Raw genomic sequence first — 72,089 nt, forward strand, 5'->3', positions numbered from 1 at the left:
CGGAGAAAACGTGTCTGTGAAATAAAAAAAAAAAAAATTCTATATTCAACTGTATCAAGCGCAGTTTTCTTCAGCTTTGCAGTCTCCTGCTTCTGACCCCCAATAATTATGCTCATTGAATATTCACTGCACCTCGGACCTGGAAGCAGGAGCTTCGTCGGGAACAGTATTGCCAGGGACAGGTGAATATCCAGCAAGCAGTGTGTGCAGTGACGTCCAGGAGCTCATCGGAGTTCCCAATGAACTCTGATGAACCTGTGAAGTCACAGTTGTGACACCCGCTGTAGCGCGGGTGTTGCGGGGGTGTCATCAGGAGGTCATCAGAGTTCATTGAGAACTCAGATGACCTCTGACGTCACTGCACACACACTGCTTGCTGGATACTCACCTGTCCCTGGCAATACTGTCCCCGACGAAGCTCCTGCTTTCAGGTCCGAGGTGCAGTGGATATTCAATGAGCATAATTATCGGGGATCAGAAGCAGGAGGCAGCAGAGCCGAAGACAGCATCGCTTGATACAGGTGAATATAGAAAATCTTTTTATTACCATCATGTTTTCTTTGGTATGTGTCACACGTATGCAAACACAGATGACACAAAAGTGACACAAGCATGACACACGTATGACCATACCCGTGCGTGTGGCTTGTACCTGATTAAACATGGACGTCATAAGTCGGCCTCGGACTGAGTTTTCAGCAGGCTCTTTATCTTCAGAGGCAGGACTACTATGCCAAATAACACCTCTATACACAGCAGAGAACACAGGATTCACCAATGACAATAGATGATTATGTCCCATCTTACTTTCTCCCCTCCAGTCACAGTGACCTTTTCACCTCTCATTAGGTGATTCAATGAAAAATATAGGGTTTGTGTGTTGCTAATTCTGCTAATGTACATTTGTATTTCCTAAAACAACAGGAAGTTAAAGTATAAAAAAGGCCCAGTGGTCAAAATAGGAAGAACAATATACATATACACACACATATATATATGTACATATACATATATATATATATATATATATATATACACATATACACATATACATATATATATATATATATATATATATATATATAATTTTTTTTTCTCAAAAACTCCGCATTTTACAGTATAAGCGAAGTGGTTGGGATTAATGAAGTCTCCTGCCCACTGTGCTGCAAACTCACCTGTCGTGTGTTTTTTCCAAGCCGCAACATGTGAATTTCTTTTGCAGGAACGCTCAGTTTTCTGTGCGGAATTTCACCATAGACTTGCATTAGGTGCGTAAAATCCCCAATGAAAAGACACACATGCATTTTTAGTGCCTTAACACGGTGGAAATGCATCCAAAACACATGTTTCAAAAACAAAACACCTTTATTTAACGGATGACTATAGAAATACAGACAAAAGAAGGGAATTTTGTTTACTTACCGTAAATTCCTTTTCTTCTAGCTCCAATTGGGAGACCCAGACAATTGGGGTGTATAGCTATGCCTCCGGAGGCCACACAAAGTATTACACTAAAAGTGTAAAGCCCCTCCCCTTCAGCCTATACACCCCCCGTAGCTACGGGCTCATCAGTTTTGGTGCAAAAGCCCGAAGGAGGAAAAAATTATAAACTGGTTTAAAGTAAATTCAATCCGAAGGAATATCGGAGAACTGAAACCATTTAACATGAACAACATGTGTATACAAAAAACAGGGGCGGGTGCTGGGTCTCCCAATTGGAGCTAGAAGAAAAGGAATTTTCGGTAAGTAAACAAAATTCCCTTCTTCTTTGTCGCTCCTAATTGGGAGACCCAGACAATTGGGACGTCCAAAAGCAGTCCCTGGGTGGGTAAATAATACCTCATAATAGAGCCGTAACGGCTCCGTCCTACAGGTGGGCAACTGCCGCCTGAAGGACTCGCCTACCTAGGCTGGCATCTGCCGAAGCATAGGTATGCATCTGATAGTGTTTCGTGAAAGTGTGCAGGCTCGACCAGGTAGTTGCCTGACACATCTGCTGAGCCGTAGCCTGGTGTCGCAAGGCCCAGGACGCTCCCACGGCCCTGGTAGAATGGGCCTTCAGTCCTGAGGGAACCGGAAGCCCCGAGGAACGGTAACCTTCGAGAATTGGTTCCTTGATCCACCGAGCCAGGGTTGATTTGGAAGCTTGTGTCCCTTTACGCTGGCCAGCGACAAGGACAAAGAGAGCATCGGAGCGGCGCAGGGGCGCCGTACGAGAAATGTAGAGTCTGAGTGCTCTCACCAGATCTAACAAGTGCAAATCCTTTTCACATTGGTGAACTGGATGAGGACAAAACGAGGGTAAGGAGATGTCCTGATTGAGATGAAAAGTGGGCAAGGCAAATGGCCAGGGAGAAAACGCCTGAGCAGAGCACCACGACAGGAATATTTTCCACGTCCTGTGGTAGATCTTGGCGGACGTTGGTTTCCTAGCCTGTCTCATAGTGGCAATGACCTCTTGAGATAATCCTGAAGACGCTAGGATCCAGGACTCAATGGCCACACAGTCAGGTTGAGGGCCGCAGAATTCAGATGGAAAAACGGCCCTTGAGACAGCAAATCTGGTCGGTCTGGCAGTGCCCACGGTTGGCCGACCGTGAGATGCCACAGATCCGGGTACCACGACCTCCTCGGCCAGTCTGGAGCGACGAGGATGGCGCGGCGGCAGTCGGCCCTTATCTTGCGTAACACTCTGGGCAACAGAGCCAGAGGAAGAAACACATAAGGAAGCTGAAACTGCGACCAATCCTGAACTAAGGCGTCTGCCGCCAGAGCTCTGTGATCTTGAGATCGAGCCATGAATGTTGGGACCTTGTTGTTGTGCCGTGACGCCATTAGGTCGACGTCCGGCATCCCCCAGCGGCAACAGATCTCCTGAAACACGTCCGGGTGAAGGGACCATTCCCCTGCGTCCATGCCCTGGCGACTGAGAAAGTCTGCTTCCCAGTTTTCTACGCCCGGGATGTGAACTGCGGATATGGTGGATGCTGTGGCTTCCACCCACAGCAGAATCCTCCGGACTTCCTGGAAGGCTTGCCGACTGAGTGTCCCACCTTGGTGGTTGATGTAAGCCACCGCTGTGGAGTTGTCCGACTGAATTCGGATCTGCTTGCCTTCCAGCCACTGCTGGAACGCTTTTAGGGCAAGATACACTGCCCTGATCTCCAGAACATTGATCTGAAGTGAGGACTCTTGCTGAGTCCACGTACCCTGAGCCCTGTGGTGGAGAAAAACTGCTCCCCACCCTGACAGGCTCGCGTCCGTCGTGACCACCGCCCAGGATGGGGGTAGGAAGGATTTCCCTTTCGATAATGAGGTGGGAAGAAGCCACCACCGAAGGGAAGCTTTGGTTGCTTGAGAGAGGGAGACGTTCCTGTCTAGGGACGTCGGCCTCCTGTCCCACTTGCGTAGGATGTCCCATTGAAGAGGACGCAGGTGAAACTGCGCGAAAGGGACTGCTTCCATTGCTGCCACCATCTTCCCCAGGAAGTGCATGAGGTGCGTCAAGGGGTGTGACCGACCTTGAAGGAGAGATTGTACCCCTGTGTGTAGTGAACGCTGTTTGTCCAGCGGAAGCTTCACTATCGCTGGAAGAGTATGAAACTCCATGCCAAGATATGTCAGTGATTGGACCGGTGTCAGATTTGACTTTGGAAAATTGATGATCCACCCGAAACTCTGGAGAATCTCCAGAGTAACGTTGAGGCTGTGTTGGCATGCCTCTTGAGAGGGTGCCTTGACCAGCAGATCGTCTAAGTAAGGTATCACTGAGTGACCCTGAGAGTGGAGGACCGCAACTACTGTAGCCATGACCTTGGTGACAACCCTTGGGGCTGTCGCCAGGCCGAACGGCAGTGCCGCGAACTGAAGGTGTTCGTCTCCTATGGCGAAGCGCAAGAAGCGCTGATGCTCTGGAGCAATTGGTACGTGGAGATAAGCATCCTTGATATCGATCGATGCTAGGAAATCTCCTTGGGACATTGAGGCGATGACGGAGCGGAGGGATTCCATCCGGAACCGCCTGGTCCTTACGGGTTTGTTGAGCAGTTTTAGGTCCAAAACAGGACGGAAGGACCCGTCCTTCTTTGGAACCACAAACAGGTTGGAGTAGAAACCGTGACCCTGTTGCTGAAGAGGAACCGGGACCACCACTCCTTCTGCCTTCAGAATGCCCACCGCCTGCAGAAGAGCCTCGGCTCGCTCGGGAGGCGGAGATGTTCTGAAGAATCGAGTCGGAGGACGAGAGCTGAACTCTATCCTGTAACCGTGAGACAAAATGTCTCTCACCCAACGGTCTTTTACTTGTGGCAGCCAGGTGTCGCAAAAGCGGGAGAGCCTGCCACCGACCGAGGATGCGGTGTGAGGAGGCCGTAAGCCATGAGGAAGCCGCCTTGGTAGCGGCACCTCCGGCGGTCTTTTTAGGGCGTGATTTAGACCGCCATGCGTCGGCGTTCTTCTGATCCTTCTGAGGCCTTTTGGACGAGGAGAATTGTGACCTGCCCGCACCCCGAAAGGACCGAAACCTCGACTGTCCCCTCCTCTGTTGGGGTGTTTTTGGTTTGGCTTGGGGTAAGGATGTTTCCTTTCCCTTGGATTGTTTGATGATTTCATCCAATCTCTCACCAAACAAACGGTCGCCAGAAAATGGCAATCCAGTTAAGCACTTTTTGGAAGCCGAATCTGCCTTCCATTCCCGCAGCCACAAGGCCCTGCGTATTACCACCGAATTGGCGGCTGCAACCGCCGTACGGGTCGCAGAGTCCAGGACAGCATTAATAGCGTAGGACGCAAATGCCGACGTTTGAGAGGTTATGGACGCCACCTGCGGCGCAGACGTACGTGAGTGCGTCAATTTGCGCCTGACCAGCTGAGATAGCTTGGAGTGCCCATACGGCTGCGAATGCTGGAGCAAAAGACGCGCCGATAGCTTCATAGATGGATTTCAACCAGAGCTCCATCTGTCTGTCAGTGGCATCCTTGAGTGAAGCTCCATCTTCCACTGCAACTATGGATCTAGCCGCCAGTCTGGAGATTGGAGGATCCACCTTGGGACACTGAGTCCAGCCCTTGACCACGTCAGGGGGAAAAGGGTAACGTGTATCCTTAAGGCGCTTGGAAAAACGCTTATCTGGATAAGCTCGGTGTTTCTGGACTGCCTCTCTGAAGTCAGAGTGGTCCAGAAACATACTCTTTGTACGCTTGGGAAACCTGAAACGGAATTTCTCCTGCTGAGAAGCTGACTCCTCCACTGGAGGAGCTGAGGGAGAAATATCCAACATTTCATTGATGGACGCAATAAGATCATTCACTATGGCGTCCCCATCAGGAGTATCAAGGTTGAGAGCGGCTTCAGGATCAGAATCCTGATCAGCTACCTCCGCTTCATCATACAGAGAGTCCTCTCGCTGAGACCCTGAACATTGTGATGATGTCGAGGGAATTTCATAGCGAGCTCGCTTAGTCGGTCTGGGGCTGCGGTCCGTGTCAGAGACCTCACCCTGGGATCCATGAGACACCCCGGGAAGACATTGCTGTTCCAACTGAGGGGAACCAGGGGACAATGATAACACAGTGCCCCTGGCTTGAGATGCCGGCCTGGACTGCAAGGCTTCTAATATCTTAGCCATAGTCTCAGAAAGTCTTTCAGTAAAAACTGCAAAACTCCGTCCCTGTCACCTGGACAGTGTTAACAGGTGGTTCTCCCTGGGCCACCCCTAGCAGAGGCTCCGGCTGAGAAAGTGCCACAGGGGCCGAGCATTGCACACAATGAGGGTCAGTGGAACCTGCCGGCAGTATAGCCGTACATGCTGCACAGGCAGCATAGTAAGTCTGTGCCATGGCACCCTTGCTATTTGTGGACGACATGCTGTTGTCTCCTCTGAGCAATACAGGAGGGTAAATAGCCACAAATCAACAGTGTACCATACAGTGTAAAGTATAGACTATAATCATATAAACTATAAATACACTTCTGCACTAGTGGGGCCAGCACCACAGGTGCTGCTTACCGCCTGCGCAAAGCGTTTGTGTGGGCACCAGAAATCCTGCCTGGGTCTCTTTGAGCTTGTCTCTCCTCTCCAGCGTTAGCAGAGCTGAGAGGAATGGCTGCCAGCGTCCTGGGGAGAGGAGGGAGCCGTGGGCGTGACCCAGAAAAGTGCGGGAACTGGTGCCCCACTGTGCAGAGTGAGGGGGGTGGAGTATGCAAAGCATGCTCCAGCCCTCAGTGCTGCCGACCTGTACAGCGTCCCGCCCTTCCCCTGACTGGCAGGGCTGGGGGCGGGAAAAGAATGAGACTAGGCCGCAGAAGCCGGGGACTATAGTTATAAGCGCGGCCGCCGTATAAGCGCGGTCGGCGCGGAAGTCCCCGGCGCACTAACAGTCCCAGCCGCGCCGCAGGCATAACCATGGCAGCGGCGGTCAGCGCGGCAGTCCCCCTACACAAATACACTCAGCGACGCTGAGTGTATAGTGGCACACATGCAGCCAGCGCTGCTGTCCCCGGTGCACTAGCACACCCAGCAATGCTGGAGTGTTGCTGTGCGCAGTCCCCACGGGGACACAGAGTACCTCCAAGTAGCAGGGCCATGTCCCTGAACGATACTCGGCTCCTATCCAGCAGGGTCCTCAGGAGCTGTGGATGGAGCACGGTCTCATGTGCCTGGAGACCGATGGGATCCCACTTCACCCAGAGCCCTAATTGAGGGATGGGGAAGGAAAGCAGCATGTGGGCTCCAGCCTGCGTACCCGCAATGGATACCTCAACCTTAACAACACCGCCGACAAAAGTGGGGTGAGAAGGGAGCATGCTGGGGGCCCTGTTATGGGCCCTCTTTTCTTCCATCCGACATAGTCAGCAGCTGCTGCTGACTAAGCTGTGGAGCTATGCGTGGATGTCTGACCTCCTTCGCACAAAGCATAAAAACTGATGAGCCCGTAGCAGTACGGGGGGTGTATAGGCTGAAGGGGAGGGGCTTTACACTTTTAGTGTAATACTTTGTGTGGCCTCCGGAGGCATAGCTATACACCCCAATTGTCTGGGTCTCCCAATTAGGAGCGACAAAGAAAAGTGCAGCATCAAAAAACAATAAAAAAAAAAAGCAAGTGAACTAAATATAAAGTGATCCTGATTATGGGAACATATCCTAAGAGTATTTGTTTTAACTTTTTTATTTTTTGCAAATATTCTACTAACATATGTACTGTAATTGATTTTATAAATTTACATACATAATTACATGTAATACGTGCAACCATTTTTAAAAGGTTAATATGAGAAAAATAGCTGAACACCCCCCTGTATATAAAAAAGTTGACCGGATAAGATTTCCCTTCTGGATCTGGTTCACGGTGTAAAAGAGTAGTGGACGCCGGCAGGAGCCGCGGCAGCACCAGAGGACGAGCAGCCGAGGATATGTAGCGTCTCTTATATCTCCATAGATAAGCCCAGAAGTGGCTCTAATATTAGTATTAGTATCAGGCAGCTCCACGTTTATCACTTCCCAGACCTGTCCCAGAAGCTCCAAGAGAAGTTCAGGCTCAGGTCAGCGTATGGCACTTCTGTATGGTGCACTATCGTGATCATGCATGGATATATAAAAAGCATTGCAGTATGTTGGGTACTGGAATATAAAACATTGTCATCAAAGATACACTTGTCTAAAATTTGGGGGTAAAATGTAGAGGTTGAGTCTAAAGGGGGCTTTACACGCTGTGACGTCGCTAATGATATATCGTCGGGGTCACGGTGTTTGTGACGCACATCCGGCGCCGTTAGCGACATCGCAGTGTGTGTGACAGCTAGGAGCGACAATCAACGATTGCAAAAATGGCAAAAATCGCTGATCGTTGACACATCGCTCCTGATCATAATGTCGTTGGTGTTTCATTCCGCTGGTTGTTTCTCGTTCCTGCGGCACCACACATTTGCTGTGTGTGACACCGCAGGAACGACGAACATCATCCTACCTGCGTCCACCGAAAAGGAGAAAGGAAGGAGGTGGGTGGGATGTTCCGGCCGCTCATCTCCGCCCCTCCTCTTCTATTGGGCGGCCGTTTAGTGACGTTGCTGTGACGCCGAACGAACCGCCCCCTTGAAGGAGGGATTGTTCGGCGGCCAGAGCGACGTCGCTGAACAGGTACGTGCGTGTGACGCTGCCAGAGCGATATTGTTCGCTACAGCAGCGATCACCACATATCGCACGAACGACGGGGGCGGGTGCTCTCGCTCGCGACATCGCTAGCAATCGCTAGCGATGTCGCAGCGTGTAAAGCACCCTTTACGATGAGCTCTAAATGCTGTGCTGCCCTACTGTATGTACAGTCATAGAACTAATCAATACAATTCTGTCTGCCAGCAGCCACCACTAGAGGGAGCCGCCGGGCTTGCTGACTACTGATCTATGGAAGAGATAGAAATTCTTTACAAGTGAGCTAGCTCCCTCTGGTGGCGGCGGCAGGCAAAGCATTTGATTCTTTGATGGATAAAGAGCAGCTGGGAATTTGGAGCATCAAACTCTATGGAAACATTTTTTGAAAATAATGAGCAAAGAATTTGAGCTACAAATATAAAAAAATTAAGTTAAAAACTGGCACAAATACCTTAAGATCAGTTTAAAGTGAAAGATATAGAGCACATCTAGTGCCTGCCTGTTGTAAAATATGATATTTGGGTTTTGTCACAGATTGCCCAGCAATAGATAGTGTTGAAAAGAATGACGATACAAGTGGAACCTTGGATTACGAGCATAATTGGTTCCGGGAGTCGGCTCTTAAACCAAGTTACTCTTATATCAAAGCAAATTTTCCCATAGGAAATAATTGAAACACAGACAATTTGTTCCACAACCCAAACATATTTACTGTATTTATACAAACTTATTACAGTAATAGAAAATAATGTCCTGTATTCATATAAAATTATTACAGTCACTAATACAGAATACAGTACAGTAAAAAACATAAAACAAATTAAACTGCACGTTCGCTTACAATAGAATTGTTGGAGTGTGGGAGGTACAGTACACAGAGGAAAAATGATGTATAAATATGACTACATTTTTCCCAGTACAATACACAAAAAAAAAACAAACAACACACCCCAAATCTATTCTCCCCAAAATAAGGGCAGAACTTAAGGCCGCTTTACATGCTACGATATCGGTACCGATATCGCTAGCGTGGGTACCCGCCCCCATCGGTTGTGCGACACGGGCAAATCGCTGCCCGTGTCGCACAACATCGCCCAGAGCCGTCACACTACTAAGGCTGCTTTCACACTACGTCTTTTTAACATGCGTCCTGAACGGTTTTTTGCTGCAAAAGCGGATCCTGCTTTTACAGCAAAAAATGCATGCAAACGCATGTGTTACTTTGCAGGATCCTGTCACTGGATGTTTAGGGGCGGGCATTGGAGTCATGTGATCGGGAGTGATGGGAATTAAACGTGCCAGACTGGGAACCGGCATCTGACAGCTGCGAGGCTCGTAACCAAGGTAAACATCGGGTATACTTGCTTGGATACCCGATATTTACTTTGGTTACAAGCGTCTGCAGCTGCTAGGAGCCGGGCTCCCTGCACACGTTACCAACGTAAACATCGGGTAACTAAGATAAGTGGTTACCCGATATTTACCTTGGTTACGAGTGTCCGCAGCTCTCAGGTGGGGGAGAGGGAGGGGGAGAGATAGAGAGAGAGGGGGAGAGAGACAGAGGGAGGAGAGAGATAGACTGATCACGGGGCTGGCTTCTGGGCATGCTCAGTAGAGCAAGCAGGATCCTGCCTATCAGCACGCCAGCGTTCACATGCGTTTGCGTGCTGTTTAGTCAGGATCCAGCAATTTGCAGAAGTTGGACGCAGCTCAAAAACGCTACAAGTAGCGTTTTTGAAAGATGTTAAAAAACTGCAAGTCGCTGGATCCTCACTATAACGCACGCAAACGCAGGTGAACGCATGTTAACGCGAGTCCATTGCAAATGCATTGAAATGAAAACGCATTTGCACTGGATCCGTTTCTGCATTAAAAAAACGTTCAGGACGCATGTTAAAAAGACGTAGTGTGAAAGCAGCCTTACCTGCCCGGCGACGTCGCTGTGACCGGCGATCCACCTCCTTTCTAAGGGGGCAGTTCGTTCAGCGTCACAGCGACGTCACAGCAGCATCACTGAACCGCCGCCCAATAGAAGCGGAGGGGCAGAGATGAGCGGGACGTAACATCCCGCCCACCTCCTTCCTTCCTCATTGCGGGTGGGACGCTGGTAAGGAGAGTTTCCTCATTCCTGCGGTGTCACACATAGCGATGTGTGCTGCCGCTGGAACGATGAACTACATCGTGTCTTAAGCAGCAGCGATATTCGAGAATGGACCCCCATGTCACCGATGAGCAATTTTGCACGTTTTCCCGACGATGCAAAATCGCTCATCAGTGTCACAGGCAACAACATCGCTAATGCGGCCGGATGTGCGTCACAAATTCCGTGACCCCAACGACATCGCATTAGCGATGTCGTAGCGTGTAAAGCGGCCTTTAGCCAAATGTCAGGTAGGAATACTGAACAGGCAATTAGATTACAGTACAAGCAATAGCAAGAAGAAAGTACAATACTGTATCCACAAATGCAAATTGATAGACATGTTATATAGTATATACTGTACTGTACAATGGTGTACTGTATACAACACAAATGTACAGAAAGTTACCTCCAGAGCGGGTCAGAGCGCGGTGAAAGGACAGAACCGTGCACAGTGAGGATTTGCTCTTATTGCAAAGCATTGCTCTTAAACCAAGTTACACATTTGTAAAAAGCTTTGCTTGTCTTGCAAAATGCTCTCAAACCAAGTTACTCTTAATCCAAGGTTCCACTGTATTTCCATGTCAGTTTAGAATAGATTTTAATGTTTCTACTTGGATAGAGATTAAGTCGTTCATCGATTCTAGTTTATTTTCCTCAATCACCTAGGGCAGAATAAAAAAAAAAAAAAAAAAGAGCATGTAAGAACAAAACTGTCCACTGGATGGCGTGCATCATGCCGCAACAATTACGTGGTGCCAGGACTACAGATCAAAAGAGGAGCCAGGGATTCAGAGAAGTAGGGGGTGGTTTGCATTATAGTTTTTCCCATATCTTTACTTATCACCTATGCCAAGGATAAATGATACATATTGGTCATGGCTGTTAAGACCCCCAGAAATTTCAAGAATGAGGGTAACAAATCCTCTGTGTGAATGAAGCTGCAGTGACCACGTATGACCACGTATGACCACCTCCTATAGACAGTGAATAAATAAATCAGTGGTCGCACATGCTCAATTCAAACAAAGAATGAGGGGGTCGCAGCAGACGGTCTTTCAGTGATAACATTGGGGATTTGGTTTATTGGTGCACGGTGGCTCAGTGGTTAGCACTGCAGCCTTGCAGCGCTGGGGTCCTGGGTTCAAATCCCACCAAGGACACCATCTGCAAGGAGTTTGTATGTTCTCCCCGTGTTTGCATGGGTTTCCTCCTACACTCCAAAGACATACAGATAGTGACTCTAGATTGTGAGCCCCAATGGGGACAGTGTTGTCAATGTATGTAAAGTGCTGTGGAATTAATAGCGCTATATAAGTGAATAAATATTATTATTATTATTGGTTAATACAATGGCTGCTGTGATGTGATGATCAGATGGTCATTACTGGCCCAGATCAAGCCGTTCTCACCAAATAGATTATTATTTTGCTAGGAAAAAGCTGCAACAAGCTCGACACTATCCCCGCAATGTAGTATAATGGACCCCCTGTATTATACTCATATGTCTTAATAAGGCCAAATTCGGATGTCTGTGAAACACGGTCTGAATATAGACCATAAATTCAGGAGAAACCGGGGGTCTCCAGACTCAAACTCAACAGCGAAACATAAATATATAAGGGTGAGACCGCACTTTGCGTTTCCACCTGCGTTTTTGCTGCTTTTTAGGTCCGTTTTGAGAAGTACCTTTTTCATGCCAAAAGGCATGCATTTTGATTTTCCAGCAAAGTCAATGGAAAATGGGGATTTTGAGACCGCACTTTGCGTTTCTAAATGCTGCGTTTAATTTGCATATTTTGTGGCAAAAACCATGCGTTCAAAGAAGCAGCATGTCAATTGTTTTTGCCATTTTGGGTGCATTTTGGTAACATTGAAGTCAATGAGAAATGGCAAAAACCAAGATTCCAGCAAATTCCTGCTTTTTACCTGCTTTTTATGTGCAGAAAACATGCGTTTTGAACTTCAAAATAATGATTTGATATGTCCCTTTACACACGCACATAATCCGACAATTAAATTTAAGAAAAATAATAATTTATTTCTATTTTAGCGATAAAATGTATATTACTGCTATAATTTTATGAAATATATCCATTTTCATTATTTTTCCCATTAATATAGATTTGATCCTTTTTTTCCTCTTTTTTCATTGTGTTTGACTATTTAATCTTTATTTAGCAGTGTCTTGATGTTCAAAACGCATCTGTCAAAACGCAGGTGAAAAAGCATCTAAAAAGCGCTGAAAACGCATCTAAAACGCGGTAAATACGCATGCGGTTTCAGCGCTAAAGTTCTCAAAAAGGCAACTTTGGTCAAATCAATTAAGCCCAAAACGTGCGTTTAGAACTGCAAGTAGGAGAACGCAAAGTGCGGTCTTAGCCTAAGACTGTTGAAGTCGGGTCAGGAAACCCTTGGGCGGGCCGGACATCATGGTCTGTACTCGGACCGTATTTCATAGATGTCTGAATTAAGCCATAAAACATATGGGTAAATCTTCATTAAAAAAAAAAAATATCTATGGTTTGATAACATCAAAATTAAAGTCTCTGAATGCAATGGTTGTTTGCAGGAATTCAGATAGCATCCATCACCTGGCCAATACCACCTGTTATGATCCGGAACCATGGAAGACCACCACAAATCATTGGTAAAAGGTGACAAGAGCATTGGCAACTAATCTGGCCGCCAACCCCTTACTAACCATCAACACTAGAAGTAGCCGAGGGGTGAACTGACATCCTGTGCATCGCGAACCCAGCCGGAGAACTAACTATCCTAAAGGAAGGAAAGATGAATAACTCTCTGCCTCAGAAAATAGACAAGAATAGCAAGCCCCCCACATTCAAAGACTGTGGTGATATAGAAAAAACACAATACACAGATAGATGACAGGATTAGCAAAAGGTGAGGCCCTACTGACTAAAATAGGAAAGGACAGAAAAGGGACTGATGGTGGCCAGAGTAAAACCCTGCAAAATTCCAAATTCCTGATAGTACAAAAAGGCCCTCAGATCGCTCGATCTGAACTCCGTCCTATACCAGGCGCTCTTGTCATACCAATGAACAGAAAACAAGAATCATAACAAATTCAACAAGCTACAAACACATGGACCCAAAGGAGCTATACTCCAAACAGAACTGCAGGGAGTTCCCCAGCCAAGCAACAGAGCGGGAAAATCCCTGCATGCAAATAAACTGAAAACAACCACAGCAAATGACAAACCCAGATAAGAGCAAAAGAACCAAACAAATAAAGAGCAAACACTTATCTGGGGTAGATGTGGTGTGGAGCAGAATGAAGCAGGCTGGTGATACAAAGAACAACTGACATCTGGCATAGCCTGCTATCAGACCAGGATTTAAATAAGCAAAGAGTTAGCAAAGGAAACGCCCATTGCACAACACACCTGGTCCAAGTCCAAACCATTCCTGGCCACCAGAGGGAGCCTCCCAGCAGCCAAAACATAACTAACATTCACAACAACCACCCCTATGATGAAGCCCGATTGGTTGCACAATCATATTGTGGGGATGTTTTTCTGCAGCAGAAACTGGTAGACTAGTCGAGCAGCCTTATGCAGCTTGAGAGGACCTGCAGAGGAGAATGGGAGAAAACTCCAAATACAGATATTCCAAAGATAACTTGACACTTTAATTACTTCAATATGAGCCTGAACAAAGAACCAGGGAAATAGTATATCTAAATTCTGATCACAAAAATATTGGTGGCTCGTTGTATCGGAGGAAAACATCAGTGGCGATCTGTCCTTACCCTGCGTTGTAATGTCCATGTGACACCTTCATCTATATCCCTTGTACATGGATGCTGAACTTTACATCTGAATATTTTTCCAAAGTCTCCTTCTCTAACCGAGTAGCTCATACAGCTGATAACAGAGAATAATCCATTTTCACCTTCCTCAGGTTGGCTGTATGGAAATGGCAAAAGTTCTTCCTCTTTGTACCAAATCACACTTATGTCTTGGGGATAAAATGAGTGAATTCTGCATTTCAGCTCCAAGTGGTCCCCGACGTTGCAAGCGTCTTGGTTGGCCTCTATTGGGTTCAAAACAGGTGGAGCTACAGATATGAAAAGAATAAAGGAAAAAAAAAGGTTGATTTAGAAGCAAGTCATATGTCTGCATTATATACAATATATTTACAGTAGAAACCAGACGTTTATATCCACTTTCTAAAATGACACATCTGCAAGTTTTTCCCTCCGCTCTCTATAAGGACATATCTGCAGGTTGTCCCCTCCGCTCTCTATAAAGAAACATCTCCTGGTTTTCCCTCCGCTCTCTATAAAGACACATCTTTAGGTTTTTCCCTTCGCTCTCTATACAGAAACATCTGCAGGTTTTCCCCTCCGCTCTCCATATAGACACATCTGCAGGTTTTTCCCTCCGCTCTCTATAAAAACACATCTGCAGGTTTTTCCCTTCACTCTCTATACAAGACACATCCACAGGTTTTTCCCTCCTCTCTCTATAGAGCCACATCTGCAGGTTTTTCCCTCTGCTCTCTATAAAGACACATCTGCAAGTTGTCCCCTTCGCTCTCTATACAGACACATCTGCAAGTTTTTCCCTCCGCTCTCTATACAGAAACATCAGCAGGTTGTCCCCTCCGCTCTCTATAAAGACACATCTGCAGGTTTTTCCCTCCGCTCTCTATACAGACACATCTGCAGGTTTTTCCCTCCGCTCCATATACAGAGACATCTGCAGGTTTTCCCCTCCGCTCTCTATACAGACACATCTGCAGATTTTTCCCTCCGCTCTCTATAAGGACACATCTGCAAGTTTTACCCTCCACTCTCTATAAGGACACATCTGCAGGTTTTTCCCTTTGCTCTCTATAAAGACACATCTGCAGGTTTTACCCTCCGCTCTCTATACAGACACATCTGCAGGTTTTCCCCTCCGCTCTCTATACAGACACATTTGCAGGTTTTTCCCTCCTCTCTCTATAAAGACACATCTGCAGGTTTTTCACTTCGCTCTCTATAAATACACATCTGTAGGTTTTCCCCTCCGCTCTCTATAAAAACACATCTGCAGGTTTTTCCTTCGCTCTCTATAAAGACACATCTGCAGGTTTTTCTCACTATCTGATATGAAATCAGAATTAACCTTTCCAGTTTGAGCTCAATTAGGAACCAAAATTATTTATATTTGCCAAATGCCAGAATAATAAGAGAGATAATACATGAAAAGACATGAAAGAAATGTATACTGTGTGATACAATGTATTTTTTTATTGTTACTGTCACAAACCACCGATGGAATTGCCCGACAATAAGCAAGGAGGCCGCTATACTACTTATGCCGATTATTGAAGGGTCCCCGGTGAGAGTAGGGTATATATTCCCCCGACCTCCGCGGGCGGAATATATAAAATCTCCCCGAATCTCACTGGCCTCCCCACAATAATCCTTGGCACAATTCGCTGCCACCAACCGATTTACGGTAACTATTAGCCGAACACACAGACGTGGGATTCAAGATCGAGATAACAGAACAGCCCAAGATTAATTATATAATTTAATCAGCCTAAAGCACACTAGAAACTACAATATATACAATAGGGAATCTACAGAATATACATATGTCAGAGTACAGTTACAATCAAAGCATGGGTTACAAACAGGCATACACAGTTCCAGCAGTTACCTTGTTGCGTCTGGCCACAGGGGGGCGCTGTAGGCCAGGTTTCTAGGATCCTTCCCACAGATGTTTCCTACACGTGCCCCCAGCGAAAAGACGCTGGAAAATGGCCGAAGTAGGGTTATCAACCTGGGCAGATCCAGGTCCCCTCCTACCTTAGTGACCTCACAGGGAGCACTGCTCCACCCCTGGCTTGAGTTATGGACAAAATCCACAACATGGAATATGGCCATAACTTGGCCTGGGAGCGTCGTAGGCGGACGCCAATGCTCTCATTGTGACAGTTATGAATTTAGCTACAGAACGAGGGGACTCATGACCTGTCTGCCAGTTCCCCATTGGCTGATATCACGCCTGGGGCATTTCCCAATGTCCTGCTCCCATAAAAAGGGTGTGCCGGCATCGCCCGCATGCGGAGACACCATTTTTATGGTTGCCATATTTATCGGAAATATGGCTTGCGAGATATGAACCATTTTTTACTGGAGTCGTTCTGTCTGGCTATTTCCAGAGCCTTGCTAATTAGATAGCAGCTCCTACTACAGGGTGACGGCAGGGAGTCATCCTGTGTCCATTGTTCCCACACCACCTCATCTCCATATCACAGGACATGGCCATGGAGGTGTAAGTGGAACACTGAGAACAAGAAGGGAGGGGGCACTGCCAGGGAGTGATGAGGGATTATGACTGGAGTCATAATTCATCTTCATATCCCGGGATTTGCCTCACAGTTACAATGACAGCCTGTGGAGAAGGTGTCTTCCTGTATGGCAGTGGGATACACTGCCCATAGGCTGTATGCAGTGGGATATGTTGCAGCTTTCCATTGCAGGTATACATCTGAAGACCCTCCCGATGTATGCCTCTGATGAAGGCACGAGATGATCTGTACAGAACCCAGGTAAGGAATGACATAAATGCTGAGATTTCAGCGTTCAGTGGACAAATCACTCCTACCTTTCACCTCCAGCAGCATCTTTTCTGAGGCCAGATATTTTAGAGCGATATGATCCACTTCCAATATAAAGTGAGCGCCGTTATGTTCCTTTACGTCGGGTATAAACGTTATAGAGCAGATACAGCTGAAAACGCCATTCTTAGCCGGGGTTATAAAAACTTTCAATGTCAGGTCGGATCGATTCAATAATGGAATATCCTGCTCTCTGTGTATGGTTTTCGAGTCCCAAACGCCTACTTGAGTCTTCTCTTCGTCTTTCTTAAAATATAAAATTATTTTAATGTATTTCGGTCTGAAATTTATTATTGGGCATGCCAGGGTTGCCGTTTTCATGTGGATCATTTCAGGTCTAACAAACTCCAAAATCTCAGGTGGTGCTGTAAAAAAATAAATAAAAAAAAATAAATAATCAGATATGAAATTTAATACAATGTGATATATAACTGACTGCTTATAAATATGTTACATAAATGATGCACTGCAAATACCAGAAATGAATTCTGATGGAAACAACTGCAAAGAATACAGTGCAAAAAGGAAAGAGTTAATGGGGTTATTCCTCAAATCATAAGTTATAGCCTATTCATAGGAAAGGGGATAATGTACTGATCAGACCCACAGCGATCCTGAAAATTGAGCTCTGCAATGGCACGCCTCTGATGGATTGCAGATGTGCATGTTGAACCTTTGCTCCATTCATTGTCTATGGGACTGCCGTTAATACTATGGGCGCTGTGCTCAGCTTTTTACTACATCTAATGTTGTGCGCTGTTCAGCATTTCACTCGTTGGGTGTCATGGTGGCGTTGGACTCAGTTCACACCGCTGAGTCTGACAAACAACTTGTGATCACCTAGTTGCACAGTCTCATGAGCGTCGGCTGGTTCTGGCTTCACTGCTCTCCAGTTCAGCAGGAGTTAATTCCTGCTTGCTTGTGATCATCTGCTGGGAGCTCAGGCTGCTGATCACCAGCTGCCTTCACCCTTTATAAGGCTCTGGATACTGCGGCTGAGTGCCAGATATGGCTTCGCTCCCCGGTTCCTGGGGTTATCATGTTATATGGTGATCTGTTGCAACTTTGGGAGGTGTGTGTGTGTATTATAATTATATATATATATATATATAAAAATATGTGTGTGTGTTTTCCAGTTGTGCGCTAATTCTCTACCCCTTTTGCTTTACTCCCCTGTGTACATACTGTCCCCCATTTGTGTTTAAGTGCAGTGTGTGCGAGTTTTCATTTACCATTGTCTGTGCCTATTTGTGGGGTTTTGGTTTCTGGTTCTCAGCCCGCTCCCAGGGTGGGGAAGAGTAGCATCAGGGCTCGGAGAGGAGACAGGATCACGCTGGGGGCTCGAACCTGGCTACCATCAAGCCTACCTTCGAGATAAGGGACAGTGCAGGGACCCCGGCCTTAGGGTCAGCCTAGGAACCCATGTTTCAGCCGTACATCCCCCGTGACATTTAAAGGGAACCTGTCACCAGATTTGGCGACTATAAGCTGCGGCCACCACCAGTGGGCTCTTATATACATTTTAAAATACTATATATAAGAGCCCAGGCCGCTGTGTAGAATGTAAAAATCACTTTATAATACTCACCTAAGGGGCGGTGCGGTGCAGACCGGTCGGATGGGTGTCTCAGTTCTCTGGTTCCGGCGCCTCCTCTTTCAGCCATCTTTGTCCTCCTCCTTCTGAAGCCTGGGTGCATGACGTGTCCTATGTCATCCACACAAGCCGACATTGAGGTCCCACACATGCGCACCACAATACTTTGATCTGCCTTGCTCAGGGCAGATCAAAGTGCGCCTGCGCAGTACCTCAATGCTGGCTAGTGTCGATGACGTAGGACACGTCATGCACCCAGGCTTCAGAAGAAGGAGGACAAAGATGACCGAAAGAGGCGCCGGAGAACGGAGACACCCATCCTACCAGTCTGCATCGCCCCTTAGGTGAGTATTATAAAGTGATTTTTACGTTCTACACAGCGGCCTGGGCTCTTATATACAGCATGTTAGAATGCTGTGTATAAAGAGCCCACTGGTGGTGACCGCAGCTTATAGTCACCAAATCTGGTGACAGGTTCCCTTTAAGATGGGGATATGCAGAGAGCTGCTAGAAGTAAGTCTGATATGGATTGTGTAATCAACATGAGACAGACAGGTAAAACACTGAATAACTGCAACTTGACCCAGCCAGTTCCTGTACAGACTAGAAATGTGGACCCTAGTCCCTAGTGGTTCCTGCGTAGGCTGGAATAGCCCTAACCCCAGTCTAAACAATAGCAACTCGGACCTATGCTGCCTGAAAGGCCATCGAGTGCTTCATGTTCCTCCTAAGGAACCAGAGGGCAAAGCAGAGTGCAATTTACCTACAGAAAGGAGGAAGAGCTGAGGTAGAAAAATATCTCAGAATGAATAAAAGCAAACCATGTAATACAAAATTAAAAAATAAAAAGATAAGGTACGTACTGCTGGAGCGTATACCGCCTACTTCCTAACGAGAAACAGAGGATAACTGCAGGATGAAGAGCTTAAACAGCAGAGAGATAAACCCCAGCTGGTTTTTCACTAGATATGGCTGCACATCCAAATGAGACTATCACAAGCAGGGAAGGTATGTATATATATATATATATATACATATATTATATACACAGTACAGACCAAAAGTTTGGACACACCTTCTCAAAGAGTTTTCTTTACTTTTAGGACTCTGAAAATTGTAGATTCACATTGAAGCCATCAAAACTCTGAATTAAAACGTGGAATGAAATACTTAAAATGTGAAACAACTGAAAATATGTCTTATATTCTAGGTTCTTCAGAGTAGCCACCTTTTGCTTTGATTACTGCTTTGCACACTCTTGGCATTCTCTTGATGAGCTTCAAGAGGTAGTCACCGGAAATGGTTTTCCAACAGTCTTGAAGGAGTTCCCAGAGATGCTTAGCACTTGTTGGCCCTTTTGCCTTCACTCTGCGGTCCAGCTCACTCCAAACCATCTCAATTGGGTTCATGTCTGGTGACTGTGGAGGCCAGGTCATCTGGTGTAGCACCCCATCACTCTCCTTCTTAGTCAAATAGCCCTTACACAGCCTGGAGGTGTGTTTGGGGTCATTGTCCTGTTGAAAAATAAATGATGGTCCAACTAAACGCAAACCGGATGGAATAGCATGCCGCTGCAAGATGCTGTGGTAGCCATGCTGGTTCTGTATGCCTTCAATTTTGAATAAATCCCCAACAGTGTCACCAGCAAAGCCCCCCCACACCATCACACCTCCTCCTCCATGCTTCACGGTGGGAACCAGCCATGTAGAGTCCATCCGTTCACCTTTTCTACAAAGACTCGGTGGTTGATTCAAAGATCTCAAATTTGGACTCATCAGACCAAAGCACAGATTTCCACTGGTCTAATGTCCATTCCTTGTGTTCTTTAGCCCAAACAAGTCTCTTCTGCTTGTTGCCTGTCCTTAGCAGTGGTTTCCTAGCAGCTATTTTACCATGAAGGCTGCTGCACAAAGTCTCCTCTTAACAGTTGTTCGAGAGATGAGAAGGTGTGTCCAAACGATTGGTCTGTACTGTGTATTATATAATATATATATATATATATATATATATATATATATATATATATATATATATATATATATATATCTGCACCTAAAAAGGTGATTGGACGGACAAATGAGTAAATAAAAACACCTGTCAACCTAAAAGACTAACACAAGGATTACAGATAAGAAACATCTAGAGAAAAGATGTATCTGCTGTGGCTCAGGGGACAGATGAGCCAAGCACAGGGTCAAGGGTTCAAGCCCTGACACATGACAGATCCACTAGCAAAAACGAAAGTTAATCCCAATTTTAGGCATAGGAAATAACCTTTGATTTTGGGCATAAGTGGGCAGTATCAGAGGGTGATCACACTGATACGTCAGGAGTGGTCGGCTCCAGCCCCGTCACTACCAAGAAAATAGTTGATATATAAAGTGCATACCTTTCTTAAATTTATATATATAAGCGAAGACTGCAGCCGCTGAGAGCAGTGAGAGAACAATCCCGAGCACAGTCCCAACTATTACCTCTGTTTTCTTCTCTGTAAATTTACAAGCAAATAAAATAAAATTGACAAAGTTCAAATTCACATTCGATTAACTAAACCAACTTTTGTTTCTGCGGTTTCAATTTTCCCTCCTTTTTTAGATGTTTTTCATTTTTCAATCCCACAGCCATACAAAGTATCATTTTTTGGGGGGACAAGTTGTAGTTTTGAATGACAGCATTCACTTTACCATATAATGTAGTGAAAGACTAAAACAAAATTCCAAGTGAGGTGAAATTGTTAGAAAAAAAAACAAAAACAAAAAAACAAACAAATTCCGCCATTTTGTTTTGTTATTTTTTTATTTTTTGAGATATTTATTGTTCAGTTAAAAATTACCTGACCCCATGATTCTCCAAATTTTTTTTTTACTTTACAGGATTATTTACATTAAGAGTTTCATTATTTCAGATTTTCATAGATTTGACTTCTCTGGATTCAGCAATAACAACTCTTTGTTTTCATTTTTTTTTCCGTTAAATATTTAAAAAAAAAAGTTGTAAAAATTTGAACAAAAAACATTTTTAAATAACCCCCTCCCCTCATAAAAAATAAAAATAAAATAAAAATGGGGGGAGGGGGGTGATTCAAAATATTTTTTAATTTAATTGATTTATAACCTATTTTTTTTTAAATATTTAACTGTATTTTTTTTAGTCCCCAAAGGTTAACAGAACCTGGAATACTACTGTAATATTGCAGTATGTAGTGAAAATTATAGTCTCCATACAAATTAACAGGAGTATAAACGTGGCAGCAAAGGGAGCCTTAAGCAGTCAGTGACCGAGCGCCCAGTGATAGGTGGAAGATTGTATTGGTGAAATCGACAGAGTATAAATTAATACACTTCTCAGTATTATCGTCTAATGAAGGGTCTGACGCACATCAAGATCCAATGCTGGCGGCTCTCATTGAGCACATCTGGGACGTCATTAATGCTGCAGACCATAAAAGCATGTTTAAGCCAAACAGGCTGCTCACAGTAGCACCAGCAACATACACCTCTCCACAGTGTCTCAGAAGCTATTTTTCAACACAACAACTGTGAGCTGTCTGTGTAACCTAAACCTTTTCCCGTGCCTGCACCGTCTCCAAACTTGTCTCCCATCGAGCACATCTGGGACAGCATTGGTTAGTGATTACACGGGAGCTGCCAGCAGAGGATCTTGATGATTTGCTTAGGTGCACTCAGCGGCAGAACCTTCCTCAGAGGATCACTAATAGCAGCCGAGGCTCTAAGTGACGGGATTTCTGCACATGGCTCATACTCCATACTGGATAAAGCGAGAGGTTTGGAAACTTTTGTTACCATTTTTTCACCATTTGTAGATCAGTGACGTCTTTATCCGGCGATTCTAGAACTACACATCTTTTCCTTCTTGGTGTTGCTATTTCAAGGCTGAGCAGTGTATTTCAACAATAACTTAAAAAAAAGATTGGGCCTATTTGGCTGGTGTCACACTTGCGAGTAACTTGCCAAGTCTCGCATCAGCATCACCCAGCACAGCTGCACACTCTCCTGACAGTAGCAGGTTGGCTGCATGTATTTCTATGCAGCTGAGATGCCTCCTGTCCAGAGAGTGTGCGGCTGTGCCGGGTGATGCCGATGCGAGACTCAACGAGTCACTCGCAAGTGTGACTCTTGCCTTCTGCTGATACTCTGATCAGAGTTTGGGCCAAGTGTCATTATGGCTGGGGCTACACGGGGATTACTGCGATCCTCTCACATGACACTTGGCTGACGCTGGCAGTACAGAAGAGCCGAGTGTCATGCTAGTGTCCCTGCGACTGAGGTCCGACTGTGCGAGCGGACCTCAGCTGCGGGGGGTGGCCTGGCACGGAGGAGGGCCAGGCCAGCGCTGCGGAGGGGAGGGAGGGATTTATGTCCCTCTCTCCTCCGTAGCCAGCTATTGCAATTCTCGCTCTGCACTCGCGGTACACCGGTGCACTGCGAGTGTAGTGTGATTTTTCTCTTGCCCTATACACTTGAATGGGTGAGAGAAAGTCTCGCATTACGCACGCAGCATGCTGGGATTGTTTTCTCGGTCCGATTAGGGCTGAAAAAATAATCGCTCGTGTGCTGACACGCAGGCTAATATTGGTCCGAGTGGAATGCAATGTCTTATCGCACGCCACTCGCACCGTTTTCTCACCATGTGTCTTAAGCCTTACTTTGATGAGAGAATCAGAGCACAGGTGAGGAGAAGATAGAGAATTTAATTTCTCCATCATCTCCATTGTCTGTGTCCCTGTAAATCGGACTGCACTCATATGTCATCAGTGCAGTCTCAAGTTTCACACTCACCCTTAGATTTGTATGTGTGTGCGCCACCTGATAAACCCTACCAATCGAGGCATGCTGCAAATTTTTTCTCATGCCGAATCAGCATGAGATCAAATACACTCATCGGCACTGCCCCATAGAATAATGTTGGTCCAAGGACTATCCAACAAAATTTCAGATTACACTCGTCTGTGTTAAACACTTGTGGCAGTCCTCACCACTCATCTATAACATGAACAATGCTATATAGTAGATTAGACACAAATTGTATACCTTTTTCATGTTGCACTGAGAGAGTAACGTTACAAGTAAGCCCCTGTTTCAGTGACCTGTGGGTAATTTCACATGAATATATATCCCCGTCCTCCTCCGTGCTCATGGGCTTCACAGACAGCAGACTGGTCACATTGTACGTGCCGTCTTGGCTCAGGACAGGTACACTGGTGCAGGTTTGGCTATTCAGTTCAGACCTGAAAGAAGCTTTACTGTACTTCACCCATTGTATTTTCACAGCGTCTGGATGGAAACCGTTCACATAACAGGTCACAGATCTGTCGGAGTTTGGATTCATCTCTAGTCTGGAGTCACTCACTGTACACGTCGGCTTAGCTGAAAAAAAACACAAACAAAAAACAAAGATATTAATAAATTATTGTTGTGGCAATTCATTAGGTTCATGTTAAAAACATTTTTGGATGTCATATTGTGTTTTGGATACTAAATGCGCCTATTACATACAAAGTTTATGGTTATTATACGTACCGTATTTTTCGGATTATATGACGCACTTTTTCTCCTAAAAATTTGGGAGGCAAATGATGGGTGCGTCTTAAAATACGTATATAGCTTACCAGGAGGTGGAGAATTGGCGCGGGTGGCCGGCTGCCTCTCTGTGCGGGCTGCTGTCTGTGCGGGCGGCTCTCTGTGTGACCGGCTGTCAGTGCGACCTGCCGGGTGCCTTTGTGTTGGGGAAGGCGGGTGGCAGGCTGGCTGCCTCTCTGCACGGGCGGCTGGATGGCTGTGCAGGCCGTGCTGGCAGCGGAAGCTGCTGTGGCTGTGCGGCGGTTGTCCCAGATGCTCTGGCTTCAAATGATGGCGCCCGGAGTCGGCTAAGAGCTCCATCTGCGCATGCGCCGTTCTGGGCGCCATTGCTTTGAAGCCCAGACCACCGACAGAGCATCTGGAACATCCGCCGCACTGGCCTGCTCTACACAGCCACCGCAGCTTTCGCTGCCAGGACAGACCCCACCGCTGCCAGCACAGACCCCACCAGCACCACCCCTGCCTCCTGTGACTCCAACCCATCTCCGCTGCCACTCCTCCTCCGGTAAGACAACACCAGAGTATAAGACAGACCCCATTTTTTTTTACCTTTTTATCTCTAAATTTGGGGTGCATCTTATAATCCAGTGCATCTTATAAAACGAAAAGGGAATTTTGTTTACTTACCGTAAATTCCTTTTCTTCTAGCTCCAATTGGGAGACCCAGACAATTGGGTGTATAGCTTATGCCTCCGGAGGCCACACAAAGTATTACACTAAAAGTGTAAAGCCCCTCCCCTTCAGCCTATACACCCCCCGTACTGCTACGGGCTCATCAGTTTTGGTGCAAAAGCCCGAAGGAGGAAAAAATTATAAACTGGTTTAAAGTAAATTCAATCCGAAGGAATATCGGAGAACTGAAACCATTTAACATGAACAACATGTGTATACAAAAACAGGGGCGGGTGCTGGGTCTCCCAATTGGAGCTAGAAGAAAAGGAATTTACGGTAAGTAAACAAAATTCCCTTCTTCTTTGTCGCTCCTTATTGGGAGACCCAGACAATTGGGACGTCCAAAAGCAGTCCCTGGGTGGGTAAATAATACCTCATAATAGAGCCGTAACGGCTCCGTCCTACAGGTGGGCAACTGCCGCCTGACGGACTCGCCTACCTAGGCTGGCATCTGCCGAAGCATAGATATGCACCTGATAGTGTTTCGTGAAAGTGTGCAGGCTCGACCAGGTAGCCGCCTGACACACCTGCTGAGCCGTAGCCTGGTGTCGCAAGGCCCAGGACGCTCCCACGGCCCTGGTAGAATGGGCCTTCAGTCCTGAGGGAACCGGAAGCCCCGAGGAACGGTAAGCTTCGAGAATTGGTTCCTTGATCCACCGAGCCAGGGTTGACTTGGAAGCTTGTGTCCCTTTACGCTGACCAGCGACAAGGACAAAGAGTGCATCCGAGCGGCGCAGGGGCGCCGTTCGAGAAATGTAGATCTTGGCGGACGTAGGTTTCCTAGCCTGTCTCATAGTGGCAATGAGATAATCCTGAAGACGCTAGGATCCAGGACTCAATGGCCACACAGTCAGGTTGAGGGCCGCAGAATTCAGATGGAAAAACGGCCCTTGAGACAGCAAATCTGGTCGGTCTGGCAGTGCCCACGGTTGGCCGACCGTGAGATGCCACAGATCCGGGTACCACGACCTCCTCGGCCAGTCTGGAGCGACGAGGATGACGCGGCGGCAGTCGGCCCTGATCTTGCGTAACACTCTGGGCAACAGTGCCAGAGGAGGAAACACATAAGGAAGCCGAAACTGCGACCAATCCTGAACTAAGGCGTCTGCCGCCAGAGCTCTGTGATCTTGAGATCGAGCCATGAATGTAGGGACCTTGTTGTTGTGCCGTGACGCCATTAGGTCGACGTCCGGCATCCCCCAGCGGCAACAGATCTCCTGAAACACGTCCGGGTGAAGGGACCATTCCCCTGCGTCCATGCCCTGGCGACTGAGAAAGTCTGCTTCCCAGTTTTCTACGCCCGGGATGTGAACTGCGGATATGGTGGATGCTGTGGCTTCCACCCACAGCAGAATCCGCCGGACTTCCTGGAAGGCTTGCCGACTGCGTGTCCCACCTTGGTGGTTGATGTAAGCCACCGCTGTGGAGTTGTCCGACTGAATTCGGATCTGCTTGCCTTCCAGCCACTGCTGGAACGCTTTTAGGGCAAGATACACTGCCCTGATCTCCAGAACATTGATCTGAAGTGAGGACTCTTGCTGAGTCCACGTACCCTGAGCCCTGTGGTGGAGAAAAACTGCTCCCCACCCTGACAGACTCGCGTCCGTCGTGACCACCGCCCAGGATGGGGGTAGGAAGGATTTCCCCTTCGATAATGAAGTGGGAAGAAGCCACTACCGAAGGGAAGCTTTGGTTGCCTGAGAGAGGGAAACGTTCCTGTCTAGGGACGTCGGCATCCTGTCCCACTTGCGTAGGATGTCCCATTGAAGTGGACGCAGGTGAAACTGCGCGAAAGGGACTGCTTCCATTGCTGCCACCATCTTCCCCAGGAAGTGCATGAGGCGCCTCAAGGGGTGTGACCGACCTTGAAGGAGAGATTGCACCCCTGTCTGTAGTGAACGCTGTTTGACCAGCGGAAGCTTCACTATCGCTGGAAGAGTATGAAACTCCATGCCAAGATATGTCAGCGATTGGACCGGTGTCAGATTTGACTTTGGAAAATTGATGATCCACCCGAAACTCTGGAGAATCTCCAGAGTAACGTTGAGGCTGTGTTGGCATGCCTCTTGAGAGGGTGCCTTGACCAGCAGATCGTCTAAGTAAGGTATCACTGAGTGACCCTGAGAGTGGAGGACCGCAACTACTGTAGCCATGACCTTGGTGAAAACCCTTGGGGCTGTCGCCAGGCCGAACGGCAGTGCCGCGAACTGAAGGTGTTCGTCTCCTATGGCGAAGCGCAAGAAGCGCTGATGCTCTGGAGCAATTGGTACGTGGAGATAAGCATCCTTGATATCGATCGATGCTAGGAAATCTCCTTGGGACATTGAGGCGATGACGGAGCGGAGGGATTCCATCCGGAACCGCCTGGTCCTTACGTGTTTGTTGAGCAGTTTTAGGTCCAAAACAGGACGGAAGGACCCGTCCTACTTTGGAACCACAAACAGGTTGGAGTAGAAACCGTGGCCCTGTTGCTGAAGAGGAACCGGGACCACCACTCCTTCTGCCTTCAGAATGCCCACCGCCTGCAGAAGAGCCTCGGCTCGCTCGGGAGGCGGAGATGTTCTGAAGAATCGAGTCGGAGGACGAGAGCTGAACTCTATCCTGTAACCGTGAGACAAAATGTCTCTCACCCAACGGTCTTTTACTTGTGGCAGCCAGGTGTCGCAAAAGCGGGAGAGCCTGCCACCGACCGAGGATGCGGTGTGAGGAGGCCGTAAGTCATGAGGAAGCCGCCTTAGTAGCGGCACCTCCGGCGGTCTTTTTAGGGCGTGATTTAGACCGCCATGCGTCGGAGTTCCTCTGATCCTTCTGAGGCCTTTTGGACGAGGAGAATTGGGACCTGCCCGCACCCCGAAAGGACCGAAACCTCGACTGTCCCCTCCTCTGTTGGGGTGTTTTTGGTTTGGCCTGGGGTAAGGATGTTTCCTTTCCCTTGGATTGTTTGATGATTTCATCCAATCTCTCACCAAACAAACGGTCGCCAGAAAATGGCAATCCAGTTAAGCACTTTTTGGAAGCCGAATCTGCCTTCCATTCCCGCAGCCACAAGGCCCTGCGTATTGCCACCGAATTGTCGGCTGCAACCGCCGTACGGCTCGCAGAGTCCAGGACAGCATTAATAGCGTAGGACGCAAATGCCGACGTTTGAGAGGTTATAGACGCCACCTGCGGCGCAGACGTACGTGTGAGTGCGTCAATTTGCGCCTGACCAGCTGAGATAGCTTGGAGTGCCCATACGGCTGCGAATGCTGGAGCAAAAGACGCGCCGATAGCTTCATAGATGGATTTCAACCAGAGCTCCATCTGTCTGTCAGTGGCATCCTTGAGTGAAGCTCCATCTTCCACTGCAACTATGGATCTAGCCGCAAGTCTGGAGATTGGAGGATCCACCTTGGGACACTGAGTCCAGCCCTTGACCACGTCAGGGGGGAAAGGGTAACGTGTATCCTTAAGGCGCTTGGAAAAACGCTTATCTGGACAAGCTCGGTGTTTCTGGACTGCCTCTCTGAAGTCAGAGTGGTCCAGAAACATACTCTTTGTACGCTTGGGAAACCTGAAACGGAATTTCTCCTGCTGAGAAGCTGACTCCTCCACTGGAGGAGCTGAGGGAGAAATGTCCAACATTTCATTGATGGACGCAATAAGATCATTCACTATGGCGTCCCCATCAGGAGTATCAAGGTTGAGAGCGGCTTCAGGATCAGAATCCTGATCAGCTACCTCCGCTTCATCATACAGAGAGTCCTCTCGCTGAGACCCTGAACATTGTGATGATGTCGAGGGGATATCATAGCGAGCGAGCTCGCTTAATCGGTCTGGGGCTGCGGTCCGTGTCAGAGACCTCACCCTGGGATCCATGAGACACCCCGGGAGGACATTGCTGTTCCAACTGAGGGGGACCAGGGGGCAATGATTCCACAGTGCCCCTGGCTTGAGATGCCGGCCTGGACTGCAAGGCTTCTAATATCTTAGCCATAGTTTCAGAAAGTCTTTCAGTAAAAACTGCAAACTCCGTCCCTGTCACCTGGGCAGTGTTAACAGGTGGTTCTCCCTGGGCCGCCCTTAGCAGAGGCTCCGGCTGAGAAAGTGCCACAGGGGCCGAGCATTGCACACAATGAGGGTCAGTGGAACCTGCCGGCAGTATAGCCGTACATGCTGCACAGGCAGCATAGTAAGTCTGTGCTTTGGCACCCTTGCTATTTGTGGACGACATGCTGTTGTCTCCTCTGAGCAATACAGGAGGGTATATAGACAAAAATCAACAGTGCACCATACAGTGTAAAGTATAGTCTATAATCATGTAATCTATAAGTACACTTCTGCACTAGTGGGGCCAGCACCACAGGTGCTGCTTACCGCCTTCGCAAAGCAGTCGTGTGGGCACCAGAAATCCTGCCTGGGTCTCCCTGAGCTTGTCTCTCCTCTCCAGCGTTAGCAGAGCTGAGAGGAATGGCTGCCGGCGTCCTGAGGAGAGGAGGGAGCCGTGGGCGTGACCCAGAAAAGTGCGGGAACTGGTGCCCCACTATAAGCGCGGTCGGCGCGGAAGTCCCCGGCGCACTAACAGTCCCAGCCGCGCCGCAGTGATAACCATGGCAGCGGCGGTCAGCGCGGCAGTCCCCCTACACGAACACACTCAGCGACGCTGAAGTGTGTAATGGCACAAACGCAGTCAGCGCTGCTGTCCCCGGTGCACTAGCACACCCAGCAATGCTGGAGTGTTGCTGTGCGCGGTCCCCACGGGGACACAGAGTACCTCAAAGTAGCAGGGCCATGTCCCTGAACGATACTCGGCTCCTATCCAGCATGGTCCTCAGGAGCTGTGGATGGAGCACGGTCTCCTGTGCCTGGAGACCGAAAGGATCGCACTTCACCCAGAGCCCTAATTGAGGGATGGGGAAGGAAAGCAGCATGTGGGCTCCAGCCTCCGTACCCGCAATGGATACCTCAACCTTAACAACACCGCCGACAAGAGTGGGGTGAGAAGGGAGCATGCTGGGGGCCCTGTTATGGGCCCTCTTTTCTTCCATCCGACATAGTCAGCAGCTGCTGCTGACTAAGCTGTGGAGCTATGCGTGCATGTCTGACCTCCTTCGCACAAAGCATAAAAACTGATGAGCCCGTAGCAGTACGGGGGTGTATAGGCTGAAGGGGAGGGGCTTTACACTTTTAGTGTAATACTTTGTGTGGCCTCCGGAGGCATAAGCTATACACCCAATTGTCTGGGTCTCCCAATAAGGAGCGACAAAGAAATATGGTATTTAACCCCCTAAAGGGCCATTTTTCATTTTTTATTACAGTGCAATATACCAGCAGCACATTGCGATCTCTGCATGTGCGACCAGTGTCCTGGCCAAAGTCGCCTTATGGGTACCATTTTTGATTAGGGGTACCTTTAACTTATTGACTTACCTATTATCTCTTACATTTTTGGAGGCAAGAAAAAAAAAAAAAAGAAGAGCACATATGTCAGAATTTATTTTTTATTATTATTAACTAAATACTCTGTGCAGTTTGTATATTATTTTACATTTATTCTATGGGTAATGTTGAATGTATTAAAAAAAAATAATAATTATTAAAAAAAAAAATTTAATGACTTTTTTTTTTAAAAGTGAATGGGGGCTTATATTTTATAAAACATACAGTAATTGAGATTAATTAAACTTACTTTACTTATATTACAGTCAGGCTCCAGGTGAGATCTTGTGAGTAAAGTAGGATTAACCCATTATATAATTAATGCAGGAATTGACCAAAGAGTAAGAAAACAGGAAAACCAAAACATGGCACCTGTATTGGCACACTCAAAGCATTTACAAAAACAGGAGGACAAAGAGTAAAGTGCAAGTAAATAATTTAATGAGAAACAACTGGCGCATTAAAGATCAGCAGCAAATCAAGACGGCAATGTAGATAATTGTAAAAGTACAAAGTACAAAATACAAGTTAAAGGGAACCTGTCATCAGAAATTTAGCTTGAAACCTAAAAGTTCCCCCTCTGCAGCTCCTGGGCTGCATTCTAGCAGGTTCCTGTACTTTTTGTGGCTCCTTTTAAACCAAATTAAATACTTTATAAACTTGTACCTTTTGCTATGTAAATTTTATAAATCGTCCATGGGGGCGGGCTCTCTGCTGACCGTTGCTGTTCCTCCAGCAGATTTACACCGCCCCCCCCAACGCTGAATTTCATATCTCAGGACGCCGCCCCTGGGCGCCCGTGGTCCCGTGCATGCGCTGTGCGACTGTAGCGGGACTGTGCACTGTGTGCACGTGTGACCGCTGGTGACGTTTTGCGCAGGCACGAGGTTATGGGCGGCGCTGTGAGTGTCATCAGCAAGTGCCGCCCATAACCTCGTGACCGCACTTTCCCCTCTTCCTCCAGCGTTCTGCGCAAGCGCTTGCTGGCCAGATGACCCGACGTCACCTCTTTCCCATCTTGCCCTGCTGCAGGGTAAGATGGAAGGAGGTGACGTCAGGTAATTCGGCCGGCGAGCGCTTGCGCAGAACGCTGGAGGCAGTGGGGAAAGCGCGTCCACGAGATTATGGGCGGGCACTTGCGATGCAATCACAGCGCCGCCCATAATCTCGTGCTTGTGACAGGGCGGCATCCTGATGGATGAAATGGAGCGTGGGGGGACGGCGTCAATGTGCTGGAGGAACAGCAACGGTCAGCAGAGAGCCCGCCCCCATGGACGATTTACAAAATTTGCAAAGCAAAAGGTACAAGTTTATAAAGTATTTAATTTGGTTTAAAAGGGGCCACAAAAAGTACAGGAACCTTTCTAGAATGCAGCCCAGGAGCTGCAGAGGGGGAAACTTTTAGGTTTCAAGCTAAATTTTTGATGACAGGTTCCCTTTAATATGAGACACAGAGAGGGAAACTGGCAGTCTGGGTCCTAAAGTATATCATATTAAAACGGACAGGAGCACCCCCTTTACAGAGATCATAGATACAGGGGTTTTAGCAAGTGAATTAATGTACAAAGAGTCATATAAACCAGCACTGGATAGATTGCAGTAATGAAAATGTGCACTCTGAAGTAACAGAGAAACACTGTATATGTACAGACATAATAGTATCAAAAGTATCGCAAATATACATTTAAAAAAAATGCTGGTAAAAACAGAGACTCTAAAGTGACATAATGACACAATCAATGCAAAAACCTATTTCTGTATTAAAAATACAGGGATTAGCCACAAGGCGGTGCTCAAAAGATGCCAGTAAAAGTCAAGATTAGTTTAAGGACACCAGTAAAGGCAGAAGCCCAAACAGTTAGGTAAACATACCCATAATAGTTTACAGAACAGGCTTGAATAGCAGCGAGGAGGACCCCCTGGAGAGAGAGCCCCGACGCATACGTTTCACGATCAGAGAAGTAAGATCATTTCATCAGGGGGAGGTGGAACGCTATGAAGCAGCCATGTGTATTTATACATGGCGCTCGGTCGCTCCAGCTGCTCCACCCCCACAACGTCAGCGTGACTGGACCAATCGCGGCTGGTTCCCCGCACTGTCAGCCGTCAACGCCCCAATCGGTAGCGCGCATGCGCGGAAAACGGGGACGCGTCACCTGGAAACCGCGCAGGCGATAGTGACGCCGACTGAGCCGGGCCAGCAGGCCACTGATGCAGCTGCGCGCGACAGGGAGAGGAGGAGCGGGAGTTTCCCTCTCTGTGTCTCATATTAACTTGTATTTTGTACTTTGTACTTTTACAATTATTATCCACGTTGCCGGCTTGATTTGCTGCTGATCTTTAATGTGCCAGTTGTTTCTCATTAATTTATTTACTTGCCCATTATATAATTAAGTAACTTTTTTGTGTCTTTTGGCAGGAACTCAAACCAGCTCAAAATAAATAAAACCAGCATATGACATTAAAGGGTCTCAAAAGAGTGGAACAAATGGAGCTGTACAAGCAAGGAAGACCCTTTAGGTCCACTTCTTCGATACACAGATGCATTATACTGTCTACTCTATGAGCTATGGCCTCCCGTGTGTCTCTGATAGCAGCACTTACCCTAAGGCAGACATAGCAATGCTGCAACCTGAGCAGCTGCACAGGGGCCCAACATGTAAGGGGGCCACTACCACCTCCAAAGCAGGAGGAACTGTGCATTATAATGAGCCATTAGACTGTAAAGGGCCCATATATTGTTCTGGCATAGGGGTCTCTTCTGTCTGCGTCCGCCCCTGCTCTTACCTGATATCTGCAGAGTGACTTTACTTGTTGCTTTATCAGGCGTGACGATAACAGAACAGATGTATTCTCCTCCATCGCTGAACTGAAGGTCGGGTAGGTACAGACTGGCATCTCCTCCTATAAGTCCACTGTCTGGCATAAGTGACCCCCGTCTTTTTGGGGTATGACGTCCACCGCTGAACATATAGACAAGTTCTTCTTCTTCCACTTTAGTCCAGAGCACAGAAACCATAGAAAGATCCAAATGAGAAGTTTTGTAGCCAGACAAGTGGCAAGGAATAGTCACATTATCCCCCAGTAAGGCCTCCATAAAGACGTCAGTTGTGTTGATTTCTAATTTACCTGGAAAGTAGTTGATGATTATTTAATTTACTAACAACATCCTACAACCCCCTCACATAATTTTTTTTTATACCATTTATTAGAATGGGCTACACGATTGCAAATATGATTAAAATTTTGCCATCTTTAGGCCCTCGATAATGGTAGGCTGGCTGCTGGCTAGCAGGACCTGTGGTGAGGTCATACCCATGTGACCAAAGGGGGTGGGGTCTCAGCCAATAGAAAAATGTTGCTTTCTGGTATAATCTTTGCTGGCTGAGGCCCCGCCCCCTTCTGGTCACATGGGTATGACCTCGCCACAGGTCCTGCAAGTCAAAATTTAATCGATTGTATAATACTTATGCTAATTCTAACAGGGGGAGGGGATAACTATGAATATCCCCCCCAGATATTATCTGATCCTCAGCTGCTGTCACTCAAGAAGTTGCTGATTTTATAAACTTTACTTTCTTGGATTTCAAAGCCTACATCCGAGCTGACAACTACAGGTATGTATAGAATCAGCCTGATAGTGCCAGTATAGCACTGTATGTGGAGAATCAGCCTGATAGTGCCAGTATAGCACTGTATGTATAGAATCAGCCTGATAGTGCCAGTATAGCACTGTATGTATAGAATCAGCCTGATAGTGCCAGCATAGCACTGTATGTGGAGAATCAGCCTGATAGTGCCAGTATAGCACTGTATGTATAGAATCAGCCTGATAGTGCCAGTATAGCACTGTATGTATAGAATCAGCCTGATAGTGCCAGTATAGCACTGTATGTGGAGAATCAGCCTGATAGTGCCAGTATAGCACTGTATGTGGAGAATCAGCCTGATAGTGCCAGTATAGCACTGTATGTGTAGAATCAGCCTGATAGTGCCAGTATAGCACTGTATGTATAGAATCAGCCTGATAGAGCTAGTATAGCACTGTATGTGGAGAATCAGCCTGATAGTGCCAGTATAGCACTGTATGTATAGAATCAGCCTGATAGTGCCAGTATAGCACTGTATGTGGAGAATCAGCATGATAGTGCCAGTATAGCACTGTATGTATAGAATCAGCCTGATAGTGCCAGTATAGCACTCTATGTATAGAATCAGCCTGATAGTGCCAGTATAGCACTGTATGTATAGAATCAGCCTGATAGTGCCAGTATAGCACTGTATGTATAGAATCAGCCTGATAGTGCCAGTATAGCACTGTATGTGGAGAATCAGCCTGATAGAGCTAGTATAGCACTGTATGTGGAGAATCAGCCTGATAGCGCCAGTATAGCACTGTATGTATAGAATCAGCCTGATAGCGCCAGTATAGCACTGTATGTATAGAATCAGCCTGATAGTGCCAGTATAGCACTGTATGTGGAGAATCAGCCTGATAGTGCCAGTATAGCACTGTATGTATAGAATCAGCCTGATAGCGCCAGTATAGCACTGTATGTATAGAATCAGCCTGATAGTGCCAGTATAGCACTGTATGTGGAGAATCAGCCTGATAGTGCCAGTATAGCACTGTATGTATAGAATCAGCCTGATAGTGCCAGTATAGCACTGTATGTATAGAATCAGCCTGATAGTGCCAGCATAGCACTGTATGTGGAGAATCAGCCTGATAGTGCCAGTATAGCACTGTATGTATAGAATCAGCCTGATAGTGCCAGTATAGCACTGTATGTATAGAATCAGCCTGATAGTGCCAGTATAGCACTGTATGTGGAGAATCAGCCTGATAGTGCCAGTATAGCACTGTATGTGGAGAATCAGCCTGATAGTGCCAGTATAGCACTGTATGTGTAGAATCAGCCTGATAGTGCCAGTATAGCACTGTATGTATAGAATCAGCCTGATAGAGCTAGTATAGCACTGTATGTGGAGAATCAGCCTGATAGTGCCAGTATAGCACTGTATGTATAGAATCAGCCTGATAGTGCCAGTATAGCACTGTATGTGGAGAATCAGCATGATAGTGCCAGTATAGCACTGTATGTATAGAATCAGCCTGATAGTGCCAGTATAGCACTCTATGTATAGAATCAGCCTGATAGTGCCAGTATAGCACTGTATGTATAGAATCAGCCTGATAGTGCCAGTATAGCACTGTATGTATAGAATCAGCCTGATAGTGCCAGTATAGCACTGTATGTGGAGAATCAGCCTGATAGAGCTAGTATAGCACTGTATGTGGAGAATCAGCCTGATAGCGCCAGTATAGCACTGTATGTATAGAATCAGCCTGATAGCGCCAGTATAGCACTGTATGTATAGAATCAGCCTGATAGTGCCAGTATAGCACTGTATGTGGAGAATCAGCCTGATAGTGCCAGTATAGCACTGTATGTATAGAATCAGCCTGATAGCGCCAGTATAGCACTGTATGTATAGAATCAGCCTGATAGTGCCAGTATAGCACTGTATGTACAGAATCAGCCTGATAGTGCCAGTATAGCACTGTATGTGGAGAATCAGCCTGATAGAGCTAGTATAGCACTGTATGTGGAGAATCAGCCTGATAGCGCCAGTATAGCACTGGCTTTAGGTTATATATGAAAATCCTGGTGACTGGTTCCCTTTAAATATGTGTATACTGCAAGTGAACATACCTTTAACCCCTTTACCCCAGAGCATGGTTTTCACCTTCGTGACCGGGACATTTTTTGCAATTTTGAACTGTCACTGGAACACTTCAACGGATCCCAGTGATTCTGATATTGTTTTTTTCATGACTTACTGTACTTTAAGAAAGGGGTAAAATTAGGACAATATTTTTTGCGTGTATTTGTGAAAATATCAGAAATTTGGCAAAAATGTTGAAAATATAGCAATTTTCAAACTTTGAAATTTTATGCCCATAAATCCGAAAACTATATCACACCGAATAGCTACTAAATAAGAATTCTCACATCTACTTTACATCAGCGCAATTTTTGAAACATCATTGTATTTACAAACCTTTTTTTTTTAGGGACCACATCCCATTTGAAGTGACTTTGAAAGGCCAAGGTGACAGAAAATACCCAAAAAGTGACCCCATTCTGAAAACTACACACATCACACTGCTAAAAACCACATCCAAGAAGTTTATTAACCCTTTAGGTGCTTCACAGAAACTAAGTAATGTGGAAGGGAAAAAAAAATAAATAAATTTTAATTTGTTTCCACAAAATTTTACTTTAGCCATAAACTTTTGCATTTTTACAAGGGTATCAGGACAAATGCACCAAAAACATTATTGTGCAATTTCTCCTGAGAACTCTGATAGCTCATATGTGTTGGAAATCAACTGTTTGGGAGCACGGCAGGGCTCGGAAGGGAAGGCGTGCCATTTGACTTTTTGAAAGCAAAATTAGCTGAAATCATTAGTGGACGCCATGTCGCATTTGGAGACCCCCTAAGTTGCCTAAAGAGTGGAGCTCCCCCACAAGTGACTCAATTTTGGAAAATAGACCCCCTCAAGGAATTTATATAGATGTTCAGTGAGCACCTTGAACCCTCGCAGGCTTCACAGAAGTTTATAATGTTGAGCCGTGAAAATAAAAAAATACATTTTTGCCACAAAAATTGTTACTTCAATCCGATAGCCTTTTTTTCACAAGGGTATCAGGAAAAAATGCACTATACAATTTGTCAGGCAATTTCTCCTGAGTACGCTGATACCTCATATGTGGTGGAAATCTACTGTTTGGGCACACGGCAGGGCTCAGAAGGGAAGGAGCGCCATTTCACTGCAAAATTTGCCGGAATCATTAGCAGACGCCTTATTACGTTTGGAGAGCCCCTGAGGTGCCTAAACAGTTGAGTTCCCTCACAAGTGACCCCGTTTTGAAAACTAGACTCCTCAGGGAATTTATCTAGATGGTTGTTGAGCATCTTGAACCCCTGGGTGCTTCACAGAATTTTATAACGTTGAGAAGTGAAAATAAAAAAAAAAAAAAAATACCACAAAAATTGTTACTTCAACCAGATAACCCTTTTTCACAAGGGTATCAGGAAAAAAATGCACTATACAATTTGTTGTGCAATTCCTCCTGAGTACGCTGATACCTCATGTGGTGGAAAACTACTTTTCAGGCACAGTGCAGAGTGAAGAAGGGAAGGAGCGTCATATTGGAGTGCAGATTTACTTGCAATGGTTTGTGGCAGCCATGTCCCATTGGCAGAGCCCCTGAGATGTCAGAACAGCAGAAAACCACCACAACTGACCCAATTTCCCCATTTTACAAACTACACCCCTCAATGAATTCATCTGGGCTTCAGTAAGCAAATTGAAACTAAAGATGTCACAAAATTTTATACTATTGGGCAGTGAAGAAAATTTTTTTTTACCACTAAAATGTTGTTTTAACCCCAGATTTTCAATTTTCACAAAAGGAATAGCAAAAAAAGGCCCCATAATGCATTGCACAAATTCTCCTGAAAGTGTCAATGCCACACGTGACTGTATAGTACTGTTTGGCCACATCACAAGGGTCAGGAGGGAAGGAGCGCCATTTGATTTTTGGAGCACAGATTTTTCTACAATAGTTTGCTGATTACATTTCCAGAGCTGCTAAGTGCCAGAACAGAAGAAATCCCCTCAAGTGACCACATTTTGGAAATTACCCGCCTTTAAGAATTCATCTATGTATTTATCTATGTAGTGATCATTTAATCTCTGGAAAACACCCATGGTGTCAATTGCAGGGAATTTTGCTGAATTTAAAATTGAAAACATTTTGGATCAGTTCCCATTTATACAATGCTCTATGTTGAGCACTTACATCAGGGTTTCCATCTACATCACTGAGATATGTGATTCAGGTGAAACCCGCAACAGATCCATTCACTAATGATGCAGCAGATTTACTCCAGACTCCGTTTGGCCTCTGTTCAGTGGTATCTGTTTTTTCAAAGATGAACAAAAAGTGTTGCTTACCGCACTTTTGTGCATGTCTAAAAATATGCATAAAAATATGGACCCCACTGGACCACCGGCCAGGACGTGAGGTCAATGTGACTCCCTCTGCCTCATTACAGTGAATTTTCTGTTGGGAATTTAGTCTGAATCACGGTTGTTTAGATATTTACGAGTAATCCCTGCTGCAAGCACTCAGCATAGAGTGCAGGATAAACATGAGCCGTGCTGTACTGCGAGCTGTTAGAGGCAGAATGAACAAATCAATAGCAGTTAAATTGTCTTTATTTATTTATTTATTATGCCATTCAGCGTGCGGTATAAATCATTAGGCGGCTTTATTCCCCCGGTCAGTACGATTACAGAGATACCAGGTTGATAGCTTTTTTTCTTTTAGGTTTGTCGACCATCACAGTAAAAAATGCTTTTTTACATACAGTCATATGAAAATGTTTGGGTGCCCCTATTAATGTTAACCTTTTTTCTTTATAACAATTTGGGTTTTTGCTATTTCAGTTTCATATAATATAATATAATAATAACTGATGGACTGAGTAATATTTCTGGATTGAAATGAGGTTTATTGTACTAACAGAAAATGTGCAATCCGCATTTAAACAAAATTTGATCGGTGCAAAATTATGGGCACCTCAACATAAAAGTGACATTACTATTTTGTAGATACTCCTTTTGCAAAAATCACAGCCTCTAGTGGCTTCCTGTAGCTTTTAATGAGTTCCTGGATCCTGGATGAAGGTAGATTTGATAGATTTGACCATTCCTGTTTACAAAACAATTCCAGTTCAGTTAAGATTGATGGTCGCCAAGCATGGACAGCCGCTTCAAATCATCCCACAGATTTTCAATGATATTCAGGTCTGGGGACTGGGATGGCCATTCCAGAACATTGTAATTGTTCGTCTGCATGAGTGCCTGAGTAGATTTGGAGCGGTGTTTTGGATCATTGTCTTGCTAAAATATCCATCCCCTGCGTAACTTCAACTTCATCACTGATTCTTGCACATTATTGTCAAGAATCTGCTGATACCGAGTTGAATCCATGAGACCCTCAACTTTAACAAGATTCCCGGCGTCGGCATTGGCCACACAGCCCCAAAGCATGATGGAACCTCCACCAAATTTTACTGTGGGTAGCATGTGCTTTTCTTGGAATACCGTGGTTTTTTGCCTCCATGCATAACGCCTTTTTGTATGACCAAACAACTCAATCTTTGTTTCATCAGTCCACAGGACCTTCTTCCAAAATGTAACTGGCTTGTCCAAATGTGCTTTTGCATACCTCAGGCGACTCTGTTTGTGGCATGCTTGCAGAAACAGCTTCTTTCATATAACTCTCCCATACAGCTTCTCCTTGTGCAACGTGCGCTGTATTGTTGACCGATGCACATTGACACCATCTGCAGCAAGATGAAGCTGCAGGTCTTTGGAGGTGGTCTGTGGATTGTCCTTGACTGTTCTCACCATTCTTCTTCTCTGCCTTTCTGATATTTTTCTTGACCTGCCACTTCTGGGCTTAACAAGAACTGTACCTGTGTTCTTCCATTTCCTTACTATGTTCCTCACAGTGGAAACTGACAGTTTAAATCTCTGAGACAACTTTTTGTACCTTCCCCTGAACAACTATGTTGAATAATCTTTGTTTTCAGATCATTTGAGAGTTGTTTTGAGGAGCCCATGATGCCACTCTTCATAGGAGATTCAAATAGGAGAACAACTTGCAAGTGGCCACCTTAAATACCTTTTCTCATGATTGGATATGCCTGCCTATGAAGTTCAAAGCTCAATGAGGTTACAAAACCAATTTAGTGCTTTAGTAAGTCAGTAAAAAGTAGTTAGGAGGGATCAAATCAAGAAATTGATAAGGGTGCCCATACTTTTGCACCGGTCAAATTTTGTTTAAATGGGGATTGCACATTTTCTGTTAGTACAATAAACCTCATTCCAATCCAGAAATATTACTCAGTCCATCAGTTATTAGATATATGAAACTGAAACAGCTGATGCAAAAACCCAAATTGTTATAAAGAAAAAAGGTTAACATTAATAGGGGTGCCCAAACTTTTTCAAATGACTGTATATTTTATATATATATATATATATATATATATATATATATATATATATATATATATATATATATATATATATACATATATCTATATATTATATAAAAACAAACACAAACAAACAGTTTTTGCATTGATTTGTTCTGTGGAGCTGTATGTCAGCTTTTTGTTTGCGGGAGTCGGGACAAGATGTTTTCAGTGGTACCATTTTTATTCATATACTATTTTTCAATCACGTTGTATTCCACTTTTTTTGTCCGCTGTATGATAAGACATAGTTTTTGCTACATTTTTTATTTTTTTTTTATAGTGTTCACTGAAGGGATTAACTAGTGTGACAGTTTTATAGCTTAAGTTATTTTGGACACGGTAATACCAAATATGTGTAGTTTGTTTTTTTTGGTTTTTTTTACATAAATATATATATTTATTGGAATAATATTTTTTTTTATTATTTTCCCCAAATTTTTGTTTAATACTTTTCACTTTTTTTTTTTACTTTATTTTTACCTTTTTTTTAACTTAGTCTCTTTATGGGACACTAACTTTCAGAGAGCTGATCACTGACATAATTCACCGCAGCATATTGTTTTAGGCTCTCCGCAGTTCAGTAACCATAGGTCGTTATGGTTACAACCCAGGGTTACCATGGCAGCGATTGGGTCCCTGTGATCGCATTAGAGGGACGCGATCGCCAGGGAGAGGTAAGCGATTCCTCTCCTTGCCTCCTGAATGCTGAGATCGCATTGATCGCAGCATTTAGGAGGTTGAACTGCCGGCACGGGGACCACTCCTGGCAGTGAGAGCTTGGTCCCGGCTACAAGATAAGCCAGAGATCTGGCGCCGATGGCCGGGGTAAAACATGGGAACACCCACGATGTACTGGGTACATCCTTGGTCGTTAAGGCCCAGACAGCCAAGATAAAATGACTAAGGTCAAAGTCCTACCCACTCGCGGCCAAAATCCGTTCTCCCTACAGCCAGCCAATGAAATACCTGGGTGATGTTATGAACGTAAAATCTTTCACACACATGAAACGGAAAAAGGGGTGCCCTACTGGAGGGAGAAACTACACCAGCATTCAACTGGTTCCTGTACACACTAGAAAGACCCTAGCCGCACAACTCAAAACACTTACTCGGACCTAACTCCCTAAAAGGCCGTCAAGGGGTTTCTCGTACCTCTTGAAGGTCCATAGGGGAGGCCGTGACACTGCCAACAAGGGGAAAGAAACTATTCAGGAATATACCAAACTCTTAGTGTTAGTGAGAATTCTAAAACCCATTCATATAAACCGACTCACTTCAGGAACTAAACCGGTGTTTACCCAATAAGTTAAACCCCCAAGCTGAAGGTCTGGAACTCCTAAACAGGAGTCCACGTAGAGGTATAGCCAGCTACTCGCACAAATAGTATGGCGTTTGGGTTACTTGTTACTTTGCGAGTTTTTCCTCATTGACTTGCATTGCACACGCTATTCGGAATGAATAAAAGAGTATTAGACAGCACTTTTTATGAGCATACAGAGTATGAAAAGTTAGGTAAACATTCAACTATTAAAAATCTCTCCATTCTGGCGAACACAGGGTTAATAGGCGATGCAGTAAAGTGCAAAGTTGCTAGTTTTCACAAACACCTTGCAACTTCATGTTTTTAAGAATCTGCAATGTATCTTACGATGTGTCGGCGGGGTCATGTCGTAAGTGACGCACATCCGGCATCGTAAGGTACATTGTAGTGTGTGACAGCTACGTGCGATTGAGATTGAATGGTAAAACGTTCATCGCATACACATCGTACCTTTCTCTAGAATTGCACGTCAGATTGTTCATCATACCCGGGGTAGCACACATTGCAGTGTGTGAGACCCCGGGAACGATGAACAGATCTTACCTGAGTCCTGCGGCTCCCGGCCCACAATGCAGAAGGAAGGAGGTGGGCGGGATACGTCCCGCTCAGCTCCGCCCCTCCGCTTCTATTGGCCGGCTGCCGTGTGACGTGGCTGTGACGCTGAACGTCCCTCCCACTCCAGGAAGTGGACGTTCGCCGCCCACATCGAGGTCGTATGGAAGGTAAGTATGTGTGACGGGGGGGTTACTCGTATGTGCGGCAGTTCAACAAATTGAATATGCCACACATACGATGGGGGCGTTGCAAATCGCATACGATATTGTATGCGAAATTGCAACGTGTAAAGCAGGCTTAAGTCTATGTTCACAAAGGGAATTGTTGCAGCATTTTTTTTTCCTGACCAAAACCTGATCTTGTGGCAGAATGTCTCCTGGGAGTCATAATTGGTTTTGGTGTGTTTTTTAGTGCAGTTTTTGTGGCGTTTTTGCAGCGTTTTTTTCTATACAGTGAGTGGATTTCAGTGCAAAACCATGGCAAAAACGCTGCACAGAATTGACATGTTCATTCTCTGAAAAATGCTGCAAAAACGCAGGAGGTTGACAAAACAGTCAGGAAAAATTTGGAGGTGATGTGTCTGTGTATGAGTTTTCTGAAATCTCAAACTTTGCTGGGACTGTAAAAAGCAGCGTTTTATTAGCATAGATTTGCACAAAAGCAAGGCAAAAACCATGCTAAAAAACGCTGCAAAAATACCCTGTGAGATCATAGCCTATCTTAAAGAATATCAAAGAAGAAAGAGCAACGCTCTATTCAGACGTCAAGTATTGTGTAGTTCTTTCTATTGCTTATCAAATACAAATACTCAAGGTCACCTTTTTGATTAGGGTAAGTTCACACTTCCATTGTTTTGCATCAGTCACAATCCGTCGCCTTGAGGAATTACGGTATCCTGCATAATATTTTGCAGGAATCCTTTTTTTCCCCCCTTAGGCTTCTATTAGCGACGGATTGTGACTGATGACCTTGCGTTGCATCCGCCGCATGACGATCAGTCGTTTACTGTCTGACCATCATGCGGGAGCAACGCTGAATGTAGCAGCGGATCGTTTTTCTACTGTGAGCATGCGCACAGTAAAAAACCATGATCGACTGTAAATTCAGTTCCAGTGGCCGGAACGATCAGCTGATCGCTCCGGCGGTCAGCCACTGTGAACGATCAGCTGATCGCCCGGCGGCCGGCTACTGTGAACGATCAGCTGATCGCCTGGCGGCCGGCTATTGTGAACGATCAGCTGGTCGGCTGGTCGATCAGTTGATCGTTCACAAAAGCAAGCCACCGGGCGATCAGCTGATCGTTCACAATAGGCAGCTGCCGATAAAACAGTAAAAAACCATGATCGACTGTAAATTCAGTTCCAGTGGCCGGAACGATCAGCTGATCGCCCGGCGGCCAGCCACTGTGAACGATCAGCTGATCACCCGGCGGCCAGCCACTGTGAACGATCAGCTGATCACCTGGCGGCCAGCTACTGTGAACGATCAGCTGATCGCCCGGCGGCCGGCTACTGTGAACGATCAGCTGATCACCTGGCGGCCGACTACTGTGAACGATCAGCTGATCACCTGGCGGCCGACTACTGTGAACGATCAGCTGATCGCCTGGCAGCCGGCTACTGTAAACAATCAGCTGATCGCCCGGCGGCCGGCTACTGTGAACGATCAGCTGATCGCCCGGCTACTGTGAACGATCAGCTGATCGCCCGGCTACTATGAACGATCAGTTGATCGCCCGGCTACTGTGAACGATCAGCTGATCGCCCGGCTACTGTGAACGATCAGCTGATCGCCTGGCGGCCGGCTATTGTGAACGATCAGCTGATCGCCCGGCTGCTGTGAACGATCAGCCGATCGCCCGGCGGCCGGCTACTGTGAACGATCAGCTGATCGCCCGGCTGCTGTGAACGATCAGCTGATCGCCTGGCGGCCGGCTATTGTGATCGATCAGCTGGTCGGCTGGTCGATCAGTTGATCGTTCACAAAAGCAAGCCACCGGGCGATCAGCTGATCGTTCACAATAGGCAGCTGCCGATAAAACAGTAAAAAAAAAACCGAAAACAACGTATCGTTTTTTTTGCAGCATCAGTCACATCAGTTGTGCCACTATCTGCAATGCATGTTTTGCATCAGTCATACAACTGATTGTGACTGATGCAAAATAGCAGAAGTGTGAATTTTTAGCCTTAATGATTTCCTTTTTTAGAATTATTGCTTTCCAGGACAAGTTTTATCTGAAGAGAAAAGATAAGGAAAAGACAAAAAAAAACAAACACACATGTTTGGACAGTGTAGAGATCTGCATTCTTGTCCTGAAGTGCAGCTGTAAAAAGAAAAAAAAAAAAAAAAAAAAAAAAGGGGGCCCATAAGAAATTGTTTCCTGTCACCAGGAGATTATAGTCTTCCTTGTGGATTGCTGAGCTTGAGAATCGCACAACAGAAGTTTGCTTAATCTAGGAGTGTAGGTTTAAGAGGTTTAACACTAGAACTACTGAGGTAGTCATTTTGACTACTTTGCACCATGTATTTCTATATAGGTGTCACGAGTCCAGTAGTTCTAGTGTTAAGATGTCTGAGCCTGAACACAAACTTCCAAGTCCATAGCGGCTGCATCTACAGGGCTCCTCCCTACCATTGTTACTACAGTCTTAAAAATTATACCCTAATAGACTCAAGAAAAAATAGAAGACTCACCGATTCCTGAATGTAGGAGGCTCAGAAGAAGGCTGAGGGTTATAAACAGAAGGCACTGGTGTGTAATCTGTGCCATTCTCCCTGAGCTGCCTCACTACTCCCAGCTGTACTCCCTCCAGCCTCCAGGCTATTCCAACTTTTACTTTCACATTATGAACATGAAACATTCCAACTTTCACTTTCAGAATAGGAGGATACATTCTCAACACAGACGCTGCATATTTTGGCTAGGTTCACACACTGCGTTTTTTTGACGCTGCGTTTTCGTGCGTTTTTTTGCGGTAAAAAACGCACAAAAACGCACCTGCGGCAAAAAAAGCGGCAAAAAACGCACGCGTTTAGCCGCGATTTGGTGCGTTTTTTTGCTGCGTTTTGCTGCGTTTTTGCTCACTGCGTCTTTATGCGTTTTTTATCAGTGAACAATGCCATTAAAGATTGTTGAAAAAAAAAAAAAGGTCTGATGTAATTTCCTTCTTCAATATGTTCTTCATTCTCCACTAGTGTATGCAATAGAGCAGGCAGCTGCAGAACTACAAGGCTCAGCATGCTCCATACAGGACTGTATGCTGGAGGGAGAGGCAGAGGGAGCAGAACTACAAGGCTCGGCATACTCCATCCAATAGTGTATGCAGGAGAGCAGACAGCAGCTGCAGAACTACAAGGCTCAGCATCCTCCATCCAGGACTGTATGCAGGAGTTTTTTGCCCCCCCAAAAAATGACGTGGGCTTCGCCATATTTTTGTATGCTAGCCGGGTACATCAGGCAGGTACAGGCTGCCCCCCAACCCCAGCTGCCTATTTGTACCCGGCTGGGAACCAAAAATATAGGGAAGCCCTTTTTAATTATTTCATGAATTTCATGAAATAATTTAAAAAAAAAATGACGTGAGCTTCGCCCAATTTTTGAGTCCAGCCGGGTACAACTAGGCAGCTGGGGATTGGAATCCACAGTGCAGGGTGCCCATGCTTTCTGGGCACCCCCGCTGTGAATTGCAGTCCCGCAGCCACCCCAGAAAATGGCGCTTTCATAGAAGCGCCATCTTCTGGCGCTGTATCCAACTCTTCCAGCTGCCCTGATGCCGGGTGGCTCGCTGGGTAATAATGGGGTTAGGGCTAGCTGTATAGCTGGCCCTAAGCCCGAAATTCATGGTGTCACGCCAATTTTAGACATGGCCACCATGAATTTCTAGTAAAGATAAAAAAAACCCACAACACATAGAAAAATATTTTTATTAGAAATAAAACACAACACAATTAGTGACTCTATCTTTATTAAAATAAAGAACCCCCCCCTCCGCAGTAATCCTGGGTCAAGGGTCCCGCGCCGTCCAATCCGGATCCAATATCATCTGATCGGTTTGCTGGACGGCAAAGCGATCAGATGATGTGTCAGGTTAAAGGACGTGAATCACATCACACATCAGCTGATTGTATAAAAGCCGATTATACAGTCAGCAGATGCATCGGTGCAAAAAAAAAAAAATACTTATGTGCTGATTACCGGCAGCTCCTGGAGCGATGGGGCGGGAGTCTGATCCTGTCCGATCGCTGCAGCAGCTGCCGGTAATCAGGGATGAAGTCTCCTGACGCATCCGCTGATAGCTTAAACCGGCCGGGCGCCCGCGTCACCGCGATACTTACGATCAGCTGATGCGTCAGGTGACTGCATCAGGTGATCCATCGCCAGGTCCTGCATCTATCTGCGGTGTCCCGGCCGTCTGCACACAGCTGGAGCGGCGATACCGGGAGAGCAGCTGGGAGCGGGCATGGCACTTTTTTTTTTTTTTCTACTGTTAACTTTTGTTTTCGCAGCCGCTTCCACCTCCCGCCCGAACATGGCGCCGCACGGCAGCATACATGCACAGGACTGGAGGTGGACGCGGCGGTGACGGTACCGGGAGGATTCACGCTTCTGTGTTTACTGACAGAAGGAATCCTCTTCCTGTACACGTCACTTTACTACCCACCTCCTGCGTTTATAGCGGCGTTTTTGGTCTTAGAAACGCACCAAAACGCAGCTATTTGCGTTTCTCATTGCGTCTTTCAACATCCCATTGCACTCAATGGATGAAAAGTGCAGTGAAAAACGCGGGAATAATTGACATGCTGCGTTTTTGTGGCACCACAAAAATGCAGCTGAAAAAAAACGCTGTGTGCAGACAGCAAAAATGAAAACTCATAGACTTTGCTGGGGAAGCAGTCATGCAGTTTTCTGAGCAAAAACGCACGCGAAAACTGCGCAAAAACACCGCGAAAAACGCACTGTGTGAACTTACCCTTTGGCTGTGTCCAAAACACTGCGTTTTACAGTACAGGGAAAGTGGTTGGGATTAATAGAAATCTCCTGCTCGGGGGGCGGAGCTGGACATGGCCGAGTGAGGACGCTACTTGCTGGAGCTCCTCTAAATAAACCCCTATAGTGCCGGTGTACTATCTATAATGGGCAAATCTGCTCCAAAGAAGAAAAAGCCCAGCACCTCAGGGCAGCCCCCTGCATCCCAGGGCAAAATTGGGGCTTACCTCACCCGTACTAGGGAGCCTGGGACCCTGCCACAGCCAGGAAGGGAACTGCGGCCTGCAGGGCTTGAAGGAAGCACCATCCCGGTGCCCGAGGGGGCGACAAGCCAGGAGTCCCAAAGGAGACAAGAAGCAGCAGAGGCCCCCGACGATCCGGGAAGACCCTCCAAAAGATCCATGGCGGCGGCGGGAGCTAGCGGATCCACCACAACGGGAGACGCGGTAACGCCAGCGGCGCCATTCCAAGATGGCGGCCGCGACCTGGAGACGCTAGCAGGCGGACCAGGGCTGGAGGCCGGACCGACCACGAGCGCGGCTCTACCCACCTTGCCCTCCGCTGCGCCTCTGACGGAGCCGGGGAGCCCTGCCATCCTGCCTGCAGCCGGCGCTGGTGGAGCTGGGGGAAGTGTGGCGTGCGGGCGCGGGGCACACAGGTGCTCGGGCTCAGAAGATGAGTCACCGCTGCGGGCCCGAGCACTGAAGAAACAGGTGCTGCAGGAAGAAGCTGCACTGCAGGCACCAGCAGCCCTGTCCTCACCCACAGGCGCAGCGACCAGAGGTGAGAGGGGAATAGGAGCCGGTACTGGTGGCCTGCTGAACTATAAAGCCCAGGTACAGGGGTCTCAGGAAGAGCTGGGGAGTGGGACCCGAGCCAGAAGGGGGAGTAGCGGCATCAGCCTCTTATCAGGAGACACACGACCTCCAGGGGGACCTGGAAATAGTGGAGGGCCCCATGAACTTTGGATGGCTGCCAATGAGTCCTGGGGGATACCCCAAAGGGAAGTGCCCCCTCCCTCCCCAGATCAGTGGTCCACCGGATCCTCCTGGGCTGAGAGCCCAACTGCCGCAGGCAGGGACCTAGAAAGGGGCCCATTGATCCCCATGAATGGGGGTCCCAGGGTACTGGGGTCACCACCAATTTGTCATGCATCTATGCCACAAGTATGGGACGATATAAAGAACCCCCAAAACACACAAACCCTAATATATGGTCCAGCCTTGCAGGATTCTTTCTATGCATACCCCACTATACCTCACGCTGCCGCCTCGAGGGGCGAGGATCGCCCGGCATCCCTGGCACACCTGCGGGCACTGTTACAAGCAATCCCCACCAAGAACGACATCGCAGCATTGGCCAATCAAGTAGTGGCGGAGTGTAAACAGGAATTTATCCAGCTGCGGCAGGATCTCTCCTCACTTACTCATAGGGTTGACACCCTGGCGGAGCAACAATCAAATTCCCAGATGTCCATCCAATCTATCCAGGAGACTGTAGAAAACCAATCCAAGCAACTATTTGCCCTTCAACAACATGTGGATGACTTAGAAAATAGAAACAGACGGAACAATTTACGAGTTAGAGGTCTCCCGGAATCTATTGCTGCTCCTGATATTCCCGCTGCTCTCCGTGCCATTTTAACAATCTGCTAAAGAGACCACCGGGAGCTGCCCTTGAACTTGATAGAGCCCATAGGGCTCTACGCCCTCCAGATCCAAATGACTCCCGCCCGAGAGATATTGTATGCAGAGTGCATTTTTTCGCTATAAAAGAGGCCATTCTACAAGCAGCCAGGAGGAAACAGAATCTGTCATACAATGGCTCTACTATCCGCATAATGCCAGATCTCTCACGGCACACTTTGGCCCAACGTGCGACTCTTAAGCCCCTTCTTGATGTCCTAAAAGAGAGGGGTTTACCGTTCCGGTGGGGATTTCCATTTTCCCTTTCGGTACAGAAAGATTCCCGATGGATGGTCCTACGTTCCCCAGAGGACCTCCCGGCTTTTACTGAGAGTCTGAATTTGCCAACAATCTCTATTGCAGCCTGGCCAACCACTCTACTCCAGCCTTGGGTGCCCAGGGAACGGCTTGCTTCTTCCAGACCAACTCCTCCTTTCGAGTCCAGCAGGGGGTTGCCTCCGAGAGGAGAACGGGGCCGCAGGGCGGGCCGTCCGCGGTAACCAATATGGAGGAAATTAATAGCTGAATACGCCTATATGACTTATACTTTTTACAGTATTTTACAGTATTTTGAGTTGCTGGGCTTCCACACGTTACATTCCAGTCTATTCATAGCCCGTATTACATAAGCATTTGTCACTTTTACCGGTGTCTATGGTTATCCTTAATGTTTTTTAGTTTATATGGAGCTCTGCTCGGTTATGTCTGACATCCTTTCTCCCCAAATAGGTTGGGATCCCCTGTCCTGCCTAGATGAGGCGGATATGTTCCCTAGGAACGTTTGTTCAGATTTAGTTTGTTGTGCTAGGCTTTTTTTGCCTGTTGTTCTTATTGTTCTCTTCTCTCTCTTCCTTTCTTACCTGCTACATTCTGCATTTCTTAAGTCTTCTTTTCTTTCTATCTTCAGCGGCTGGGCTGATCGTGTTCGATCCCTTCTCTTATATATTTCTAATATCCTACTCTTTTATAGATGGCGGACCTAACCATCGCTTCTTTCAACACCAGGGGCCTCAATGTTCCGGAGAAAAGGTCACAGATATTGTATCATCTCCATAAAAGGAAGGTGAGGATAGCGTGTCTCCAGGAGACACACTTCAAACAAGGACATGCCCCTATTCTCAAAAATAAATATTACCAGACGTGGGTGTCCTCGGACAACCCTGACTCCCGCTCTAAAGGGGTGGCAATAGCCATCCATAAATCCCTCCCACATCAGATCCTAAAGTGCACGACAGATAGTCTTGGAAGGTATATAATTCTTTCGCTGAGGGTGGGGACCCACATCTTCACAATAATTAACGCATACGCCCCAAATCAAAGACAGGACAGTTTTATTTCCCGTTTGATCGACGTCGCGATTCCCCTGATACAGGGTACAGTGATTTTCTGTGGTGACCTTAATGTCACCCTAGACCCTACCTTAGATAACTCAAAGGGGAAATCTAGCATTGCATACTCTACCATTAAACGTATTAAAAAAGCTTTATTGCGCATTCAATTGTTCGACATCTGGAGAATACAGCACCCATCGGACAGAGACTATAGTTTCTACTCCCACACCCAGGATTCCTATAGTCGCCTTGATTACATACTAGTACAACATAGCGCGCTCCCCTGGATCCAACACACAAAAATGGATAACATATTGTGGTCAGATCATGCGCCGGTTTATTGCACGATTGAGATCCCCTCTCTTTCGACCCCTAGAGGGTCGTGGCGGCTGAATGAGTCATTGTTACTGGATGAGCTTTGTGTTTCTGATATCCAAACCTCTATTGCAAGGTTCATGGAAGACCACTCGGTAGATGACACAGCCCCCACTTATAAGTGGGAAGCATTGAAATGTGTCCTACGAGGTATTTTTATTAAGCACGGGTCCCGAATCAAGAAAGAAAAGGCCCAGGATATAGTAAAAGCTCTCCATAGGGTTTCTGAACTGGAGCTCATCCACAAGCGAGCCTTATCGGCCACAAATTTACAAGCCCTCTTACGAGCTAGGTTTGAGGTTAAAAAATTGCTTGATTCCTCATATCAACGTCTAATGCAGGTGGGAAAGGGGAGGTTTTACGAGTTTGGAGATAAACCCGGCAGACTGTTGGCAAACGCGTTGAGGGAAGAGAGAGCCCACACCCTCATCCCCTGCATTAAGAACTCACGCGACGAATTACTTTACGCCACCCCAGACATCTCAAACACCTTCCACAACTATTATTCAAAGTTATATAATATACCTGCTGAGCCCCCTAGCTCGGGTGAGGGGTACCCTTCAATGCCCTCACCTTTTAGATGTCTCGATAGCTCTGTAATCAATAGCTTGGAGAGCCCGTTTCTACTGGAGGATTTATTGGCAGTGATTCGCGACACTCCTGGCAATAAGAGTCCTGGCCCCGATGGGCTCCCCGCTAAATTTTATAAATTCTTTTCAGAACAATTAGCGCCCCTTATGCTCCTTTCCTTTAATTCAATCTCAGAATCTGTCCCCTTTCCGTCCCAGTCCACCACGGCTCATATCTCGCTGCTCCGTAAGGCCGGAAAAGACCCCACGACGTGTAGTAGTTTTAGACCAATATCGCTTCTCAATGTAGATTTAAAAATCTATGCCAAGCTTTTGGCAAATAGACTTGGCCCCCTACTCCCTGACTTGATCCACTTGGATCAGGTCGGGTTTGTCCCTGGTAGAGAGGCAAGAGACAACACCATAAAAACTCTAGATTTAATCCAACACGCACACACTAAGAAACTCCCCTTGATGTTGCTGTCTTTGGATGCTGAGAAGGCTTTCGACAGGGTTTCCTGGCAGTCGCTTTCTCAGACCCTAGAGCATATAGGCCTGGGACCAGTTTTCTCGTCTAAAATTATGGCTTTATATAATTCCCCGACTGCCCACCTTAAGATTAATGGCACTCTGTCGAGACCCTTCTCCATTCGAAACGGGACCCGACAGGGATGTCCCCTGTCACCGCTATTATATGTCTTAGTTATGGAACACTTGTTGTCGGCCATCCGGGCGAACCCGGACATACAGGGCATCAAGATCGCCAATCGGGAACATAAGTGCGCTGCCTTCGCTGACGATCTCCTTTTATATCTGTGTAACCCTACCACATCCCTCCCGTCCTTAATGACGGTGCTAGACCGTTTTAGCAAGTGGTTCAATTTTAAAATCAATTTCGATAAATCAGAGGCTCTAAATATATCTTTACCCCAATCAACTGTGAATGTTATCAAACCAAACTTTCCCTTCAGATGGCCACCTCATGGTAGTATTGGATATTTAGGCATTAAAATCCCTTCTGACCTGTCCAGGCTCTTTCAACTAAACTACCAAAGCTTCCTGTCACGGCTCGAGAAGGATTTAGCTCTGTGGCATAGGGGCACTCTCTCATGGTTCGGCAGGATCAGTGCACTTAGAATGACGGCTCTGCCAAGATTGTTGTATTTGATACAGACGGTCCCGGTCTATGTACCGGCAACCTATTGGGCCAAGATGCAACGTATATTCGGTCGATTTGTTTGGTCTGGAAGGCGTGCCCGTATAGGGAGTAGCATCGTAACTAGGACTAAGGGTGCGGGGGGAGCGGGATTGCCTGACTGCAGAAGGTACTACCTGGCAGCCGCCCATGCCAGGGTCCTAGACCTTTTACATAACTCTGACTCTAAGCTTTGGGTTAGTCTGGCACAAAGTATGTGCCCCTTATCATTACCGACCCTGCCCTGGACCTGGCCGCTTCTCACCAGGCATAAGATTGAGATGTCCTATAGTACTAAACAAACATTGAAAACGGTCCACTCTGTGTCATCACGCAATCTCCTGATCCAGCCTAGAGGGCCCCTTATGCCACTGACCGATAACCCGGAGTTTTTACCGGGAGCATCATCAAACAATTTTCTGGGAAGCACAAAATTGAATCCTTTGAGACTAAATCGGGTGGCCCCGGGGGGGTCCCTCCTCCCACTACGGGAGATGACAGAGAGCCAAAATTTCAGACTACGATTCCATTTTGAATATGCCCAACTCAAACACTTCTTGACCTCACAAGACACTGTCGTGGCCCACCCTCCGCCCCAAACACCCTTTGAAGACCTTTGCACTGGTACCTCTGATACGCGCCATGCAATATCAAGAGTGTATAGGATTATGACGAGTGCAGTAGAGGTGTCACTTCCTCGCTTTTGTAAAGCATGGGAGTCAGAGCTCAATCAAATGATCTCCAAGAATCAATGGGAGCGGTGTTTCCGCCTGACCCACAGGTCCGTGGTTGCCACTAGGATGCAAGAAACCAGCTATAAAATACTTTCCAGGTGGTACAGGGTTCCGGCGTCTCTTCATGCATGGTGCCCCGAAATACCTGACACTTGCTGGCGCTGTGGAGCCCAAGGTGGTACCATGTCTCACATCTGGTGGCACTGTCCAGGCCTGTCGGCCTTTTGGAGCAAAGTACTGGCAGCCATACAAGAGGCCACAGGGATCGTAGTCCCCAGTCGCCCGGAGGCAGTCTTATTGTATATCTGTAGCATAGCGGAAAGGGTTTTTAAGAAATCTATCTTGGGCCACCTTCTCCAGGCCGCTAAGACAGTGATTCCTCGGCGCTGGAAAGATTCTAACCCTCCGACGTTTGACGAGTGGGTAACTGAAGTAAATGTGATTTACTGCATGGAAATGGTGATGGCCCAGTCACGTAGGCAAACGGTGGAGACAGCCACTAAGTGGTTCCAGTGGGAATCTTTCCTATCTAGTAAAAAATTTCTGGACCTAATTTGATCTCCGGAAGGGGGGCACTCTGGTTTGTTGGTGTTTTTTTTTCTTTTTCTCTCTTTCAGACAGCTTACGCCACACTTTCAACAAATCTTAGCTCAATAGACATTGTATCAGTCCCGGTCGCTTCACCTTACTCTCATTCTGCTTTTTATCTCTCCTCCTCCTCTTCTGAACTACCTCTTCTTCTCTGGATTCTATGACTCTACTTGCCTTAACCTACTCTTGTTGTTTTATCATTATCTAAGGCCTTAAATGATTATCTGTGTACCATTTCTGCCATCCATAGAATATTACAAAGCCTGCGAAGGCTTAGCGTTGCATTGACTTTTGATTAGCATCATTGATACAACATGGATGTGTGTTCTAATACTGTATTCTTTTGAAAATTAATAAAAATTTTAAATTGGAAAAAAGAAATCTCCTGCTCACTATGCTTTGCTTTTTTCTTTTTTTTTTTACGCTGCGTTAATTCACCTGCGGTGTGTGTTTCCAATCTGCAGCATGTCAATTTCTCTTGCAGGTACACTCATTTTTCTGTGCAGATTTTCAACATAGATTTGCAGTAGATGCGGAAAATCTGCAGGTAAAAGACCCACATTTATTTTATTTTATTTATTTGCCAAACTTGTATGCCACCCCTCTCCAAAGACTCACAACATATTAATGCAAATTACAAAGCCTGTAACAAATAAACAGTTAACATAAAATTAATATTTTACCTTAAAAATTCTAAAACCCCCGACAGACATACCCCATTTATACCAATCTTTACCGCAGTTATAATTTATTAGCTGTATCCGACACAACTTTATTAGCTGTATCCGACACGAACGGTCCCAGGCCTGCTGGCATAGGTAAGTCTTGAGGTCTTTACGGAAGGCCAATAAGGTAGTGGCAATACGGAGCTGTAGGGGGAGCTTATTCCAGAGGGTTGGGGCTACTATAGAGAAGGCTCTAACCCTGAGAGTCACCAGTCGACAACGATTTATCGGCGGGACTCGGAGGAGACCCTCCCTATGGGTCCGGACTGGTCGCTGAGACACATGAGGTAGGAGACGATCTCGAAGGTATGCTGGCCCTATGGCATGTAGGGCTTTATAGGTGATCACCAACACCTTGAATTGTACTCTGAGGCTAATCGGTAGCCAGTGCAGGTCGCGGAGTGTTCTGCCTCATAGCAGCCTGCTAATAGTCATTCATTGCAATTTCTGTTACAACCTCTAGAGGTCGTTGTTATTCTTTTGAATTGCTGAGTTTCCCTTTAAGCAAAATGTATTCTGGGTAAGGAACGCCTCCTGAGCTGAGAAGAAGCTTGCAACCATTTTCTCTTTGGATTTGTTAGGAAAGGACCAGCCGACTTACCTCTCTGTACATTCACCCCTGCCTAGTGTAATCCGGTGAGCAAAGCAAATTACATGTGTTAGTGATAGAATCTTAGATGGAAGACTGTAGTAAATGCATTGTACATTCTAATTCTACACCTTTAGCGTCAGCCCTGTCTTGTTTCGTGTAAAACGACCGTATGCTCCTGTGCCATCCACGGAAGTCAAAACACAAAAACTTTGTGTCTTCTGTGACGCATCAGTCAAAGCGATCGCAGCAGTAGCGTACCTCAAAACCACATATGCAAATGAACAGAGCCACATCGGTTTCGTTATGAGCCGGGCAAAATTGGCGCCACTCCGTGAACACACGAAACCCAGACTTTAGCTCTGCGCTGCCGTCCTCGCGGTTGAATTTGCCGAACTTATCTCAGATGGGATGAGTCTGGAGATCAAATACGTCGAATTTTATACAGACAGCAAAGTGGTACTTGGGTATATCTGCAATGAATCGCGACGCTTCTATGTCTACGTCAGCAACCGGGTACTAAGGATAAGAAGATCCACTTGCCCTAGTCAATGGCACTGTGTCTACCCATCACAATCCTGCAGACCACGCGACTAGATCCGTTGCACCAAGTCATCTGAGAGACACTACATGATTGACAGATTCGGCCTTCTTGCACCGTTCGATGCCTGACATCAGAGAGTCTGATACATTTGAGCTAGTGGACCCAGATGACGATGAAGAGCTTCGTCCTCAAATGCAGTGCAGGTAGCCAGTGCAGGTCGCGGAGTGTTCTGCCTCATGGCAGCCTGCTAATAGTCATTCATTGCAATTTCTGTTACAACCTCTAGAGGTCGTTGTTATTCTTTTGAATTGCTGAGTTTCCCTTTAAGCTAAATATATTCTGGGTAAGGAACGCCTCCTGAGCTGAGAAGAAGCCTGCAGCCATTTTCTCTTTTGGATTTGTCAGGAAAGGACATGCCAACTTACCTCTCTGTACATTCACCCCTGCCTGGTGTAATCCGGTGAGCAAAGCAAATTACATGTGTTAGTGATAGTATCTTAGATGGAAGACTGTAGTAAATGCATTGTACATTGTAATTCTACACCATTAGTGTCATCCCTGTCTTGTTTGTATAGATAAGATTTTCTATGTGTTGTAGCTGCAGTGACCTTTCACCTAGATTCTCATTATAACTGCATCTCATATACTGTTATGCTATGTTAACTCTGTATTAACACTGTACTGACTGTAATAATTTTCTTGTTATAGTTTTTACCCGTATAAAACAGTATCTTGGATATTCCGTATTCCGTATACCGTATTCAACTGCATCTTGGATATACCATATTCACCTGTATCTTGGATATTTCTATACTCACTGTATATTCCACGTACTGCAATCAAGTTCACGTTACCAGCTAATAAATCAAGGCTACTGAATTCCAGTCTGTTTATTTGAAATGTGAATGAGGGTTTAGCTGTATGCCGGAGATTCGGTAGCCAGTGCAGATCGCGGAGTGTTGGCAAGATGTGGGAATGTCTAGGAAGTCCAACAATAGCTCTTGCGGCTGCATTTTAGACTACCCGCAGTCTCCAAATATTTTTCAAGGGTAGCCCCATGTAGAGAGCGTTGCAGTAGTCGTTCCTTGAAGTAATAAGGGCATGAGCAACTGTGCTCAGAGCCTCACGATCCAAATAAGGGCGCAACTGGTGCACCAGGCGAACCTGGGCAAACGCCCCCCTCACCACAGCCGATACATGGTGGTCTAACCAACCTGTTGGGGTTCTATGAGGGGGTAAGTTCAAACCTGGATATTGGTAATGCAGCTGATGTGATTTATTTGGACTTTGCAAAGGCATTTGATACTGTACTACATAATAGCCTTATACTAAAGCTCCAGAAGCAAGGACTAGGGGACACAATATGCAACTGGGTAAGGAATTGGCTAAAAGATAGGAAACAAAGAGTAGTCATAAATGGTACATTCTCTAAATGGGCTATAGTCAGCAGTGGGGTGCCGCAGGGATCTGTGCTTGGACCGATTCTTTTTACTCTCTTTATTAATGACCTTGTGGATGGGATTGATAGTAAAGTGTCAGTCTTTGCCGATGACACCAAACTATGTAGAATATTAAAAACTGACCTGGATAGTACAATATTACAAAAAGATCTGGATAAGATGTCAGAATGGGCAGATACTTGGCAAATGAGATTTAATGTTGATAAATGTAAAGTAATGCACCTAGGACGGAGTAATCCTAGCGCTGCGTATACATTAAATGGAAGTAACTCGGGACTACAGAACAGGAGAAGGACTTGGGTATTCTCATTACAAATAAGCTGAGCAGCAGCACTCAATGTCAAGCAGCAGCTGCTAAAGCAAACAAGATTTTAGGGTGTATAAAAAGAGAGATTAGATCCCGTGATCCCAACGTATTGTTACCCCTCTATAAATCACTTGTAAGGCCACATCTGGAATACGGGATCCAGTTTTGGGCTCCACATTTTAAAAAGGACATTCAGAAGTTAGAGTCAGTTCAAAGGTGGGCAACTAGACTATTACAAGGAATGGAGGCCGCCCGTATGATGACAGGTTGAAAAAGTTAGATATGTTTAGCTTAGAAAAAAGCCGTCTCAGAGGAGATCTCATTTATATGTATAAATACATGTGTGGTCAATATAAAGGACTGGCGCATGACTTATTTCTTCCGAAAACTATACTAAGGACCAGGGGGCACTCACTGCGAGTGGAAGAAAAGCGATTCCGACACCTAAATAGGAAAGGGTTCTTTACAGTTAGAGCAGTCAGACTGTGGAATGCCGACCACAAGAGGTAGTAATGGCAGATACTATAACAGCTTTTAAAAAAGGGCTGGATGATTTCCTCACTACACAAAACATTGTTGGTTATAAATGACTTAGTGACTAAATGTAGAACTGGTGGAGGAAGGTTGAACTAGATGGACCTAGGTCTTTTTTCAACCTAAGTAACTATGTAACTATGTAACTATAATGTTAGCCGTGGATCGAGGAGGACTCCCAAGTTGCGAACCTTCTCTGAGGGGGTAATAAACTCCATGTGTTTTTTTGTGCGGAAACATATCAAAAACGCTGGTAATCTGCACCCGATGATGTCAATACCAGGAAGTTTAAAAAAAAAAAAAAAAACAGCTTTATTTAAAGCATGGGACATCAAAAAGAGGCCAAAAACCACAGCATCAAAAACGCAATGAAAACCCAACATCAAAATTGCACACAAAATCGCAATGGAAAAAAAAATGCAAGTAAACTAAGGTGCGGAGATGGTGCAGAAATTCTGCAGCGTCAAAAACTCAACTGATTCTTATTGTGGGACCAGTGCCTTATTCTACAGACAAAGTCCCGTCAGAACAGGAGAAGTTTGTCACTACCGTAGTAGTAATAAGATTGCAATTAATGTATCAAACTAATAGACATAAGGCTGTGCCCACGTTGCGTTCTGTCCCTGCAGAAATTTCTTCAGCGATTTGAACAGCACACATGCGCTTCAAATCGCTGCAGAAACAGTGCGTACTGAAAAGCCGATTTCATGCGCTCTGGATGCAGCCTCCCCCATAGACAGAGTGGGGGCTGCATCCAAAGCGCATGAAAGAAGTGACATGTCACTTCTTAGAACGCAGCGCTCAGGCAGCAGCCGAATCGCTGCAATCTAATACACCACGTGGGCATGGATTAGGCACAATCTTCATAGATTGTGCTGGGGACGCAGGATGCATGCAGTTACGCTGCGGTGCAGAACGCAGCGTAACTGCATGAAAATACGCCACGTGGGCACATAGCCTAATACACAGGAGTGTGACTGCAGCCTCACACCGGGCTACACCAACTGTTTGGATAGGGGCACTACAGGGGGAAAATAAAATTAGCTTTGGGCCACCCGTATAAAACTATTTCTATAAACACAAAATGTGATATCTATAAATGACTGATAATTACAGATCAACCTGCACAAAGAAGTCACAACACCTAAAATGGCTAAAAATGAAGCCACTGTGCCCCCTGAATATAACATGAAGCCACTGCGCCCCCTGAATATAACAAGAAGCCAATGTGCCCCCTGAATAACGTTAAACCACTATGCCCTATGAATACAATGTAAAGCCATTGTGCCCCCTAAATATAAAATAAAGTTACTGTTCCCCCTTAGTATTAAATGATGTTACTGTGCCCCGCTGTTATATTTAATAGTATCTGCTTTTGAAGAATACCGATGTAATTTTTATGTCGGTGGCGCTGCAGGAAGCCATGATTGTCTCCTTGCCTTGCGCGCTGTACTACTATTACCTTGCTGCCCTTTATTTGTCATCCATTTGTAATCACAGTGTCATTCCACCCCAAAATGTTTCATGCCAAGGCCCCCTGAGTGGGAATAGCCACCTTAAAAGTTTTGGGTTGTTTACAAATTTGGCAGGAAAAAAACTTGCATACTTGGAATTCAACTTCCGCATTTGTTAGGGTACTTTCACACTTGCGTTGTTTTTTTTTTGGCGCAATCCGCTGTCTTGGGAAACAACGGAATCCGTTAACGGATTCCGTTGTTTCCCATAGACTTGCATTGATGACGGATTGTGCCAAAAGTACCTGCGTTGCTTCCGTTGGCCGATGCTCCGTTGCTTCCGCCAAGCGGAAGCAACGCAGAATGTAACGTTAAATGCTTGTGTCAAAATGACGCCAACCAACGGATTCCGTTGGTTCCGTTAAAATTTATAATGGTTCCCTATGGTAGTGGGTTCCGTTGCTAAGTGCTTAACAACGGAATCCGCTGCTGGATTCCGCTAATTTATACTGAGCATGACCAGAATGGAAAAAAATGAAAAAAGAAATAAAACAGAGCTGACGGATTCCGTTAGACGGACGCCTAACGGACGCCAAACGGATGCAACGGTCCGTTATTTCACAGGAATCAGCTAACGGATTCCTGTGAAATAACGGACCCGTTGCATCCGTTGACACCACAAAAATAACGGATGCGTCAAAACGACGCAGCAACGGACCCAGCGGATTCAACCCAACGCAAGTGTGAAACTAGCCTTACCCATTGAAGCTTATATGTAAAAAGACATGGAGACAAATCTGCACTAGGGGAGTTCCAGGCCTAAATATCTGCTCTTCACTAAGGTCAGACAAGAGCCTGGATATGCCCGCCCGTCAGCCAAGTATTTTAGCTCTTCCTAATCCAGGTGCAGGACGGCACCATGGGCGTCACAACACTCAGTTTCAAATTTTCTGGCCTCCTCAATGAGACAGGACCTGCATTCAGGGGGACCTACACATCCTGGGCACACCACCACCCTGTGGATTAGTACAATCCCACCAGTTTATAGCGAAGAAGTGGGATCTCTGTAATAAAGCTTGGCCCATCTGTACGCAGCAGGTCCCCTGGACCTCCTGAGACCCCCTACGGCTCACAGAAGTGGGTGGAAGGCTCCGACTGCAGACATCCTGGACGGACGTGTGAAGAAACGGGCTCAGAGCCTTTTCACTCCCTTGTCTTACCCAACTCCAGTTCTCAAGGACCACCAACAGAGCACGTCTTCATGATTTCCTCATCATTGCACAGGTTTTGGAATCATCACCAATAGAACTGATTAAATTATCACCTGTGCTGGAAATCCTAAAAACATGCACTGCTGGACTGGAGGTCTGGAGTTGGGGAACCCTCCCATAGGCCTCCTTCACATGTTGATGTTTCCGGTATGTGTGACGTCTGTTTTCACACGTACTGGAGATACGGACACACAATGACCCATTAAAATCAATGGGTCTGTGCACACGTGCATGTTTACACAGGGACTGTGTGTCAGTATGGAGCATATGTCGCGGGCGGAGGAGGGGACGCGGCGCTCTCCCACTGCTCGGGTCCGGCGCTGCTGCTGCTCGGTGGTGGCTCGAGCGGTGGGCCGGATCCCAGGGACACGAGCGGCGTTCCTCGCCCGTGAGTGAAAAGGGGATTTGATCCTGGGGATTGGATATTGTCCGTGACACCACCCACGGTTGTGGTGATATTGGTGACACCACCGCTGCTCTGGACAGGGATCCCTCCCGATGACAGGGAGCAGCCTGGATGTTAGTTCTCCCCTCCGTGGGTAGGGGGTTGATTGTCCCGGGGCTCGGTGATGGGGTAGGGATGGATGGCAGGCGAGTTACAGGGCCTGGTGAGGTGCAGGGTCGCGGGGGCAGCGCTGTGCGGGCACGGTGGTACTCACTCAGCCAGTAATTCACACAGAGTCTCTGGTCAAACAAAAGGCTGGATGGACGGGTCCCACAGGCGGCTGCGGTGTTTTTCCCCTGACCCCAATTTGGTACTGTAAGTCCTTTCCTGCACCTTCCGTACGCTCCTCCTGTGCTCCGGTTTCCAGCTGGCTCCCCGGTTCGGTACCGGGGGGCCACCGCCCAGCCCCGGCTACCTACGGTTCCACCAGACTGTCTTCCCGGCTCCCGCACACGGCCACTACCGTCTGCCTGACTGGCTACACGAGGGCCCTAGGCTCCAACCTATGCCCCAGTCTGCGTCTGCCTCTCTGCAGACCTCCTCTCTCTTCCTCTCCTGGACTTGTCTGGACCTGCTTCCTGCCTCAGGCCAGCTAAACTCCTCGGTGGGCGTGCCTATCTGCTTGACTCCACCCACCTAGTGTGTCTGTCTGAACCCGAGGGAAGGAATCAGGTCTCACTGGGGATGTCTGCTGTGAACTGCTGGGGGTGGGGGTGTGTGTGTGTTGTTACCTGTTGCCCCTGGCTTGTCCAGGGCGCCACACATACGCATGTCCATGTACTCCACACAGAGACATGTTCGTTTTTCTCCGGCAGCACTGGTGTCACACGGCCCGGATGTGATCCATGTGACACGTACCGGTTAAAACATGTCTTTGAAATAAAATGATATTCTATACTTGCCTGTCTTCATCACTGCTGTCACTTGCTTCCGACCCCCACTCATTATGCTCATGAATATTCACTGCACCTCGAACCGGAAGCAGCAGCGTCGGAGACAGCAGCACCATGGACAGGTGAGTATAGAGGTTCATGCTGTCCGTGTGCTATGCGGAACTCACACGGATAGCACGTTGACAACACATGCTGAACACACACACGGGCACATATACGAACAAACCTATGTGTGATTTGCACGGACGTGTGAAAGAGGCCTTACACAGCAGACAATTACCATTTTTTGCGTTTTCATTTTTTCCTCCCCTTCTTCCCAGAGCCATAACCTTTTTTTTTTATTTTTTCTGTCCACATAGACAGATGAGGGCTTATTTTTTTGTTTGTGGGACATGTTGTACTTTTCGAACGGCACCATTTATTTTGCTACATACTGTGCTGGAAAACCGGAAACAAAAATTCCAAGTGTGGTGAAATTGTGAAAAAACCCCACCATGAATTGTATTTTTGGGGAAATGTTTTTAGGGTGTATACTAATGAGCTAAAATGACCTGACAATATGATTTTTATCATTAGTACAATTACGGCGATACCACATATTGGGTTTTTTTTAAATTATTTTAGTAGTGAAAAAAAAGTTTGTTTTAAAAAAAAAAAAAAAAAAAATTGTGTTTGTGTAGCCATATTACAAGACTCGTAATGTTTTAATTTGTCAGTCAATGGAGCCATGTGATGGCTTATGTATTGCAGGGCGACGCAATGTTTTTTATTAGTATCATGTTTGGATAGATATGACGTTTTGATCGCTTCTTACGAAATTTTTGTGGTATTGCAACAACCAAAAAAAACTTAATTTTTGCGTTCTCGTTTTTTTTTTTTTGTTTCCAGTGTTTACTGATTGGGTTCATTATTTTTATATCTTGATAGATCGGACTTTTCTGTATGCGGCGACACCACATATGTGCTGTGCACACGTTGCAGATGTTTTCCATGCAGATTTTGGTGCCTAAAAAATCTGTACCAAACAACTGAATTGTCAATGTTTTCTGCATTTTGCTATCAGAATGCATAAACAAAAACACATAAAAAAACTCATTGAAAAATGCAAAACCTCGTAAAAAAAAACATAAAAAAATGCATAAATAAACACAAAACCATGGCGAAAACATTTTTTTTCTATAGCGTTTTTCCTGCCAAGAGATGTAGTTTTTTTATGCAGAAAATCTGCAACGTGTGAACATATCTTCAAGGCTGTGTGCACATGGTGCGTTTTTTTGGTGCAGTTTTGTGACAAAAATGTATATCTATCCTTTTGCCAGAAAAGTCAATGAGAATTCTGAAGTTTTGTGCACATGTTGCTTACTTTTCTTTGAAGTTTTGGGTGTAGAAAAAATATGCACCGTGTCAATTCTTGGTGTGTTTTGTTTTCCTGTGTTTTTTTTTTTTTTTCAGCCCTTCCAGCCATTGATTTCACAAAGAAAACAACACATGGCACAAAAACAAAATCACCATAAACGCACCAAAAATGCATGCTTTTTTGGTGCGTTTTTCTACCACAAGGTGCAGATTTTGGTGGAGAAAATGTCTGCACCAAATACTCAGCGTGCGCACATAGCCTAAAGGCTACTTTACACACTGCGATATCGGTCCCGATATCGCTAGTGTGGGTACCCGCCCCCATCTGTTGCGCGACACGGGCAAATCGCTGCCCGTGTCGCACAACAGCCGTCACACATACATACCTGTCCGGCGACGTCGCTGTGACGGGCGAATCGCCTCCTTTCTAAGGGGGCGGTCCGTGCGGCGTCACAGCGACGTCACTGAACCGCCGCCCAATAGCAGCGGAGGGGCGGAGCTGAGCGGGACGTAACATCCCGCCCACCTCCTTCCTTCCTCATAGCGGCCGGGAGGCAGGTAAGGAGAGCTTCCTCGTTCCTGCGGTGTCACACGCAGCGATGTGTGCTGCCGCAGGAACGAGGAACAACCTCGTTACTGCTGCAGTAACGAGATTTGAGAATGGACCCCCATGTCGCCGATTAGCGATTTTGCACGTTTTTGCAACGATGCAAAATCGCTTATCCCAGGTGGTCAGACACCTCCAGTCTTGTAAGACGTGTGCCTATTAAGGTAGAAAAAACTGTAAAGACCTCGTAGAAACACCCCCTCATCCGCTCTACTGCTCCGGTGATTGCAGATTAGTCATATACATCTACCATGAGTAGGTTTATATGAGTTTTGTGCGTGTTGTGTGAATTTCTTTTCAGGTCTGCTCTGAAACATCCAGTGTGGAAAACGTTACTGCTGAAAAACTCATGGTGCTGGTGGTATGTAAAGATGGAGTTCCTAAAAAGTGGTAAAAGTACATATCCTATAGCACAGGTCATTATAGAGGTCAGTACCTGGGGATGCCCCTGATGAACCCATCTGCCATTGTGAAGAGGGGAGAAACGCGTTGGGATTCTTTCATGCTAAGTGTCTGATAAATATGCGTTTATTTTATTAGTCTGAGTGTGAATTGGACAGTGGAGAGTCTGTGATTGGACGAGATCTCCTCATGACTTTACCTGGCTTTATTATTATTATATTGATACAGTGGGTACATGTTATACATGTGAGATATTTAATTTATTTTAGGGTTTGGTCCTTGAATTTGCTGTATCATATTGATTTAAGCTACAAACAGCTATGTAAATACAGAGTGTGAATATTTAATCTTTGGGAATGGATTGGATATATATAATTGCATATTGACGCCTCTTTATCCCCGGTATCTCACGGTTTCTATATTCCCTCACTGACATTAGCAGCACGTATTAGCTTAGCAGTGTAGGGATAGGGAGGGTGAGCCGTCGCTGAGCGGGGGCGCCATTTCGCCTTATAGGGTGCCGACCTCCGCTGCGAGGTAGGGAGAGTTTAGGGCTATTGCCCCAATCCCTGCCCCCTCCTTTATTGGAATATTTAATTGTGTCTATACTCACATGGGTGGATGTTGTTTGGAATTTTAATGATTATAACATAAACATGTAACGATCCACGAGATAATGGTGAACGCTGCAAATCATGTAACAAATGTTCGTTTTCCTTTAATAATTCGATCTTTACATAAGGTATTTTTGGTTTAGCACCTACAATGTGATTATATTTCTCACAGATACTGCAGATACAGTGTGATATCCTGACCAGTGATGTACGAGCCGTATACAACTGCCTATACAGTGTGTTATATATGTGTATCCTCCAATTCCAGATCCTAAATCAGTGTCAGGAGCACGTGGTCTCCAGCCAGGAGACCGGGCGATCCTAAAAAGACAAGTCAGAATGAGACATGAGTCAGAATCAGATGGACCGATCCAGCTTATCCCAACCACAGCAACTTCTATGAAGCTTGAGGGAAAACCCAGACAACAGCGGCTGTAAAGAGTCCATCGTACCAGCAGAATGAGGGTCACAACACACATAGTGCTGGAGTATCTCACATAGAACCTTATGGATAATTTCTAGATTGGGGATGATACATGTGAAATAACGATAAGGGAACATGGGGTACAGGAACATTACACAAATAAGGGCTCATGGTGGGAAAGACATTATCTGACCTGAACCAATCAATTATTTTAAGGGTTTAAGTGACTTAAGGATAACATACACTTATAGGTAACTGGTATTGTTTTATTTGTTGGAATTTGAAGCCGTAAAAGTGCTACTCTGTGTTACTGAAGGTAATCGGATCCATGTGTAAGGGAAATCTTGTTAAAAGCCTCCTGGTGGTAGATTATAGACCCGAGATAAGAAGAGATCCATTAGAGTTGTGATACAATCAGGTGTATTCGGGTAGAAAAGTCTCGAAAACGCGGACAGCACTCGGATATTGACTGAGAATCAGTCTTTCAGAAACAGTAACGCTAAAAGCTGCAGCATAACGGTAAGAAGCTTATTCTTACAATTGCCTTACTCTTTCTAATCGATTAATCTCGAAATCTGAGTGAGCTCGTCAGCATTAAATAGTCTGTTCTAGTTACCTGTGCCTCTGTGAATTGTGTGTGCGGGATGTGATCAACTCTCTGATCAGCAGTCTGTACCAGTGGGGGCAAAGGCTTAGTATTGCTTGTATAGCGGATAGCAAAATGAAAAAAGGTTGCAGTTAAAGCATTAGAGCTGATGTGTTAGAGGACCACGGTAGGGTCAGAAGGTTAATAAAGTATTTAGGGGGGACTGTTGAGGAGAGCCATAAGATTAAATACTTAATTAACCTCTTGACAAGGGATTGTGGGAAATGTCGATTTGCCTTACATAATTCAGGGTTCAGATCATATACATGACACAGATATAAAGATGGCTGCTATTGCCTGTTTCTCCACACCTTGCCTGGAATGCAAGGAATGTCCAGATGAAAGAAGACCACCATATAAGGGAAGACAGACCAAACCATCAGCATGGATGCACCAGATGACGTCCCTCCCATCATCATGGTTTCATCCACTGAAGTCAGACGCACCCATCAACAGCAACACAGATCTCCCCATTCGCTAGCTCATGAACTGTCCCACTAAATGTGCATATCTGAACTTGTGTACGCCCCTAGCCTATATCAAGAGGACGCATGCTCTTCTCTGTCTGTTTGGTGCCATTTTTCTACTGTGACCAAGAAGAGATTACACATCCGACTGTGTCTGGTGTGGATTCTTTTATGCATGCACTTGGTATATACCAATTCGGCCAGGCAATAGGCAACTAGTGATCTCTGGTTAAGAGTTCACCTTAACAGGTGTCACACGCAACGGCATCGCTAATGCGGCCGGATGTGCGTCACGAATTCCGTGACCCCAACGACTCCGCATTAGCGATGTCGCAGCGTGTAAAGCCCGCTTTAGCCCACTTTCACACTGCGTTCCTTTCTCTTTTCACTGGTCCCGTTGGAGCTTCCGTCCGAAACCCCGCAAAATGGGTTTCGGACGTATGCTCTGATGGGGCCACTGACTATAATTGTGGAGACTGAGTCACTTTGTGCTCAGTCGTGCACCATTTTCGGGAGAATACGCTTACTGGAGGCGAACACACAGACAATCTACGTCTGGGTGTTCTCCTCCAATAGGCGCATACTCCCAAAAATGGTGCACGACAGAGCACACGGTGACTCCATCTGCACCATTATAGCCAGTGGCTCCATCAGAGCATACGTCCGAAAAAGGTTTTGTGGGTTTTTTGGACAGAACCCTCAATGGGACCACTGAAGAAAAGAAAAGAGGAACGCACTGTGAAAGCGGGCTCAGGGGTGTGAAAAATAGAATTTTATTTCTGAGTTTTCAGACTAGAAACTCTGCGAAAACCAGAGTTCAAAGTACAAAAGTTTTAGGCTATGTGTCCACGCTGCGGATTTTGCCGCGGATTTGCCGCGGATTTACCGCGGATTTTCCGAAAATCTGCAGCAGCGGCACTTCCAAGCCATTTCAATGGCATTTTGGAAATGCTGTGTCCATGCTGCGGATTTTTCCGCGGCGGATTTGCCGCGGATTTGGATCCGGAAAAATCTGCAGCATGTCAATTATTGTTGCGGATTTTGGTGCGGATTTTGGGTATAGAATGGGGGAAAGAAAAAAAAATCCGCATCAAAATCCGCGGCAAATTCGCGGTAATCCGCGGCAAATCCGCGGCAAAAATAAGGTGCGGATTTGCCGCGAAAGTCGCGGATTTTCATGCAGAAAAATCCGCAGGTACATTCTACCGTGGACACATAGCCTTAGAGTTATTGCTCTGAAATCTCCGCAAACAAAAACGCTCAGTGTGAACATAGTCTCATGGCAGGGCATCCATAGTTGTTCTAAGCCAAGGTGCAAATATGTTTTGTTTTTCTTTTTTATGTAAACTCTTAAAAACTGTGGTCAAAATCTGTGTTACAAAAAAACTCTTAAAGGGAACCAACCATCAGGATTTTCGAGTATAAGCTGCAGCCAGTGCAGCACTGGCACTATCATGCACAGTGTGTACATACCATCAGGGGGCAGCTCGGGTGTTTAGGCAGCGAAATCCAACTTTATAAAGTTTGAAATTTCGTGCACTTTTTGATTGACGTGTGCACCTCTGTGTTAATATCCGGGCGGGTTATGCAGGAGTTCCCCGCCCCCCCACCAGCCTGTTCCTCCCTCTCTCCTGATGTCCGGGCGGGTTATGCAGGAGGACCCCGCCCCCCCGCGCTGCCTGTTCCTCCCTCCCTCCGGCTGTATGTAAATATCTAATCTTCAGAAACATGGCGCCGGAGTGGGCCTCAGCGCATAGCGCTTATCTCCGGCGCCATGTTTCTGAAGCCCGCATTACACAGCTTGGTGTCTGCAGACTGCAGAACAGCTGATCGGAGGACGCGATCAGCTGTAGCTATGACGACGTGCCGCCTCAGGACACCGGGCCAGGACAGGAGCCTGCCAGCGACATCGGGGGTCAGGTGAGGTAAGTTCACAATGGACTCACATGACCCCGTGACGGCAGTGCTGCGAGACCCGGTCACGGTAGTGATATCGGGCGGCACTGTCTTCACGGGGTCAGGTGAATGAAATTACTAGCACCTGTGATGTCATTGCCCCAGCAGGCACGCACACATTATACACACACATACACACACTATATATATATACACACACACCCACACTGCTGTGTGTGCGCCCCTGCGTTGACCTGGGCTCACCTTCTGAGTTCCAGGTCACTGCAGGAAAGCACTCACAGCTGTGTGTGTGTATAATGTGTGTATGCGCGTGTGTATAATGTGTGTATGCGCGTGTGTGTATGCGCGTGTGTATAATGTGTGTATGCGCGTGTGTGTATAATGTGTGTATGCGCGTGTGTATAATGTGTGTGCGCGCGTGTATAATGTGTGTATGCGTGTGTGTATAATGTGTGTATGCGCGTGTGTGTATAATGTGTGTATGCGCGTGTGTATAATGTGTGTATGCGCGTGTGTGTATAATGTGTGTATGCACGCGTGTATAATGTGTGTGCGCGCGTGTGTATAATGTGTGTGCGCGCGTGTGTATAATGTGTGTATGCGTGTGTGTATAATGTGTGTATGCGCGTGTGTATAATGTGTGTATAATGTGTGTATGCGCGTGTGTATGCGCGTGTGTATAATGTGTGTATGCGCGTGTGTATAATGTGTGTATGCGCGCGTGTATAATGTGTGTGCGCGCGTGTGTATAATGTGTGTGCGCGCGTGTGTATAATGTGTGTATGCGCGCGTGTATAATGTGTGTGCGCGCGTATAATATGTGTGTGTGTGCGCGCGTATAATATGTGTGTGTGTGTGCGCGGGCCTCTCTGCTGGGGCAATGACGTCACAGGTGGAAGTGAGGGGCTGCTCTCACAATCAATGGGGGACTTTTAGTTCTGCATTAAAGGGGTGGTTCACCCATTTTTTTTTTTCCCCCAATGATCAGATGATATTGGATCCGGATTGGACGGCGCGGGACCCTAACCCAGGATTACTGCGGAGGGGGGGTTTATTTCAATAAAGATGGAGTCACTAATTGTGTTGTGTTTTATTTCTAATAAAAATATTTTTCTGTGTGTTGTGTATTTTTTTTTTATCTATCATTACTAGAAATTCATGGTGGCCATGTCTAATATTGGCGTGACACCATGAATTTCGGGCTTAGGGCTAGCTGATAATATACAGCTAGCCCTAACTCCATTATTACCCGGCTAGCCACCCGGCATCAGGGCAGCTGGAAGAGTTGGATACAGCGCCAGAAGATGGCGCTTCTATGAAAGCGCCATTTTCTGGGGTGGCTGCGGACTGCAATTCGCAGTGGGGGTGCCCAGAAAGCTTGGGCACCCTTCACTGTGGATTCCAATCCCCAGCTGCCTAGTTGTACCCGGCTGGACACCAAAATTAGGCGAAGCTCACGTCATTTTTTTTTTAAATTATTTCATGAAATTCATGAAATAAAAAAAAAAAAAAGGGCTTCTCTATATTTTTGGTTCCCAGCCGGGTACAAATAGGCAGCTGGGGGTTGGGGGCAGCCCGTACCTGCCTGCTGTACCCGGCTAGCATACAAAAATATGGCGAAGCCCATGTCATTTTTTTTTTCTTTTTGGGCAAAAAACTGCATACAGTCCTGGATGGAGGATGCTGAGCCTTGTAGTCCCATGCATGACAAGTAACAGTGTGGATTTTGGCTAAGTTCACACACTGCGTCGTTTTATTTAAGCGGTGTTTTTGTGCGGTTTTTTGCGTAAAAAAAACCCAAAAAAACCATACGTGGCAAACAACAGACGCGTTTTTACCGGGTTTTGGTGCGTTTTTTGCTCTGTGTTTTTATGCTTTTTTTTTATCAGAGAAAGATTGTTGAAAGAAAAAAAAAAAATAAAAAAGGTCTGAAGTAATTTCCTTCTTCAATATGTTCTTCATTCTCCACTAGTGTATGCAGGAGAGCACACAGCTGCAGAACTACAGGGCTCAGCATGCTCTATCCAGGACTGTATGCTGGAGGGAGAGGCAGGGGGAGCAGAACTACAAGGCTCAGCATCCTCCATTCACTAGTGTATGCATGAGAGCAGACAGCAGCTGCAGAACTACAAGGCTCAGCATCCTCCATTCACTAGTGTATACAGGAGAGCAGACAGCAGCTGCAGAACTACAAGCCTCAGTATCCTCCATTCACTAGTGTAAGCAGGAGAGAAGACAGCAGCTGCAGAACTACAAGGCTCAGCATACTCCATCCCGGACTGTATGCAGTTTTTTGCCAAAAAAGAAAAAAAAAATGACGTGGGCTTCGCCATATTTTTGTATGCTAGCCGAGTACAGCAGGCAGGTACGGGCTGCCCCCAACCCCCAGCTGCCTATTTGTACCCAGCTGGGAACCAAAAATATAGAGAAGCCCTTTTTTTTTTTTAATTATTTCATGAATTTCATGAAATAAATAAAAAAATGACGTGAGCTTCGCCTAATTTTGGTGTCCAGCCGGGTACAACTAGGCAGCTGGGGATTGGAATCCACAGTGCAGGGTGCCCATGCTTTCTGGGCACCCCCACTGAGAATTGCAGTCCGCAGCCACCCCAGAAAATGGCGCTTTCATAGAAGCGCCATCTTCTGGCGCTGTATCCAACTCTTCCAGCTGCCCTGATGCCGGGTGGCTAGCCGGGTAATAATGGAGTTAGGGCTAGCTGTATATTATCAGCTAGCCCTAAGCCCGAAATTCATGGTGTCACGCCAATATTAGACATGGCCACCATGAATTTCTAGTAATGATAAAAAAAAAAAAAATACACAACACACAGAAAAATATTTTTATTAGAAATAAAACACAACACAATTAGTGACTCCATCTTTATTGAAATAAACCCCCCTCCGCAGTAATCCTGGGTTAGGGTCCCGCGCCGTCCAATCCGGATCCAATATCATCTGATCATTGGGGGGGAAAAAAAAAAATGGGTGAACCACCCCTTTAATGCAGAACTAAAAGTCCCCCATTGATTGTGAGAGCAGCCCCTCACTTCCACCTGTGACGTCATTGCCCCAGCAGAGAGGCGCGCGCGCGCACACACACACACATTATACGCGCGCACACACACACACACATTATACGCGCGCACACACACACACACACACACACATTATACGCGCGCACACACATTATACACACACGCGCGCGCACACACACATTATACACACACGCGCGCACACACATTATATACACACACTATACACACACACTACACACTATACACACACACACACACACACTATACACACACACACACACTATACACACACACACTATACACACACACACTACACACCCTATACACTATACACACACTATACACACACACACACTATACACACACACACACACTATACACACACACACACTATACACACACACACACACACTATACACACACACACACACACACGCGTGCGCGCACACACATTATACACGCGTGCGCGCACACACATTATACACGCGTGCGCGCACACACATTATACACGCGTGCGCGCACACACATTATACACGCGTGCGCGCACACACATTATACACGCGTGCGCGCACACACACATTATACACGCGTGCGCGCACACACACATTATACACGCGTGCGCGCACACACACATTATACACGCGTGCGCGCACACACACATTATACACGCGTGCGCGCACACACACATTATACACGCGTGCGCGCACACACACATTAT

General features: G+C 46.3%; 1 gene segment (V, D, J or C); it reads right to left on the reverse strand.

Moving 5' to 3' along the window:
* Nucleotides 1-7,069: 7,069 nt before the first annotated feature.
* Nucleotides 7,070-37,996, reverse strand: LOC142254311 (Ig heavy chain C region-like). The segment is given in 7 exon segments: nucleotides 7,070-10,952; nucleotides 14,063-14,370; nucleotides 16,917-17,294; nucleotides 20,913-21,011; nucleotides 23,575-23,910; nucleotides 33,001-33,342; nucleotides 37,930-37,996. Coding segments are annotated over 7 exon segments (1,611 nt in total).
* Nucleotides 37,997-72,089: the final 34,093 nt, after the last annotated feature.

This window comes from Anomaloglossus baeobatrachus, chromosome 10, assembly GCF_048569485.1.
Source record: "Anomaloglossus baeobatrachus isolate aAnoBae1 chromosome 10, aAnoBae1.hap1, whole genome shotgun sequence".
Classification (NCBI taxonomy): Eukaryota; Metazoa; Chordata; class Amphibia; order Anura; family Aromobatidae; genus Anomaloglossus; species Anomaloglossus baeobatrachus.